The sequence below is a fragment of the Phyllobates terribilis genome, unplaced genomic scaffold (assembly GCF_046119375.1).
Source record: "Phyllobates terribilis strain yellow unplaced genomic scaffold, ASM4611937v1 Scaffold_19__1_contigs__length_20705806, whole genome shotgun sequence".
Taxonomy (NCBI): Eukaryota; Metazoa; Chordata; class Amphibia; order Anura; family Dendrobatidae; genus Phyllobates; species Phyllobates terribilis.
In genome coordinates this window covers 8,331,367-8,403,455 of record NW_027362779.1, presented here as the reverse complement: position 1 = coordinate 8,403,455, position 72,089 = coordinate 8,331,367, and positions in this window count along the sequence as shown.

Genomic DNA, 72,089 nt, shown 5'->3' with positions numbered 1-72,089 from the left:
AGTCCGGAGCGTGGCCCTGAGCTCTCCTTCTGTCCCGTTCTCTGGCTGTCCCCACCAGTGATCCACCTAGGTCCAGCTCCCTCGGGCCTTCTGTTGGGACACCCTTGGCCTTGGGTTCCCTGACCCTTCATGTGGTGTGCCTTCGGGGTGGATGTGATGGGTGGCCGTGGCAGACGCTGCCCACGGCCTCCGGTCTCTGGCTGGGGTGTGTTTTTGCCCCCCACCAGCTTGGGTTCCGGTACCCTGATGCCGACTCTTCACCCGGGGATTTAAGTTGGGATCTTGGAGTCCTTTTCTGCTGTTTCCCCCCTCTGGGTCTCTCTCTCTCTTCTCCTCTCTCACTCTGGGTCTCTCTTCTCCTCTGCTTGCTGACTTGTTCTCTGCATCTGACCCTGTTCTTAGTTGGTGCCCACCTTATATACACCCTCTATGTGTGAGCTCAGGTGACCAGCACCCAATGAGCTCCTATCTTTACCCAGGCTGCTCCCCCTATCTGCCCCTACACTACTTGGGATGTACCACCCCCCTCCCACTCCAGCCAGGAACAGACTCGGTCGTACCTGCACATTTCTAAGTGGGAGTACCGTCGGCCTGTTCCTCGGAAATGGGATGTATGTAGTGCATGCAGCCTACCGAGCTCAGTTCCACACTCCATCCTTACCCGGGAGTGGAATATCACACCTCTGGGTTGAGGTGCAATACCCCTGTAGCAGCCGAATCCTCAGGGTGCTACACTTGCATTTTTCTTTGATCTGGCAAAATTTTGTTTGAACCATCACTTCTGAGCATGTAGAAACTTGGGACGTGGAACCCTTTTCCCTATCTGTGACATAAGGACCACTCAACTCTCTCACAAGCGTTTGCAAAAATGCCTTGCGTGACATTTTTTGGTGGGTAATCTCCTTGAATATTATCCATGCATTTATACCCGCAAAGTCTAAGGCATTTTCAAATGCATGAACAGGCCATCTCCTTGTGCATGTTCGTGTGGTATATTTTCGTGCCATCTGATCCACTACATCTACTCCATATTTTGTTTCATTGTAAAACTTTACCGTTTCTGGAGTTTTTTTAGCGGAATCAGACGCAACAACAACATCTGGATGGACGGAACTCAAAATGACAACATTTTTGTTGGGCTTTCCTTGATATACTGTAAGTGTAAAATTGTCTTCATTTCTAAACACTTTAGTGTTGTACAATTCCTCTTTCATGGATTTTATTTCTTTAGGCACTTCTCGCCTTATCTTGTTCAGTGTTCCCACGATGGTTGTTCCTTTGCTTTTTAGCTGTTTAGCTAATTTTACTGAAGTAAAATAATTATCGGTTGTAACATTGCGACCTTTTTTCAAAAACGGGTCCAATAACTTCATTACCACATGGTCAGCTAAACGGTCCTCAGCACGGCGTGTGTCATCTTTGCCTAGATAAGGGAAGCCATTTGCCAGATATTTGCTCCTCTTATCAACAGCTAGCCAATATTTGTGGCCATAATTATCTGGTTTGGAAGGCATGTACTGCGTGAATGGACACCTAGTTTTGCTTGGGAAAAGTTGCTCATCCACCGTTATGTATGGGCCAGGTTTGTAACACGCAATACAATTTTCAATAAACCTGTCCCACACAGTAGAAAATAGAGCAAATTTGTCCGTTTGCAGTCTCTCCGATCGAGTAGATTTCTCATCAAATCTGAGAAACCTCATAATTTCAACAAAGCGGTCCCTAGACATTGTCGCTTTGCAAAACGGTATTCCCCAGTCATTACACCAAATACTGCTAATTGAGTGACGGTTCGTGCCAGATATTTCACGAGCATAGAATATCGCAATGAATGCATCTAGCTCCTCATCAGACAGAGTTTGTTCAGCATTACACAGTAATACAAGCAGGTAAAACACAAGGAAAATGTGAAAAGTTGACATGTAAATTGAACTACATCTATATGAACATCAGGGTAAATAAGACAGAGTGAAAAAATTATGCACAAAACTTTATAGCAACATTTAGTGACAAAAGGACCTCAAAATATAGTAGGGAGTCAAAATGACTCCCTTCAGTAGTTCTTGGTAAATTTTGAAAAAAACGCGCAAATTTTTCACCAAAATTATTTATTCTCACAAAATCTTTTTTCACATCATATTTGAGGAAAAGTCACCGAGTTTCAAGCCGGAATTCTGAAAAATGTAGTCACAGAAGAGAAATAAAAAACGAAAGGAGTCAAAATGACTCCATCAGTAGTTCTAGTGTTAAAGTATATGGAGGACTATGGGGAGTGCATTATACTATATGGAGGAGTATGGGGAGAACATATACTATATGGAGGACTATGGTATTCATTATACTATATGGAGGACTATAGGGAGTGCATTATACTATATGGAGGACTATGGGATGCATTATGTTTTATGGAGGACTATGGGGAGTGCATTATTCTATATGGAGGAGTATGGGGAGAGCATATACTATATGGAGGACTATGGGATTTATTATACTATATGGAGGACTAAAGGGAGTGCCTTATAATATATGGAGGACTATGGGATGCATTATGTTTTATGGAGGACTATGGGGAGTGCATTATACTATATGGAGGAGTATGGAGAGAGCATATACTATATGGAGGACTATGGGATTCATTATACTATATGGAGGACTATAGGGAGTGCATTATACTATATGGAGGACTATGGGATGCATTATGTTTTATGGAGGACTATGGGGAGTGCATTATTCTATATGGAGGAATATGGGGGTGCATAATACTATATGGAGGAATATGGGGAGTTTATTATACCATATTGTGGACTATGGGGAGTGCATTATACTATATAGTGGACTATGGGGAGTGCATTATACTATATGGAGGACTATGGGGAGTGAATTATACTATATGGAGGACTATGGGGGTCCATTATACTATATGGAGGACTATGGCGAGAGCATTATACTATATGGAGGACTATGGAGAGTGCATTATACTATATGGAGGACTACGGGGAGTACATTATACTATATGGAGGACTATGGGGAGTGCATTGTACTGTATGGAGGAGTATTGGGAGTGCATTATATTATATGAACGGCTATTGGGCACATTATACTATATGGAGTACTGTGGTGAGTGCATCATACTGTATGGAGGACTATGGGGAGTGCATTATACCATATGGAGCACTATGGGGGTGCATTGTACTATATAGAGGACTATGGGGAGTGTATTACACTATATGGAGGACTATGGGGTGCATTGTACTATATAGAGGACTATGGGATGCATTATACTATATGGAGGACTATGGGGAGTGCATTATACTGTATGGAGGACTATGAGGAGTGCATTATGCTATATGAAGGACTATGGGATGCGTTATACTATATGAAGGACTATGGGATGCATTATACTATATGGACGACTATGGGGAGTGGATTATACTATATGGAGGACTATGGGATGCATTAAACTATATAGAGGATTATGGGGAGTACATTATACTATATGGAGGACTATGGGATGCATTATGTTATATGGAGGACTATGGGGAGTGCATTATACTATATGGAGGACTATGGGATGCATTATATTATATGGAGAATCATGGGAAGTTCATTATATTATATGGAGGACTATGGGGAGTGCATTATACTATATGGAGGACTATGGGATGCATTATATTATATTGAGGACTATGGGGAGTGCGTTATACTTTATGTAGGACTATGGGATGCATTATATTATATGGAGGACCATGGGAAGTTCATTATACTGTATGAAGGACTATGGGGAGTGCATTATACTATATGTAGGACTACGGGATGCATTATTTTATATGAAGGACTATGAGGAGTGCATTTTACTATATGGAGGACTATGTGGTACATTATACTATATGGAGGACTATGGGGAGTGCATTATGCTATATAGAGGACTATGGGGAGTGAATTATACTGTATGGAGGACAATGTGGTGCATTATACTATATGGAGGACTATGAGGAGTGCATTATACTGTTTGGAGGACTATGTCATGTATTATACTATATGAAGGTCTATGTGGTGCATTATACTATATGGAGGACTATGGGGAGTGTATTATACTATATGGAGGACTATGGGGAGTGCAGTATGCTATATGGAAGACTATGGGGAGTGCATTATACTATATGGAGGACTATGGGGAGTGCATTATACTATATAGAGGACTGTGGGGAGTCTATTAAACTATACGGAGGACTATGGGATGCATTATACCATATGAAGGAATATGTGATGCATTCTATTATATGGAGGATTATGGGGAGTGCATTATACTGTATGGAGGAATATGTGGTGCATTATACTATATGGAGTACTATGGGGAGTGCATTATACTATATGGAGGACTATGGGGAGTGCATTATACCATATGGAGGACTATGGGATGCATTATGTTATATGGAGCACTATGAGGAGTGCATTTTACTATATGGAGGACTATGGGGGTGCATTACACTATATGGAGGACTATGGCGAGAGCATTATACTATATGGAGGACTATGGAGAGTGCATTATACTATATGGAGGACTATGGGGAATGCATTATACTATATGGAGGACTATGGGGAATGCATTATTCTGTATGGAGGACTATGGGGAGTACATTATATTATATGGAGGGCTATGGGGCACATTATACTATATGGAGGACAAGGGGGAGTGCATTATACTGTATGGAGGACTATGGGGAGTGCATTATACTATATAGAGGACTATATGATGCATTATATTATATGAAGGACTATGGGGAGTGCATTATACAATATAAAACACTATGGGGAGTGCATTATACTATATGGAGGACTATGGGGAGTGTATTATACTATATGGAGGACTATGGGATGCATTGTACTATATAGAGGACTATGGGATGCATTATACTATATGGAGGATTATTGGGAGTGCATTATACTGTATGGAGGACTATGAGGAGTGCATTATACTATATGAAGGACTATGGGATGCATTGTACTATATGGAGGACTATGGGGATTGAATTATACTGTATGGAGGACTATGAGGAGTGCATTATACTATAAGGAGGACTATATGAAGTGCACTATACTATATGGAGGACTACGGTATGTATTATACTGTATAGAGGACTATGGGGATTACATTATACTATATGGAGGACTATGGGATGCATTACGCTATATGGAGGACTATGGGGAGTGCATTATTCTATATGGAGGACTATGGGATGCATTATATTATATGGAGGACCATGGGGAGTTCATTATAATATATGGAGGACCATGGGGAGTGCATTATACTGTATGGAGGACTATGGGAAGCATAATATTATATGGAGGACTATGGGGAGTGCATTATACTATATGGAGGACTATGGGATGCATTATATTATATGGAGGACCATGGGGAGTTCATTATACTTTATGGAGGACTATGGGGAGTGCATTAAACTATATGTAGCAGTATGGGGAGTGTATTATACTATTTGGAGGACTATGGGATGCATTATTTTATATGAAGGACTATGAGGAGTGCAATATGCTATATGGATGAGTATGTGGTCCATTATACTATAATGAGGACTATGGGGAGTGCATTATGCTATATGGATGACTCTGGGGAGTGGATTATACTGTATGGAGGACTATGTGGTGCATTATACTATATGGAGGACTATGTGGTGCATTGTACTATATGAAGGACTATGGTGAGTTCATTATAGTATATGGAGGACTATGGGGAGTTCATTATACTGTATGGAGGACTATGTGGTGTATTATACTATATGGAGGACTATGTAGTGCATTATACTATATGGAGGACTATGGGGAGTGTATTATACTATATGAAAGACTATGGGGAATGCAGTATTGTATATGGAAGACTAAGGGGAGTGCATTATACTATATTGAGGACTATGGGGAGTGTATTATACTATATAGAGGACTGTGGGGAGTCAATTATACTATACGGAGGACTATGGGATGCATTATACTATGTGGAGGAATATGGAATGCATACTATTATATTAAGGACTATGGGGAGTGCATTATACTATATGGATAACTATGGGGAGTGCATTATACTGTATGGAGGACTATGTGGTTCATTATACTATAAGGAGTACTATGGGGAGTGCAATATACTATATGGAGGACTATGGGGAGTGCATTATACTGTATGGAGGACTATATGGTGCATTATACTATAAGGAGGACTATGGGGAGTGCATTATACTATATGAAGGACTATAGGGAGTGCATTATACTATATGGAGGACTATGGGGAGTGGATTATACTGTATGGAGGACTTTGTGGTGCATTATACTATATGGAGGACTATGTGGTGCATTATACTATATGGAGGACTATGGGGAGTGTATTATACTATATGGAGGACTATGGGGAGCGCAGTATGCTATATGGAAGACTATGGGGAGAATATTATACTATATAGAGGACTGTGGGGAATCCATTATACTATATGGAGGACTACGGCATGCATTATATTATATGGAGGACTATGTGGAATGCATTATGCTATATGGAGGACTATGGGATGCATTATACTATATGGAGAACTATGGGGAGCATATTATACTATATGGAGGACTATGGGATGCATTATACTATATGGAGGAATGTGGGACGCATTCTATTTTATGGAGGACTATGGGAAGTGCATTATACTGTATGGAGTACTATGTGGTGCATTATCCTATATGGAAGACTATGGGGAGAATATTATACTATATAGAGGACTGTGGGGAATCCATTATACTATATGGAGGACTACGGCATGCATTATATTATATGGAGGACTATGGGGAATGCATTATGCTATATGGAGGACTATGGGATGCATTATACTATATGGAGGACTATGGGGAGTGTATTATACTATATGGAGGATTATGGGATGCATTATACTATATAGAGGACTGTGGGGAGTCCATTATACTATATGGAGGACTATGGGATGCATTATATTATATGGAGGACTATGGGGGGGTGCATTATGCTATATGGAGAACTATGGGATGCATTATACTATATGGAGGACTATGGGGAGTGTATTATACTATATGGAGGAGTATGGGATGCATTATACCATATGGAGGACTATGGGGAGTGCATTATACTTTATGGAGGACTATGGGGAGTCCATTATACTATATGGAGGACTATGGGATGCATTATTATATGGAGGACTATGGGGAGTGCATTGTAATACACTGCTCAAAAAAATAAAGCAAACACTCAAATAACCCATCCTAGATCTGAAAGAATGAAATATTCTCATTGAATATTTTGTTCTGTACAAAGTTGAATGTGCTGACAACAAAATCACACAAAAATCATCAATGGAAATCAAATTTATTAAGCAATGGAGGCCTGGATTTGGAGTCACCCCCAAAATTAAAGTGGAAAAACACACTACAGGCTGATCCAACTTTGATGTAATGTCCTTAAAACAAGACAAAATGAGGCTCAGTATTGTGTGTGGCCTCCACGTGCCTGCATGACCTCCCTACAATGCCTGGGCATGCTCCTGATGAGGTTGCGGATGGTCTCCTGTGGGATCTCCTCCCAGACCTGGACTAAAGCATCCGCCAACTCCTGGACAGTCTGTGGTGCAACATGACGTTGGTGGATGGAGCGAGACATGATGTCCCAGATGTGCTCAATCAGATTCAGGTCTGGGGAACGGGCGGGACAGTCCATAACCTCAATGCCTTCATCTTGCAGGAACTGCTGACACACTCCAGCCACATGAGGTCTGGCATTGTCCTGCATTAGGAGGAACCCAGGGCCAACCACACCAGCATATGGTCTCACAAGGGGTCTGAGGATCTCATCTTGGTACCTAATGGCAGTCAGGCTACCTCTGGCGAGCACATGGAGGGCTGTGCGGCCCTCCAAAGAAATGCCACCCCACACCATTACTGACCCACTGCCAAACCGGTCATGCTGAAGGATGTTGCAGGCAGCAGATCGCTCTCCACGGCGTCTCCAGACTCTGTCACGTCTGTCACACGTGCTCAGTGTGAACCTGCTTTCATCTGTGAAGAGCACAGGGCGCCAGTGGCGACTTTGCCAATCCTGGTGTTCTAAGGCAAATGCCAAGCGTCCTGCACGGTGTTGGGCTGTGAGCACAACCCTCATCTGTGGACATCCGGCCCTCATTCCAACCTCATGGAGTCGGTTTCTAACCGTTTGTGCAGACACATGCAGATTTGTGGCCTGTTGGAGGTCATTTTGCAGGGCTCTGGCAGTGCTCCTCCTGTTCCTCCTAGCACAAAGGCGGAGGTAGCGGTCCTGCTGCTGGGTTGTTGCCCTCCTACGGCCCCCTCCATGTCTCCTGGTGTACTGGCCTGTCTCCTGGTAGCGCCTCCAGCCTCTGGACACTACGCTGACAGACACAGCAAGCCTTCTTGCCACAGCTCGCATTGATGTGCCATCCTGGATGAGCTGCACTACCTGAGCAACTTCTGTGATTTGTAGAGTCCGTCTCTTGCTACCACGAATGTGAAAGCACAACCAACATTCAAAAGTGACCAAAACATCAGCCAGAAAGCATTGGTACTGAGATGTGGTCTGTTGTCCCCACCTGCAGAACCACTCCTTTATTGAGGGTGTCTTGATAATTGCCAATAATTTCCATCTATTGTCTATTCCATTTGCACAACAAAATATGAAATTAATTGTCAATCAGTGTTGCTTCCTAAGTGGACAGTTTGATTTCACAGAAGTTTGATTTACGTGGAGTTATATTCTGTTGTTTAAGTGTTCCCTTTATTTTTTGAGCAGTGTATATGGAGGACTATGGGGAGTGCATTATACTATATGGAGGACTATGGGATGCATTATATTATATGGAGGACTATGTGGAGTGCATTATACTATATGGAGGACTATGGGGAGTGTATTATACTATATAGAGGATTGTGGGGAGTCCATTATACTATATGGAGGACTATGGGATGCATTATACCATATGGAGGACTATGGGATGCATTATATTATATGGAGGACTATGGTTTGCATTATAGTATAGAGAGGACTATGGGGAGTGTATTATACTATGTGGAGGACTATGGAACGCATTATACTATATGGAGGACTATGGGGAAAGCTTTATACTATATGGAGGACTGTGTGGTGCATTATACTATATGGAGGACTATGGGGAGTGCATTATACTGTATGGAGGACTATGTTGTGCATTATATTAAATGGAGGACTATGGGGAGTGCATTATACTATATGGAGGACTATGGTGTTGTGGTGTTGCTATCAGAGTGTCAAGAGTGGGAGAAGAGGGTTGCATTGACAATCCAACACAATGGGCAGCAATTTGAACACATTTTATAAGTGGTCATAAAGTTACATTAAAACCAAGCACACCATTGTTTTTCTTATCAAATTCTCAATAAGTTTGATGTGTCACATGACCCTCTTTCCTTTGAAAAAAATAAAGTTGGATCCAAAATGGCCGACTTCAAAATAGCCGCCATGGTCACCACCCATCTGGAAAAGTTTTCCCCTCACATATACTAATGTGCCACAAACAGGAAGTTGATATTACCAACCATTCCCATTTAATTTAGGTGTATCCATGTAAATGGCCCACCCTGTATATAATCAGAATGGGGGGGTCCAAATCTTGCTCCGGGACCCATCAGCCTCGTTACGCCACTGGTTATATATTATACTAGCTATTGAACCCCTTCTACGCCCGGGTGGTGAGCATTTTTATTGGTATATTTCTGGCGCCATTTTTTTTTAAGACACTGTCTGCAAATTCGCATATACATTGTCTTCAATAAAATAGCGCCGGATAAGCGCCATTTTACTGAAGTAATGTACTACAATGTCAACACAGCAGTGCACACGTGCCAGCCAAAGGGATAATGGTGATGGGTGGTGCATGCGCACTGCTATGTTGACGTTGTAGTACATTACTTCAATAAAATGGCGCTGGAGTCAGCGTTTGCGCTTATCCGGCGCTATTTTATTAAAGACACTGTATATGCGAATTTGCAGACAGTGTCTTAAAAAAATGGTGCCGGATAGCATGGTATAGGCATACACTGAGTCCGGGTCATTCTATTGAAGTATTGTACTACAAAATTAAAGGGAACCTGTCACCAGAAGTAACACCGTTAACCTGCACATATGTGATTAATCTGCAGGTTAATAGCGTTATTATGTTGCCCGACGCCTGCACGTAGTCGAATGCAGCAGGGAGAAAATAAACCTTCCTGGTATATGATCCCCCAATCCTGGTCCACTTCTTGGTATATGCTCCACCCCATCCTTGTATATGTTCCCCCAATCCTTGTATATGCTCCCCCCATACTGGTATAAGCTCCCCCCATACTGGTATATGCTCCCTCCATCCTGGTATATGCTCCCTCCATCCTGGTATATGCTCCCCCATCCTGGTATATGTTCTCCCCATCCTGGTATATGCTCCCCCATCCTAGTATATACCCCCCCATCCTGGTATATGCTCCCCCCATCCTGGTATATGCTCCCCCCATCCTGTTATATGCTCCCTCCATCCTGGTATATGCTCCCCCATCCTGGTATAACTTCCCCATCCTGGTATATGCTCCCCCCATCCTGGTATATGCTCCCTCCATCCTGGTATATGCTCCCTCCATCCTCGTATATGCTTCCCCTATCCTGGTATATGCTCCCCCAATCCTGGTATATGCTCCCCCAGTCCTCGCATATGCTCCCTCCATCCTGTTATATGCCCCCCATATGTATGTGCTACACCCATCCTGGTATATGCTGCCTCAATCCTCGTATATATGCCCCCCCACCCTGATATATGTCCCCCCATCCTGGTATATGCTTCCCTACCCTGGTATATGCTCCCCCAATTCTTGTATATGCTCCCTCCATCCTGGTATATGCTCCCCCATCCTGGTATATGCTTCCCTATCCTGGTATATGCCCCCCCATCCTGTTATATGCTCCCTCCATCCTGGTATATGCCCCCATCCTGGTATATGCTCCCCCCATCCTGGTATATGCTCCCCCCATCCTGGTATATCCCCCCATCCTGGTATATGCTCCTCCCCATCCTGGTATATGCTCCCCCCATCCTGGTATATGCTCCCGCTATCCTGGCATGTGCTCCCCCCATCCTGGTATATGCTCCCCCATCCTGGTATATGCTCCCCCCCATCCTGGTATATGCCCCACATCCTGGTATATCCCCACATTCTGGTATATGCTCCCCGTTATATGCTCCCCCATCCTGGTATATGCTCCCCCATCCTGGTATATGCTCCCCCCATCCTGGTATATGCCCCCCATCCTGGTATATGCTCCCCCTCATCCTGGTATATGCTCCCCCCATCCTGGTATATGCTCCCCCCATCCTGGTATATGCCCCCTCCATCCTGGTATATGTCCCCCATCCTGGTATGTGCTCCCCCCATCCTGGTATATACCCCCCATCCTGGTATATGCTCCCCATCCTGTTATATGCTCCCACCATCCTGGTATATGTTCCCCCATCCTGGTATATACTTCCCCATCCTGGTATATGCTCCCCCCATACTGGTATATGCTCCCCCCATCCTGGTATATGCTCCCTCCATCCTGGTATATGCTCCCTCCATCCTCGTATATGGTTCCCCTATCCTGGTATATGCTCCCTCAATTCTGGTATATGCCCCCCCATTCTGGTATACACTCCATCCATCCTGGTATATGCTGCCTTAATCCTCGTATATGCCTCCCCACCCTGGTATATGCTCCCCATCCTGGTATATGCTTCCCTACCCTGGTATATGCTCCCCCAATTCTTGTATATGCTCCCTCCATCCTGGTATATGCCCCCCATCTTGTTATATGCTCCCTCCATCCTGGTATAATCTCCCCCCTCCTGGTATATGCTCCCCCATCCTGGTATATGCTCCCCCCATCCTGGTATATGCTCCCCCTATCCTGGTATATCCCCCATCCTGGTATATGCTCCTCCCCATCCTGATATATGCTCCCACCATACTGGTATATGTTCCCCCATCCTGGTATATGCTCCCCCCCATCCTGGTATATGCTCCCTCCATCCTCGTATATGGTTCCCCTATCCTGGTATATGCTCCCTCCATTCTGGTATATGCCCCCCCATTCTGGTATACACTCCACCCATCCTGGTATATGCTGCCTCAATCCTCGTATATGCCTCCCCACCCTGGTATATGCCCCCCATCCTGGTATATGCTTCCCTACCCTGGTATATGCTCCCCCAATTCTTGTATATGCTCCCTCCATCCTGGTATATGCCCCCCATCTTGTTATATGCTCCCTCCATCCTGGTATATTCTCCCCCCATCCTGGTATATGCTCCCCCATCCTGGTATATGCTCCCCCCATCCTGGTATATGCTCCCCCTATCCTGGTATATCCCCTCATCCTGGTATATGCTCCTCCCCATCCTGGTATATGTTCCCCCCATACTGGTATATGTTCCCCCATCCTGGTATATGCTCCCCCCCATCCTGGTATATGATCCCCCAATCCTGGTCCCCTTCTTGGTATATGCTCCCCCCCATCCTTGTATATGTTCCCCCAATCCTCGTATATGCTCCCCCCATACTGGTATAAGCTCCCCCATACTGGTATATGCTCCCTCCATCCTGGTATATGCTCCCTCCATCCTGGTATATGCTCCCCCATCTTGGTATATGCTCTCCCCATCCTGGTATATGCTCCCCCATCCTGGTATATACCCCCCCATCCTGGTATATGCTCCCCCCATCCTGGTATATGCTCCCCCCATCCTGTTATATGCTCCCTCCATCCTGGTATATGCTCCCCCATCCTGGTATATACTTCCCCATTCTGGTATATGCTCCCCCCATCCTGGTATATACCCCCCCATCCTGGTATATGCTCCCCCCATCCTGGTATATGCTCCCCCCATCCTGTTATATGCTCCCTCCATCCTGGTTTATGCTCCCCCATCCTGGTATATACATCCCCATTCTGGTATATGCTCCCCCCATCCTGGTATATGCTCCCTCCATCCTGGTATATGCTCCCTCCATCCTCATATATGCTTCCCCTATCCTGGTATATGCTCCCCCAATCCTGGTATATGGTCCCCCCATCCTGGTATATGCTCCCCCCATCCTGGTATATGCCCCCTCCATCCTTGTATATGTCCCCCATCCTGGTATGTGCTCCCCCCATCCTGGTATATACCCCCCATCCTGGTATATGCTCCCCCCATCCTGGTATATGCTCCCCCTATCCTGTTATATGCTCCCCCCATCCTGGTATATGCTCCCCCTATCCTGTTATATGCTCCCACCATCCTGGTATATGCTCCCCCATCCTGGTATATACTTCCCCATCCTGGTATATGCTCCCCCCATACTGGTATATGCTCCCCCCATCCTGGTATATGCTCCCTCCATCCTGGTATATGCTCCCTCCATCCTCGTATATGGTTCCCCTATCCTGGTATATGCTCCCTCCATTCTGGTATATGCCCCCCCATTCTGGTATACACTCCATCCATCCTGGTATATGCTGCCTTAATCCTCGTATATGCCTCCCCACCCTGGTATATGTCTCCCATCCTGGTATATGCTTCCCTACCCTGGTATATGCTCCCCCAATTCTTGTATATGCTCCCTCCATCCTGGTATATGCCCCCCATCTTGTTATATGCTCCCTCCATCCTGGTATATTCTCCCCCCATCCTGGTATATGCTCCCCCATCCTGGTATATGCTCCCCCCATCCTGGTATATGCTCCCCCTATCCTGGTATATCCCCCCATCCTGGTATATGCTCCTCCCCATCCTGGTATATGCTCCCCCCATACTGGTATATGTTCCCCCATTCTGGTATATGCTCCCCCCCATCCTGGTATATGCTCCCTCCATCCTCGTATATGGTTCCCCTATCCTGGTATATGCTCCCTCCATTCTGGTATATGCCCCCCCATTCTGGTATACACTCCACCCATCCTGGTATATGCTGCCTCAATCCTCGTATATGCCTCCCCACCCTGGTATATGCCCCCCATCCTGGTATATGCTTCCCTACCCTGGTATATGCTCCCCCAATTCTTGTATATGCTCCCTCCATCCTGGTATATGCCCCCCATCTTGTTATATGCTCCCTCCATCCTGGTATATTCTCCCCCCATCCTGGTATATGCTCCCCCATCCTGGTATATGCTCCCCCCATCCTGGTATATGCTCCCCCTATCCTGGTATATCCCCTCATCCTGGTATATGCTCCTCCCCATCCTGGTATATGCTCCCCCCATACTGGTATATGTTCCCCCATCCTGGTATATTCTCCCCCCCATCCTGGTATATGATCCCCCAATCCTGGTCCCCTTCTTGGTATATGCACCCCCCCATCCTTGTATATGTTCCCCCAATCCTCGTATATGCTCCCCCCATACTGGTATAAGCTCCCCCCATACTGGTATATGCTCCCTCCATCCTGGTATATGCTCCCTCCATCCTGGTATATGCTCCCCCATCTTGGTATATGCTCTCCCCATCCTGGTATATGCTCCCCCATCCTGGTATATACCCCCCCATCCTGGTATATGCTCCCCCCATCCTGGTATATGCTCCCCCCATCCTGTTATATGCTCCCTCCATCCTGGTATATGCTCCCCCATCCTGGTATATACTTCCCCATTCTGGTATATGCTCCCCCCATCCTAGTACATACCCCCCATCCTGGTATATGCTCCCCCCATCCTGGTATATGCTCCCCCCATCCTGTTATATGCTCCCTCCATCCTGGTATATGCTCCCCCATCCTGGTATATACTTCCCCATTCTGGTATATGCTCCCCCCATCCTGGTATATACCCCACCATCCTGGTATATGCTCCCCCCATCCTGGTATATGCTCCCCCCATCCTGTTATATGCTCCCTCCATCCTGGTATATGCTCCCCCATCCTGGTATATACTTCCCCTATCCTGGTATATGCTCCCCAATCCTGGTATATGCTCCCCCAATCCTCGTATATGCTCCCTCCATCCTGTTATATGCCCCCCCATCCTGGTATATGCTCCACCCATCCTGGTATATGCTGCCTCAATCCTCGTATATGCCCCCCCACCCTGGTATATGTCCCCCCATCCTGGTATAGGCTTCCCTACCCTGGTATATGCTCACCCAATTCTTGTATATGCTCCCTCCATCCTGGTATATGCCCCCCCATCCTGGTATATGCTTCCCTATCCTGGTATATGCCCCCCATCCTGTTATATGCTCCCTCCATCCTGGTATGTGTCCCCATCCTGGTATATGCTCCCCCATCCTGGTATATGCTCCCCCCATCCTGGTATATGCTCCTCCCCATCCTGGTATATGCTCCCCCCATCCTGGTATATGCCCACCATTCTGGTATATGCCCCCCATCCTGGTATGTGCTCCCCCCATCCTGGTATATGCTCCCTCCATCCTGGTATATGCTCCCTCCATCCTCGTATATGCTTCCCCTATCCTGGTATATGCTCCCCCAATCCTGGTATATGCTCACCCAATGCTAGTATATGCTCCCTCCATCCTGGTATATGCCCCCCCATTCTGGTATATGCTCCCCCCTATCCTGTTATATGCTCCCTCCATCCTGGTATATGCTCCCCCATCCTGGTATATACTTCCCCATGCTGGTATATGCTCCCCCCATCCTGGTATATGCTCCCCCCCATCCTGGTATATGCTCCCTCCATCCTGATATATGCTCCCTCCATCCTCGTATATGCTTACCCTATACTGGTATATGCCCCCCATCCTGGTATATGCCCCCCATCCTGGTATATCCCCACATTCTGGTATATGCTCCCCCGTTATATGCTCCCCCATCCTGGTATATGCTCCCCCATCCTGGTATATGCTCCCCCCATCCTGGTATATGCCCCCCATCCTGGTATATGTCCCCCATCCTGGTATGTGCTCCCCCCATCCTGGTATATACCCCACATCCTGGTATATGCTCCCCCCATCCTGGTATATGCTCCCCCTATCCTGTTATATGCTCCCACCATCCTGGTATATGCTCCCCCATCCTGGTATATACTTCCCCATCCTGGTATATGCTTCCCCCATCCTGGTATATGCTCCCCCCATCCTGGTATATGCTCCATCCATCCTGGTATATGCTCCCTCCATCCTCGTATATGCTCCCCTATCCTGGTATATGCTCCCTCCATTCTGGTATATGCCCCCCCATTCTGGTATACACTCCACCCATCCTGGTATATGCTGCCTCAATCCTCGTATATGCCTCCCCACCCTGGTATATGCCCCCCATCCTGGTATATGCTTCCCTACCCTGGTATATGCTACCCCAATTCTTGTATATGCTCCCTCCATCCTGGTATATGCCCCCCATCTTGTTATATGCTCCCTCCATCCTGTTATATTCTCCCCCCATCCTGGTATATGCTCCCCCATCCTGGTATATGCTCCCCCCATCCTGGTATATGCTCCCCCTATCCTGGTATATCCCCCATCCTGGTATATGCTCCTCCCCATCCTGGTATATGCTCCCCCCATACTGGTATATGTTCCCCCATCCTGGTATATGCTCCCCCCCATCCTGGTATATGATCCCCCAATCCTGGTCCCCTTCTTGGTATATGCTCCCCCCCATCCTTGTATATGTTCCCCCAATCCTCGTATATGCTCCCCCCATACTGGTATAAGCTCCCCCCATACTGGTATATGCTCCCCCATCTTGGTATATGCTCTCCCCATCCTGGTATATGCTCCCCCATCCTGGTATATACCCCCCCATCCTGGTATATGCTCCCCCCATCCTGGTATATGCTCCCCCCATCCTGTTATATGCGCCCTCCATCCTGGTATATGCTCCCCCATCCTGGTATATACTTCCCCATTCTGGTATATGCTCCCCCCATCCTGTTATATGCTCCCTCCATCCTGGTATATGCTCCCTCCATCCTCATATATGCTTCCCCTATCCTGGTATATGCTCCCCCAATCCTGGTATATGCTCCCCCAATCCTCGTATATGCTCCCTCCATCCTGTTATATGCCCCCCCATCCTGGTATATGCTCAACCCATCCTGGTATATGCTGCCTCAATCCTCGTATATGCCCCCCCACCCTGGTATATGTCCCCCCATCCTGGTATATGCTTCCCTACCCTGGTATATGCTCACCCAATTCTTGTATATGCTCCCTCCATCTTGGTATATGCCCCCTATCCTGGTATATGCTTCCCTATCCTGGTATATGCCCCCCCATCCTGTTATATGCTCCTTCCATCCTGGTATGTGCCCCCATCCTGGTATATGCTCCCCCATCCTGGTATATGCTCCCCCCATCCTGGTATATGCTCCTCCCCATCCTGGTATATGCTCCCCCCATCCTGGTATATGCTCCCGCTATCCTGGCATATGCTCCCCCCATCCTGGTATATGCTCCCCCATACTGATATATGCTCCCCCCAATCCTGGTATATGCCCCCCATCCTGGTATATCCGCCCATTCTGGTATATGCTCCCCCATCCTGGTATATGCTCCCCCATCCTGGTATATGCTCCCCCCATCCTGGTATATGCCCACCATCCTGGTATATGCTCCCCCTCATCCTGGTATATGCTCCCCCCATCCTGGTATATGCTCTCCCCATCCTGGTATATGCCTCCCATCCTGATATATGCCCCTCATCCTGGTATGTGCTCCCCCCATCCTGGTATATACCCCCCATCCTGGTATATGCTCCCCCCATCCTGGTATATGCTCCCCCTATCCTGTTATATGCTCCCTCCATCCTGGTATATGCTCCCCCATCCTGGTATATACTTCCCCATCTTGGTATATGCTCCCCCCATCCTGGTATATGCTCCCCCCATCCTGGTATATGCTCCCTCCATCCTGGTATATGCTCCCCCTATCCTGGTATATGCTCCCCCAATCCTGGTATATGCTCCTCCAATCCTCGTATATGCTCCCTCCATCCTGGTATATGCCCCCCCATCCTGGTATATGCTCCACCCATCCTGGTATATGCTGCCTCAATCCTCGTATATGCCCCTCCACCCTGGTATATGCCCCCCATCCTGGTATTTGCTTCCCTACTGTTATGCACACGCCCGGGCTAAGCGGCGTGTGCGTGTGATTGGTAGTGATTCCACTGGACCGTGCCGGAGAGTGAATGCCTGGAGGGGCGTGACTAAGTATTCACCCGATCCGACCAGGGTCGCACGACGGCATACGACGCCAGTGCACCAAGGAGGAACCGAGCAGAGGGACCAGGTGCTACTCCAGGACAGACCCCGGACACGGCTGTTGACCCACACAGGGGAATACAGGAACAGGCTGGTAGGCTGGCACACAGACTGGTGGGTATAGGCAGGCACGACTGGTATGCAGGCAGGCGGGTATGCAGGCAGGGGGGTAAAGGCAAGCACAGCTAGAGTGCAGACAGGGAGGCACTAGCAGGTAGGAACACAGGCGGGATAGGACCCAGTACACACCGGGACTCAGGAACAATACAGGCAGAGGGTTACAGGCAAGCACAGCTAGAGTGCAGACAAGGCTGAGCAGGGAGGACAGGGCTCTGTTCACACGGAACAGACAGGAAGGGAAAGACAGAGCCAGATACTCACACAGTACTTGCAGAGACAACAAGCAGGAGTTAGGTACGAGTTCAGACTCTGCAGAAAAAGGAAGGGAACGGACATAGAGGCAAAACAGGTAAAGGACAGGAGAGAGTTCAGACTGGAACTGAGTGTACGGAGGAGACCGACACTGCAGAGGGATACAGGAGCGGGTCTGGGAATACGGCCCCCAGAGAGGCGGAACGAACAGGCAAGGAGCGTGTTCAGACAGGACAGACCAGACGCAGGAGCGGGTCTAGGAAATCGGCCACTAGAAGGCGGAACGAACAGGCAAGGAGCGTGTTCAGACAGGACAGACCAGACACAGGAGCGGGTCTAGGAAATCGGCCACTAGAAGGCGAGAGGAACAGGCTAGGAGCGTGTTCAGACAGGACAGACCAGACACAGAAAGGAGTCAGTTCAGACACGGGAGCTGATACCGCAAAGCAGGAGACATACAGGACTCAGTTCAGACACGGGAGCTGATACCGCAAAGCAGGAGACATACAGGACTCAGTTCAGACACGGGAGCTGATACCGCAAAGCAGGAGACATACAGGACACAGTTCAGACACGGGAGCTGATACCGCAAAGCAGGAGACATACAGGACTCAGTTCAGACACGGGAACTGATACAAAAAGCAGGAGACAAGAGACGGGACCTGGCACCTTCAGAGTGCAAGCACACACTGAAGGAAACACTATGCTCAGGCAGGGATAGAAGGGAGCTGCTGAGCTATATACCAGGTGACAGACAGCAATAGGCTGAGGACGCACAAGGGGTGTGACCCACAGCAGGTACAAAAGGCAGGAAGTGATCGGGCGCCGCCCTTAAGCAGCAGAAACAGACACAAACAGACAGCATGGAGGGAAGCCAGAGAGACATTCTGGACAGGAGATCAAGTGCGCCCTCTTGCACAGTGGGAGATGGACCACCATGCAAGGACGCCGCCAGGTATGTTACACCTACCCTGGTATATGCTCCCCCAATTCTTGTATATGCTCCCTCCATCCTGGTATATGCCCCCCATCCTGTTATATACTCCCTCCATCCTTGTATATGCTCCCCCCATCCTGGTATATGCTCCCCCATCCTGGTATATGCTCCCCCCATCCTGGTATATGCTCCCCCTATCCTGGTATATCCCCCCATCCTGGTATATGCTCCTCCCCATCCTGGTATATGCTCCCCCCATACTGGTATATGCTCCCCCATCCTGGTATATGCTCCCCCCCATCCTGGTATATGCCCCCCATCCTGGTATATGCCCCCCATCCTGGTATATCCCCCCATCCTGGTATATTTTCCCCCCATCCTGGTATATGCTCCCCCATCCTGGTATATGCTCCCCCCATCCTCGTACATGCCCCTCCATCCTGGTATATGCTCCCCCTCATCCTGGTATATGCTCCCCCTACCCTGGTATATGCTCCCCCCTTCCTGGTATATGCCCCCCATCCTGGTATATGCCCCCATCCAGGTATGTGCTCCCCCCATCCTGGTATATGCTCCCCCCATCCTTATATATGTCACCCCCATCCTGGTATATTCTCCCCCCATCCTGGTATATGCTCCCCCCTATCCTGGTATATGTCACTCCCCAATCCTGGTATATGCTCCCCCCATCCTGGTATGTCGCCCCCTGATCCTTGTATATGCTCCCTCCCATCCTGGTATATGTCACCCCCGATCCTGGTATATCGTCCCCCCCATCCTGGTATATACTTCCCCTCATCCTGGTATATGCTCCACCCCATCCTAGTATATGTCAACCCCCAATCCTGGTATATGCTCCCCCCATCCTGGTATATGTCACCCCCCGATCGTGGTATGTGCTCCCCCCATCCTGGTATATGTCACCCCCGATCCTGGTATATGCTACCCCCATACTGATATATGCTCCCCCTCATTAGGTATATGCTCCCCCATCCTGGTATATGCTCCCCCTCATTCTGGTATATGCTCCCCCCATTCTGGTATATGCTCCCCCCATCCTGGTATATGCCCCCCCCCATCCTGGTATATGCTCCCCTTCATCCTGGTATATGCTTCCTCCATCCATGTATATGCTCCCCCCATCATGGAGAACAAGGAAGCACAAAAGAACTTCATGAAAACATGAAAATACAAAATCTTTATTGAAAAAAATCAAGAATAGAAAAAATGGAAAACACTCAGAGGCATAAAATTAAAAACAATGGAGGAGCATGGAAACGAGGAACAGGTTAAATGTACTGCCCTATGTAAATCAATTGCCTGAAGGCAAAATATGGCACTGCAAAAACAGGTCATAAAGAGGTAGCTCAAGTGTCTATCCAATTGAAAGGTGGCACAGTGAGAGACTTCTGTTTAATGCAGGTTCTAATATAGAAGCATTTTCCCAAAGTGGATGCAAGTATGACACTCAGTACATTAATAGAAATAAGTGTCATGAAAGACAATATAGTCAAAGTGACAACCAATCCAATATATAATATGAAAAGGTTCCATACTTACAGCCGCTGTGGTTGCGTCGCCGCACCTCGCTCCTGCTCTACCCCAGCATCCTGGTATATGCTCCCCCCCATCCTGATATATGCTCCCCCTCATCCTGGTATATGCTCTCACCCATCCTGGTATATGCTCCCCGTCATCCTGGTATATGCTCTCCCCCATCCTGGTATATGCTCCCCTCCATCCTGGTATATGTCACCGCCGAACCTGGTATATGCTCCCCCCCATCCTGGTATATGTCACCCCCCAATCCTGGTATATGCTCCCCGTCATCCTGGTATATGCTCCCCCTCATTCTGGTATATATGCTCCCCCCCATCCTGGTATATGTCACCCCCCGATCCTGGTATATGCTCCCCCTCATCCTGGCATATGCCGCCCCCCATCCTGGTATATGTCACCCCCGATCTTGGTATATGTCACCCCCTCATCCTGGTATATGCTCCCCCCATCCTGGTATATGTCACCCCCGATCCTGGTATATGCTCCCCCCCATCCTGGTATATGTCACCCCCCAATACTGGAATATGCTCCCCCTCATCCTGGTATATGCCCCCCCCCATCCTGGTATATGTCACCCCCGATCCTGGTATATGTCACCCCCTCATCCTGGTATGTGCTCCCCCTCCATCCTGGTATATGTCACCCCGGATCCTGGTATATGCTCCCCCTCATCCTGGTATATGTCACCCCCAATCCTGGTATATGCTCCCCCTCATCCTGGTATATGCTCCCCCTTATCCTGGTATATGCTCCCCCTCATCCTGGTATATGCTCCCCCCCCCGATCCTGCCTGTCCTGCTCATCCATCCACAAACACTCCTACTCACCCTTCCCCCGCAGCACATCGTCTGTGTTAAATATGTAAATAAAATGGCGCTGGAGTCAGTGTGTGCACATACTGCGCTATTTGGAGCCATTTTGTTGAAGACACTGCGAATTTGTCTTCAACAAAATGGTGCTGGATATCGCGCTATGCGCTGGCTCCGGCACAGACTCCTCCTTAAGCCTCGCCGGAGACGTGGTCAGCGCCTATGCACATGGTGATCTCCGGCGACGCACTCTTCCTCCAGCCTCGTCCTCCCGGCGCAGACTATAGAGGCTTAGGACAGAAGGACTCATCCCTGGATATATATATCTCATCTCTCCCAATTACATGGAGTCTATTAGGATCCCTGATCTATTATGTGTCGCCATCTGCACAGATCCAATGTCACACAAAAGGAAGCGACATTTTTAGCGAGTAAACAGCGCATTCCGTCCTGTGCTGATCTACAGCGCCATCTAGAGGCTGATCAGCGGCGCATCAGCTCAGCCTACTCGTTTTCATCTTCGCACCAGATGACGCGTTACCGAGATAAAATATGATTGGGTCCCAGTGAAAATACAAGACTGGGAGCCGGCTGCTCTGCTCCAATCGTCGCGCTTTGGAAGATACCAACTCTTTGTAGCCCTCAGGGGGAGCTGAGGAGAATAAATTGTTATTGTTTGTAAAAGTGCAGATATTTAATGAACTGATAGGTAAAATAAAGATGCGGCTGCGATCAGTGACGGGACAGAGTAAGAGCGGCCGCTGCAGTCCCCCCCCCCGTGCTCAGATCAGTGGTAGACGCGACTCCTCCTCCGCCTTCGGAAGCCGGAAGTGGCAGGCAGTGTTGTGAGAGAGGAGCAGAGAGACAGGTGGGTGATTGGTGCTGTGTGCGCTGCCCCCTGCTGGTCGCATCACTGCAGTGCAGGTTGTTATGGGCTGATCAGGAGCCCCTATGCCGCTCTCCATGGTGCGACCCCCACTGCTGTGTCTTGGGGTCTGTTACACCTGATATATAGGAGCTGAGTACAGGCGGCTGCTGGGGCCCCTGATACCATTACTATGTGGCCCTTACACCTGATATATAAGGGCTGAGTACAGGCGGCTGCTGGGGCCCCTGATACCATTACTATGTGGCCCTTACACCTGATATATAAGGGCTGAGTACAGGCGGCTGCTGGGGCCCCTGATACCATTACTATGTGGCCCTTACACCTGATATATAGGAGCTGAGTACAGGCTGCTGCTGGGGCCCCTGATACCATTACTATGTGGCCCTTACACCAGATATATAGGAGCTGAATACAGGCGGCTGCTGGGGCCCCTGATACCATTACTATGTGGCCCTTACACCTGATATATAGGAGATGAGTACAGGTGGCTGCTGGGGCCCCTGATACCATTACTATGTGGCCCTTACACCTGATATATAGGGGCTGAGTACAGGCGGCTGCTGGGGCCCCTGATACCATTACTATGTGGCCCTTACACCTGATATATAAGGGCTGAGTACAGGCGGCCGCTGGGGCCCCTGATACCATTACTATGTGGCCCTTACACCTGATATATAGGAGCTGAGTACAGGCGGCTGCCGGGGCCCCTGATACCATTACTATGTGGCCCTTACACCTGATATATAGGAGCTGAGTACAGGCGGCCGCTGGGGCCCCTGATACCATTACTATGTGGCCCTTACACCTGATATATAAGGGCTGAGTACAGGCGGCCGCTGGGGCCCCTGATACCATTACTATGTGGCCCTTACACCTGATATATAGGGGCTGAGTACAGGCGGCTGCTGGGGCCCCTGATACCATTACTATGTGGCCCTTACACCTGATATATAGGGGCTGAGTACAGGCGGCTGCTGGGGCCCCTGATACCATTACTATGTGGCCCTTACACCTGATATATAAGAGCTGAGTACAGGCAGATGCTGGGGCCCCTGATACCATTACTATGTGGCCCTTACACCTGATATATAGGAGCTGAGTACAGGCGGCTGCTGGGGCCCCTGATACCATTACTATGTGGCCCTTACACCTGATATATAGGAGCTGAGTACAGGCAGCTGCTGGGGCCCCTGATACCATTACTATGTGGCCCTTACATCTGATATATAGGAGCTGAGTACAGGCGGCTGCTGGGGCCCCTGATACCATTACTATGTGGCCCTTACACCTGATATATAGGAGCTGAGGACAGGTGGCTGCCGGGGCCCCTGATACCATTACTATGTGGCCCTTACACCTGATATATAGGGGCTGAGTACAGGCGGCTGCTGGGGCCCCTGATACCATTACTATGTGGCCCTTACCCCTGATATATAGGGGCTGAGTACAGGCGGCTGCTGGGGCCCCTGATACCATTACTATGTGGCCCTTACACCTGATATATAGGAGCTGAGTACAGGCGGCTGCTGGGGCCCCTGATACCATTACTATGTGGCCCTTACACCTGATATATAAGGGCTGAGTACAGGCGGCTGCTGGGGCCCCTGATACCATTACTATGTGGCCCTTACACCTGATATATAGGAGCTGAGTACAGGCTGCTGCTGGGGCCCCTGATACCATTACTATGTGGCCCTTACACCTGATATATAGGAGCTGAGTACAGGCAGATGCTGGGGCCCCTGATACCATTACTATGTAGCCCTTACACCTGATATATAAGGGCTGAGTACAGGCTGCTGCCGGGGCCCCTGATACCATTACTATGTGGCCCTTACACCTGATATATAGGAGCTGAGTACAGGCGGCTGCTGGGACCCCTGATACCATTACTATGTGGCCCTTACATCTGATATATAGGAGCTGAATACAGGCGGCTGCTGGGGCCCCTGATACCATTACTATGTGGCCCTTACACCTGATATATAGGAGCTGAGTACAGGCGGCTGCCGGGGCCCCTGATACCATTACTATGTGGCCCTTACACCAGATATATAGGCGCTGAGTACAGGCAGCTGCTGGGGCCCCTGATACCATTACTATGTGGCCCTTGCATCTGATATATAAGGGCTGAGTACAGGCAGCTGCTGGGGCCCCTGATACCATTACTATGTGGCCCTTACACCTGATATATAGGAGCTGAGTACAGGCAGCTGCTGGGGCCCCTGATACCTTTACTATGTGGCCCTTACACCAGATATATAGGAGCTGAGTACAGGCGGCTGCTGGGGCCCCTGATACCATTACTATGTGGCCCTTACACCTGATATATAGGAGCTGAGTACAGGCGGCTGCTGGGGCCCCTGATACCATTACTATGTGGCCCTTACACCAGATATATAGGCGCTGAGTACAGGCGGCTGCTGGGGCCCTTGATACCATTACTATGTGGCCCTTACACCTGATATATAGGAGCTGAGTACAGGCGGCTGCTGGGGCCCCTGATACCATTACTATGTGGCCCTTACACCTGATATATAGGAGCTGAGTACAGGCAGCTGCTGGGGCCCCTGATACCATTACTATGTGGCCCTTACACCTGATATATAAGGGCTGAGTACAGGCAGATGCTGGGGCCCCTGATATCATTACTATGTGGCCTTTACACCTGATATATAGGAGCTGAGTACAGGCGGCTGCTGGGGCCCCTGATACCATTACTATGTGGCCCTTACACCTGATATATAGGAGCTGAGTACAGGCGGCTGCTGGGGCCCCTGATACCATTACTATGTGGCCCTTACACCTGATATATAAGCTCTGCTGGGACTCTGTATCCCGCCTGCATTGAATAATGGGGCCCCTGAATACTCTGCACATAAGGGCCCATAGCTCTAATTATGTTGTTTGCAATAGTCGCCCTCCTGCCACCCTGTAATATCGGGTCCCTGCCTGGTGTGGCCCCTATGACTTAATGTCCCCCTGTAAGTGCAGTACACCAGTTATCAGTCTACACGGCCAGGGTCCGGGACCCCTGTTGTTTTTGTACTGGCTTTGTAATATATGCTCATTATCAGGGCGCCCTCTTCTCAGACATCCATCTAATCATCCGTCTGTCTCATCCATATTTGCCATATGGAGGTTTCCAGAAATAGGGCAGAACCTACTGGACTTCTGTGAAAGTTGACGAATCTGTTGAGCGCGGCTGAAGCCTCCTGGGAGCCGAGGTAAAATCAGTGGCCGTGGTAAAATTGTGGAGCGGTGGGGTCTGAAAAAGGAATCATGACTATAAGGACAACGTTTGCACAAAGTGATTTCTTTAGAGCCCAACAGCCACTGTGTAAACCTGACAAAAATGCCCCCATCTATCCATCCATTCATCACTCTCATACTCTGTCTATGCAGGTATGTATCTCATCATTCTTCCTTACGGAGTTTCACATTGACCAGTCGGGGCTTTGGTGCGAACTCCCTCACAAAACTGGATTCGGTAGTGTGACGAGGCCATAGGCTTAGTAGACTGCGCCTCCAGTAGGCGTACAAACCTGATGCACGACAGAGGGCACATTCACTCTGTCTGGACCATTATAGTCTATGGCCACGTCAGATCATATGCCCGAATCCCGTTCAGGTGTAGGCTGCAGCAGGTGGCAGCTGCCTTCTGTGCCCCGCTCCTCCGCCACTGCCGTTCCCCCCCAACACCCAGAGCCACAGTGTATATATATATATATATATGTACACTACTCAAAAAAATAAAGGGAACACTTAAACAACAGAACATAACTCCAAGTGAATCAAACTTCTGTGACATCAAACTGTCCACTTAGGAAGCAACACTGATAGACAAACAATTTCACACGCTGATGTGCAAATGGAATAGACAATAGATGGAAATTATTGGCAATTATCAAGACACCCTCAATAAAGGAGTGGTTCTGCAGGTGGGGACCACAGACCACATCTCAGTACCAATGCTTTCTGACTGATGTTTTGGTCACTTTTGAATGTTGGTTGTGCTTTCACACTCGTGGTAGTTTGAGATGGACTCTACAACCCACAGAAGTTGCTCAGGTAGTGCAGCTCATCCAGGATGGCACATCAATGCGAGCTGTAGAAAGAAGGTTTGCTGTGTCTGTCAGCGTAGTGTCCAGAGGCTGGAGGCGCTACCAGGAGACAGGCCAGTACACCAGGAGACGTGGAGGAAGCCGTAGGAGGGCAACAACCCAGCAGCAGGACCGCTACCTCCGCCTTTGTGCAAGGAGGAACAGGAGGAGCACTGCCAGAGCCCTGCAAAATGACCTCCAGCTGACCACAAATGTGGATGTGTCTGCACAAACGCTTAGAAACCCACTCCATAACGGTGGTATGAGGGCCCGACGTCCACAGATGGGGGTTGTGCTCACAGCCCAACACCTTGCAGGACTCTTGGCATTTGCCTTAGAACACCAGGATTGGCAAAGTGGCAACTGGCGCCCTGTGCTCTTCACAGATGAAAGCCGGTTCACACTGAGCACATGTGACAGACGTGACAGAGTCTGGAGACGCCGTGGAGAGCGATCTGCTGCCTGCAACATCCTTCAGCATGACCGGTTTGGCAGTGGGTCAGTAATGGTGTGGGGTGGCATTTGTTTGGAGGGCCGCACAGCCCTCCATGTGCTCGCCAGAGGTAGCCTGACTGCCATTAGGTACCGAGATGAGATCCTCAGACCCCTTGTGAGACCATGTGCTGGTGCGGTTGGCCCTGGGTTCCTCCTAATGCAGGACAATGCCAGACCTCATGTGGCTGGAGTGTCAGCAGTTCCTGCAAGATGAAGGCATTGAGGTTATGGACTGGCCCACCCGTTCCCCAGACCTGAATCCGATTGAGCACATCTGGGACATCATGTCTCGCTCCATCCACCAACGTCACGTTGCACCACAGACTGTCCAGGAGTTGGCGGATGCTTTAGTCCAGGTCTGGCAGGAGATCCCACAGGAGACCATCCGCAACCTCATCAGGAGCATGCCCAGGCGTTGTAGGGAGGTCATACAGGCACGTGGAGGCCACACACAATACTCAGCCTCATCAGGAGCATGCCCAGGCGTTGTAGGGAGGTCATACAGGCACGTGGAGGCCACACACAATACTCAGCCTCATCAGGAGCATGCCCAGGCGTTGTAGGGAGGTCATACAGGCACGTGGAGGCCACACACAATACTCAGCCTCATCAGGAGCATGCCCAGGCGTTGTAGGGAGGTCATACAGGCACGTGGAGGCCACACACAATACTGAGACTCATTTTGACTTGTTTTAAGGACATTACATCAAAGTTGGATCAGCCTGTAGTGTGTTTTTCCACTTTAATTTTGGGGGTGACTCCAAATCCAGGCCTCCATTGGTTAATAAATGTGATTTCCATTGATGATTTTTGTGTGATTTTGTTGTCAGCACATTCAACTTTGTACAGAACAAAGTATTCAATGAGAATATTTCATTCATTCAGATCTAGGATGTGTTATTTCAGTGTTCCTTTTATTTTTTTGAGCAGTGTATATATAAATATACCAGGATGGGGGATATTAACAGAATTGGGAGACATTACCCCTATAACAGTGTCAGCAGCAGACTCCCTCCCCCTTAACAGGGCATAATGACCACATTTTTTGCTTCAATTTTTTTTCTATTTTCCTCCTCTAAAACCTAGGTACGTCTTATGGTCCGGTGCTTCTTATAGTCCGAAAAATACGGTATAAGCATTCAGTATATATATACTATGGTAGATGGGCCCATTCAGTTGCACACAGAAGTAGCCACCGGAGCGCCGTCTCCTTAAGTCTCTCACTGGTTTATTTGAAGATGCTGCATAAGCCAGTGAGGAGTTAGCAAAAATAAATACGTGCTTTCTGACCTAAGGAAAAACAAAACATAACATACAGCCGTGTTGCTGTGGGGATCTGCCCGCTCAGGAGAACAACCATCCACTAGTTCAGCTTTTCCTTCTCAGGACACAAAGCGCTGGAGTTCCTCTCTACAGCCCTACTGAACACTGAATGCCTTAGAAGGACTATATACATCCTAGTCCCCACCCTGGGGTGGAGATATGGTGAATGACCTCCCAAATGGTGAACAACCTCCCAACCCGCTCTATGGTCGTTCACAAAAACCCAGCCCTTAAAATGGCCGATTAATCCCTCTCAACACATAGTGTGCTGGTGGAAAACTTATGGGCTTCAAATCACTGAAGCTAACAGCCTCAGTGAAACATACCTCCCCTCCAGCACTTTGCCAGTGACTTTGTCACCATGTATATATAATCAGCATACTGTATATATATTATAAGCATACTCTATATATCCTTTTAAAAGCAGAAGTGTCAATAAATTATTTTTATCAGTTAACAAAATGCAGAGTAAAGTTTGATGGATGAACCAAGATCTCAGTAATAATAATTGTAATTTTTTTTTAATTAATAATAGGATAGAAGGGAGGGACAAAACCAGGAACAGAATCAGTAGGCAAACTCATAGTCAGGAGGACAGCCGGGGTCAGATACCAGGTGATCAGTAACCGCCACGTCTGCGAGCAGTATGAATACCGCGGAGCCTGGTGACAGAGGTGATACTGAGATTGTCCGGGCAGAGATGTAACAGTCAGAAGGCCACCGGTAGATGGTGAAGGTCCTTCTGTACAGCTCCAGCAGTGATGGTGGATCTGCTGGACTTCAGGGCGCTGGATGCGGAGGTTTACCGTCTTTTAGATGTCTCTAGGGGAACGGTGACAACACGCAAATACGCGAGCAGCCCTGGATAATCCACGCCGGCAGGATGATAAGATCCGGCGGAAGATGGAACCTATGAGAAGAGAAGGAAATATAATGTAAGTGATGGGACTCCATATGACATGATACTACTGTGCGGTCACTGTGGCCGGACGCAGAGGAATCTCATCACACAGAGGTCAGGGATCATCGTCAGCCATCATACATGTGACAATCCCATCTCCGACAGATGACATCTGCTCCACATGAATTATTCTCACTGACGACATCACACAACATGGAGATGACTCTCACACTTACCTCGTCTCTTTTTCCCCTTTTTCCCATTTTCTGATTTTTCGTCATCAGCTGGAAATTCTGATCAAAAAGAAGAAAAAACAACAACTCACTAAAGACATATTGTTATGGGATCTGCTTCGTATCTCTCCTGTGTATAGTATATAGATTGTTCTAGTCCTGTCCCCTATAGTCCTGACAATCTGGTATTACACAATAGGGCAGAATAAGTCCTATATACCGGACATGACCTCATATGAGGGGCATTAGATGTGTCACTAATATGGAGCAGTGAGCGCCCTGTGTGCCGCCATGTGGTGCATCCCTAATGAGCGATATTCTACTATAGGAGACGATGTCTCATTATGATGACGGAGGTTACTGGATGCAACAATGTATCACAGAATCCATGATAATACTGTACAAAGTTGCAGAAATGGAGACACTGTATGGTCCCATGGGCAAAGTAATTGGGTTCCTTGAAACATGGATAACATAGGAGACCCGTTAAAGAAAAACCATGTGGAAATATTTCACCCTTGATGACAACATTCACATTGTTTGTGCTATAGACATCTACGTACCTGACAATGGGGACGAGGACGGCAAGCTGGTTATAGCATCGTCTCTAGCAGATTCAGGAGAAGATCCTTTCTGCCTGTTAGGAAGAAGAAAAACGTGTAAATCACAAGTAAATTCAGTATAAAAGGGATTGTCTCACTAGAAGAACCCCGACTATAAGGCCTAATAGGACATATGAAAGTCATAGTGGGGAAGTCTCCTGCTCAAAACGACCTTCTATGGAAACAACTAGCAACAATGGCCGGCATGTAATACTACATATCTCCTGCAGTGTGGGCAAAACTAACAATGCCTGACCGGCAGCAATTATGGGTTGTTATCTCCAGCGGATTCTGAAGCCAATAGCCAATGACCGCTGATCATGGGGCGGTGGATGCTGCATTCAATATTATGGTATTTATGTCCTATATTTGGTGTTGTGCACATATATTAGCCTGGAGCTCCCAATAATGACCCCATAATCTACTCACATTTCTGAGATGTTTCTGCTGGATGCCGGGGTACACTCTGGAGGAAACTTGATAGCGGTGGTACAGAGCTAAAAAATGACAAAAATAAGATATGAAATTAAATTTTTTACGTTTAGGGTATGTGCACACGATGCAGAAATGCTCAGGATTTTTTCCTGAGCGTTAAAGCATCTCTCTGGCAGGAAAAAATTCATGCGGATTGTACATGCGGTTTCCTGCCAGGGACATGCGGAAATGAAGCGGTCTTCACTTTCATTTCCGCATGCGGGTTGACAAGCACTTCCCAAGCGATTTTAGCATCACTTGGAAAGTGCTTGTCAACTTCACACTATATAAATCCATGCAGCCGGCATGGATTTATATAGTGTGTGATGTCAAAAAATAAAAAATAAATATATACTTTACCCTCTGATGGCCCCCGGTGTCCTGCTTCATCGGTCCCGGCTGCCGGCAGTGAAGACTGTAGGACCTTCCGACGTCAGCGTCACGTGACCCGTCACATGACTCTGACGTCAGCGAAGGTCCTTCATTCAACCGCGAAGTGCGCGGGAAGCCGGCAGGACGCAGCGCGGGCCGTCAGAAGGTGAGAATATATATATTTTTTATTTTATTCTTTTTTTTTTAATGGTACCTGGGTCTGGATGAGAGTCCTCTCATCCACACCCGGGTACCATCCGCACATTAGACCGCATGAAAAGCGCATCAACATATACAGTGATGCGGATTCCATGCGGTCTAATGCAAGTCAATGGCGGCAAAAGAGCAGCGTTTCCGCAAAATTAATTGACATGCTGCGGATTTTTGACCGCAGCGTTTACGCTGCGGAAAAATCCGCATCATGGGCACAGCACATGCGGATTTCCATTGGGGAACATTGCTGCCCTTCTACCATGCGTTTTTCATGCGTTTCCGCGACGTTTACGCAACTGCAAAAACGCCGCGGAAACGCATGAAAAACGCATCGTGTGAACTCAGCCTTAGAGGTCTTTTTATGTATTCTGGATTTATTGATCACTTACTTTAGAAAGCCTTTTAGAGGATGTTGTAAAATTTTGGAAGAAAAGGCTCTCATTATCCTCACTTGTGTCCTTCTCCTCTGAGACAATAGGCTTGTTTGTATCAGCGTGATCTACAAGACATAGGTAATGAAGTGTTATTAGCGGTTGTCAGTATAACACAGTCACCATTTATCACTACTATTAATGGGAACCGATTGTCACATATTATTGAAGACGAGACAAACAGCCGCTTAGTCTAGATGACGTCTTCTACTTACTGATAAATAAGCTGGTGTCCTCATCTGAAACAAGCCGAGGAATGTACTCCGGCTTCTGACTTAGAAGGTTTTCAAATTCTAAGTCACTCAGGAATGGATAACTCTTGATCTCAAATGCTCCTCCTGGAAAAAGAAAAACAAAAGTGATGCGGACATTGTTAGAGGCTGCTCCATATCTGAACAGTATATCTTAATCTTAAGTAATGACAAAACCGAAGGAAACAAACTGAAAGTTATATTATGGAGAACTAGAAATAGGCAAGCAGATAGAGAAGTGCTGATCCTCATGGACAGGAGCGAAAAGTCCTCGTTGTAAAAAGTGAATATTAATACTAATAAAGTATATCAGTTACCTGTCCCAAGTCTTTGTGCAGGATTTGTTCTGAGCAGGTCATTAATAAGGTCCTGAGCATCGGGGGGAGGAGCGTGATCCCAATCCCAAATTATGTCTCCTGTTATATAGAAAATTACAGAAAATAAAACCTCTGTTTTGGACTGTAAGATAAAGTAGAGGAAATAACTAAATTCATGTAACCAGTCAAAGCAATGATCGGATTATTCTACTTACCAGTGACAATATTTTTATAGAGCTCAGATAGGGAATCCCCATGAAATGGTACATATCCCACCAGAAACTCATGCAGGATGATTCCCATTGACCACCAGTCGGCAGGTCTTCCATAGCCTTTCTTCAGAATGATTTCTGGGGCCATGTAAAGCGGGGTGCCACAGTCCTGGAAACCAACAGAAGGTAGAAATGAGAATCGATGAAATTATTATTATGACAAGTTCTCGACATAAAAACTCAATGACAGAAGATAAAATATCAGTTGAAAAGTTCTCTAGAAATGAAGAACGTAGAGAAGAGACAATAGTGTGATGAGATTTGTAAAGAACCATCTAAGTTCCTGTAAGTGATGCCAACCTCATGGTCCTGGAACTCTCTGGCGATGTCCTCCAATGATTCCTTGTGGGTGTTGGTTTCTGGTTTCATGACACCAACTTTTGAAATCCCAAAATCGGCGACTTTAATGTGTCCAGCCGGTGTAATCAGGAGGCTGTGAAAGAGAAGATGGTTTTAGGCTCACGGGCTGTGTGGTAATAAATGATAACTTTCCCCCCTTTATTAAACTATAGGGGGCACTTACTTCTCTGGCTTCAGGTCTCTATGCAACACACCATAGCTGTGCAGGTATTCCACAGCAAGTATCGCTTCAGCAAAGTACAGGCGGGCCAAGGGGACAGATAAAGGACCCCTGGTGCTTAGGAGGGTCCCACAGTCTCCACCTATAGAAGAAAGGAAATATGAGCGGTGAGGGGTTTATACAGCAGATCACCACGATGGATCATGAGAAGTGAGCGGAGACATTGGGGCAGGAGAGAATATATACAGATATAATGTATAGAGCACAGAATATTAGTCTGAGGTCATGGTGAGATGTCGTCCATGTCACTAATAAAGTGATGTCTCATCTCGTCTACAGCTGGTGATACTGACGTGCTCAGTGCGGACATACAGGGAGATCACACACATCAATGACTTTCCATAATATCTATAGTAAATGCTCTGCGGGGATGTAACCGTCCACGGGGACAAGTCCTAATGATATGAGCGGTGATAAGATGTCAGCAGGCATGGGCTGAATATAATACATGTACATGTCCTACCTCCTACATACTCCATGACCATACACAGGTGAGATCTAGTAGGGAAGGAGCAGAGCATGGAGGTCACAAAGGGACAGTCAGCGAATGTCAGGATGTCCCTCTCCAGATAGGCCCCTTCCACATGTTTTGGAGTATCCAGGTCCCGCTTGGCAATTTTCTTCATAGCGAAGATATTCTGTGAGTCTTTATGGTGAACTAAGTGGACGGACCTGGAGAGAAGAAGAAACCATGGTTTATAGTGAATCCTTATTAACAGTCCTTCTATAGAAGTCATTATATGATCTTCTGTACTAATGTTTAATACCAGAAGTCCGACCATTACTGGAAATCCACATCTAGAAATACATTAAATAATACTACATAGATCATCTATGGGAGGGTCTACACAATACCACGTCTGCCGGACCCTCACTCAGGTCACATTATCACCTGTGGGAAATCTGCACAATGCCACGTCTGCCGGACCCTCACTCAGGTCACATTATCACCTGTGGGAGGTCTGCACAATGCCACATCTTCCACACCCTCACCCAGGTCACATTGTCACCTATGGATGTCTGCACAATGCTACGTCTGCCATACCCTCACCCAGGTCACATTATCACCTATGGGAAGTCTGCACAATTGCACGTCTGCCAGACCCTCACCCAGGTCACATTATTACCTGTGGGAAGTCTGCACAATGCCACGTCTGCCGGACCCTCACTCAGGTCACATTATCACCTGTGGGAGGTCTGCACAATGCCACATCTTCCACACCCTCACCCAGGTCACATTGTCACCTATGGATGTCTGCACAATGCTACGTCTGCCATACCCTCACCCAGGTCACATTATCACCTATGGGAAGTCTGCACAATGCCACGTCTGCCGAACCCTCACCCAGGTCACATTATCACCTTTCACCTCAGATCATGTTCCTATAATAACACTGAATGGCAAAGCACAGAGGATGAAGCATTATCATAGGGAACCCTGAGAAATGTGGCTTATGCCAACTGAAATCTCACCCAAAAGATCCGCTGCTGATCAGCTTAGATGTTTCGTAGTCGCTCATACGCGGCTTTCTCGCCGGGATCAATGATTCCATCAAGTCCTAGAAAAGAAGAAGAAGAAGAAATGATATTAAGATCTAGAAGCTGCTGGAGAAAATCTCCAGATGCAGAAACGTCTCCCCCTATATTATGTCCCATCTGATGTCACTGATCCGATAGGTGAGCAGAAACCTGCTGACGGATTCCCTATAATATAAACGCTATTATCTAATGCAATAGTGTCATCTCCTCTAATAATAGAGGCGCCCCCTGGTTATATGGGGGATAATACTGGACGGGTCATTCACACCCCGTGATCTGGTGATACACAGACATCTACCTCTATAATACTTACACCGGCAGGTTCTTGGATCTCCGGGATCTCTAAGATTACACTGTCAGGATCCAACAGCTCAGTTGTTTCTAAAATAGTGATAAAATGATGAAGAAATAAAATGTATTAGAGGATATTAATCCTACACACATAATACAGCAATATAATGGAGAAATGACTATTCTGTATGGAGGACTATGTGGGGCCCATTATTCTGTATGTAGGACTATGTGGGGCCCATTATTCTGTATGGAGGACTATGTGGGGCCTATTATTCTCTATGGAGGACTTTGTGGGGCCCATAATACTTTATGGAGGACTATGTGGGCCCATAATACTGTATGGAAGACTATGTGGGGTCTATTATTCTCTATGAAGGACTATGTGGGGCCCTTTATACTCTACGGTGGACTATGTGGGGCCCATTATTCTCTATGGAGGACTATGTGTGGCCCATTATTCTGTATGGAGGACTATGTGGGGCCCATTATTCTGTATGGAGGATTATGTGGGGTCAATTATCCTGTATGGAGGACTATGTGGGGCCATTATACTGTGTGGAGGACTGTGTGGGGTCATTATTCTGTATGGAGCACTATATGGGGCCATTATTCCGTAAGGAGGACTATGTGGGGCCATTATTCTTTATGGAGGACTATGTGGGGCCATTATATTGTATGGAGTACTATGTTGGGCCATTATTCTGTATGGAGGACTCTGTGGGGCCCATTATACTGTACGGTGGAATATGTGGGGTCCATTATTCTGTATGGAGGACTATGTGGGGCCCATTATTCCGTATGGAGGACTATGTGGGGCCCATTATACTGTAAGGAGTACTTTGTGGTGCCCATTATACTGTGTGCCGGACTATGTGGGGCCCATTATTCTGTATGAAGGGCTATCTGGGGCACATTATTCTGTATGGATGACTTTGTGGGACCCATTATTCTTTATGGAGGACTATCTGGGGCCCATTATTCTGTATGGAGGACTTTGTGGGGCCCATTATTCTGTTTGGAGGACTTTGTGGGGCCCATTATTCTGTATGGAGGACTATGTGGGGCATTATTCTGTATGGAGGACTATGTGGGGCCCATTATTCTGTATGGAGGACTATGTGGGCCCATTATTCTATATGGAGGACTATGTGGGGCCCATTATTCTGTATGGAGGACTATGTGGGGCCCATTATTCTGCATAGAGCACTATGTGGGGCCCATTATTCTGCATGGAGGAATATGTGGGGCCATTATACTGTATGGAGGACTATGTGGGACCCATTATTCTGCATGGAGGACTTTGTGGGACCCAGTATACTGGTTGGCTCGTGACTTTTTCCAAGTTTTTCATTTTGGCTCTCTGTATGTTTGAGTGGAAAGAGTAAATGTGAATTGATCCCCTGTTCTCTTTAATATCCGGATATTTCCTGTAGAAGGTTGTGTGATCGGCTCACCTGTAGTCAGATCGCTGCTCGGCCCCGGCTGACTCGTATTAGGGTCAGGGGTTTCTGGGGTCACATTTTGCTCGTCTTCGGTGTCGCCTTCTGGTGTCTCCTGATTGATAGAATATATAGAATTAACACGAGGAACCTTCCACTAAATCACCAAATCCACAAATCAGGAAGGACTGAACCTGCTTTTACAGATACAACAACTGTAACTATACAGATCAGACGCCATCATGAGGACTTTTCTCAGATAAAATGGATTAAGATGAGGTAACATTGCAAAAACATTAATATGGATAATAGAGGGAGACAGAGGCGGAAATACAGACTTCCCACCACTGAGCTGTGACTACATCAGCAGAATACAGACTGCCATCAGCAGAGACAGGCGGCCATATTACCTCCTGTGCTTGCCAGGGGCTGACAGGGAGGCCGATAAGATCTAACACCAGATCTTCTGATATCTGACTGGTGATCTGGAGAAGATGAGAAAACAAGGACGTGTGATAGAGAAGATGATGGATCCTTACCGGGCGTTCCGATGAGCGGGCCGGACCTTCCAGTACACACAGGACTTTTTCGGCCAGTTCTTTAACAAAAGACAAATCTCTATATTGAGATCTTTTTTCAGCCTAAAAAGAAGAAAAGGAACACAAATGAAAAATCTCGAGATGAGAAAGATCACAATGGAGGCGGCCATTGTATCTGACATCTGCTCCTCTCTGCAGATACATTGACTACATATCTGGGGTCTTGTCCTGTCTTATATTGGAAGAAAGAAGAAGCTTCTATCCCACCGTTATTATCCATTATTGTGGAGAAGATTTGTGCGGAGCGTCCACCATTTACCTGCTGTGGAATGTCCTAATGTTCCATAGCGAGAAACTGCAAGTGCTCAGTCACTATGGAGCCAACAACGGCAGCCATGACCCTGTGTAGATTGTACACAGTGACTGTGAGCTCTGATGTCATAATGGCCGACCATCACTAGTGATGTCATCATGGAATCTTGTGATGGAATCTTATAGCGGCGGCTCTGCACAAATACATGCTGCCAAGCAATATTTAAAGTGTGTGGGGGCTCATGCTGTATATAGGGGGCTATGTGAGGGCTCAGCTATTTATAGCGGGCTATGTGGGGGCTCATACTGTATATAGAGGGCTATGTGAGGGCTCAGCTATTTATAGCGGGCTATGTGAGGGCTCATACTGTATATAGAGGGCTTTGTGAGGGCTCAGCTATTTATAGCGGGCTATGTGAGGGCTCATACTGCATATAGAGGGCTATGTGAGAACTAGGCTGTATATAGTGAGCTATGTGAGGGCTCATACTCTAAATAGGATTCTGTTTGTGAGCTCATACTGTACATTGGGGCTATGTATAGGCTCTTATTGTATATAGGGGGACTGTGTGTGGGCTTTTACTGTATATAGGGGCTGTGCGTGGGCTCTAACTGTATGTAGAGGGCTATGTGCGGGCTCATACAGTATATAAAAGGCTGTGCTTGGGCTTATACAATATTTAAGGGGATGTCAATTCACTTAATTCTGCTCAATATTAAGTGAAACAGTTAATAATATAAAATATAATTCATATGTTAATATTGAGCAGAATTAATTTCAGCCTATTGGTTCAGCCTACACAACAGTCACATTTCTCATGTGGCCCCTCAGTAATATTACTTTCCCACCCCTGCTCTATTATGCATAGTGCTCTGTTATGTGTAGTGCACCCGAGCACCTGCATGTTAATCGCGTGACTTATCACATGATCTATCAAAGGCAATCTTGTGACATGTCATGTGATACATCGGGTGCTGGGAGCCCACGGCTCCTAAACTGCCCAGGGCCCTGGCTACTCTTAATACGTTCCTGCTTCTATCCCACCATTATTAACCATTATTGAGAAGTTTTATGCGGAGCGTCCGCCACTTACCTGCTGTAGTAATGTCCTGATGTTCTGAGGTAAATCCGTCAGATACTCTGAGGTGAGATGACCTCGGTGGTATTTGGTCAGGCAGTCTCTTACGAGCTCCATCACCAGCCGGTGAGTGAAGCTGAGGACGCCATCGGGTGGTAGAAGCACAATCTCAGGGCGATTGGTGGTAAGAATCTCCCATAGAGCTTCTACTTGAAGATTGTCCAAAAGTAATTCAGCCATAGAAACTGCAAGTGCGATCAGTCACTATATATAATAGCGAGAAACTGCAAGTGCGCTCAGTCACTATGGGATAGCGAGAAACTGCAAGTGCGCTCAGTCACTATAGAATAGCGAGAAACTGCAAGTGCGCTCAGTCACTATGAAGCCAACAAAGGCAGCCGTGACCCTGTGTACATTGTATATATAGTGACTGTGAGCCGTGATGTCATAATGGCCAACCATGACCTGTGATGTCATCATGGAATCTTGTGATGGAATCTTCAAGGGGTGGCTCTACACACATACATGCTGCCTAGCAATATGCTGTTTTGGCCGTCCTCTTTTATTTACAATTACAACACAACCAGGATAAGGGAATGTGCACACGTTTCATTTTTGCAGCATTTTTTTCTGCATCAAAAACCAGGTTGTACACAAGAAAAACACTGCTTATAATCCACACTTATTTGCTGTCTTTTTGCAGTGTTCATACTTGTGGGTTTTTGTTTATTCATTTGAATGGGTGAAAAATGCTGCAAAACCCCTGAAAGAATTAACATACTGCAAATTTTTAAGAAAACGCAAGAAAAAAATCGCAGCATGTGAATGAGACTTTAAAAATGTCATTCACCAAGCCGGTACTGTAAAAATCATGTGAAAAAACGCTACTTGTGAACAGTCCCCAAAGATATTACTCAGTGATATTATGGGAAATATTGTGTATATTTATTCCTCACGTGTCTTTTTTTTTACCATAGAACATTTAATTTACCTCATTGGTTGCAGAGATTACGACTAACAAATGTGACAAATATTGAAGAATTAATGATAAGTGACCCAAGTGATCAATCATTTACGTCATTAATGGTGATGGGCGAGCACTAAAATGCTCGGGTGCTCGATGCTCGGGTCGAGCACATTGGAATACTCGGCTGCTCGACCCGAGCAATGAGCCCAATGTAAGTCTATGGGAAACTCGAGCATTTTTCAGGCGGCTCCCCCCGGCGGTCTGCAGAGGGCCTAAAAATTGCCCAAATCGATGGGAACAGTGCTCAAATGACATGGGAACAGCATGGGGAAGACCCCTGGAAGCATTTCTGACTCCCAGGTCACTGCTGTCAACAACGTTGTCAAAAGTATTTACGCCACTTTTACGGACTCACAATAAAACATACAAAAACGAAACCAAAATGGATTTTCCTGGGAAGTATGTTAAGGAACATCCTTTCCAGGGTTATGACTTGTATATAAGGGAAAATAAATAACCAAAAACAAAAATACTCCTCCACACCTTGGGCTATGTTCACACGTAGCGTTTTTGATGCGTTTTTGCACTTTTGCATTGCTTTCAACCAACACAAATGCATTCACCAGGAAATGTCATTTTAACATTTTACAACCTTATCTGGCCATGTGTTGTGTGACACGTCATCAGACACATGCATACAGTGCTGAAAAGACATGGGAACAGCATGGAAGCATCTCTGACTCCCAGGTCACTGCCTAAAAGTGTGCCCATCATAAGAGATGCTTGGCGCATGCGAAGATGCCTCCCGCCATGGACCTGTCGTTACAGACTTGCAACAATCACCATCCACGTCCTTGTCCCTCCTCAGCGTTCAGTTCCTTGGAATGCAAGTGCAAGTATGCAGGCAGCCACCCACCTACCCACCGGCTGCAATACTATACTGACAAATTTTTGACAGCTACTTGCACTTGAAATGTAGCCTTTTAGGCTCGTGGAGGCAGAAGCTTTTCATAACCTCATGTCGGCGGCGGCCGGGTGTCCATACTCTTTCCCCAGCCACCACTATATTTCCCGGTATCGCCTCTGCCTTCCACAAGCACGGGTCCCACAACATTACCCGTGCCCTCCCCAGTGCACTTACTGGGAAGGACCGCCTAACCACAAACACATGGACAGGTGAACGTGGCCAGGGACGGTACATAGCCAGTCCACAACTTTTTTTTGCTGACAGTTGTATTTAGCTCGGTGAAAGGACTGGCATAGAGGGAAACCGTATCTACCCTGGGTGTCATTTCTCCCAGGAAGTCCTGTAATTCAGCTTGTTGCAGAAGCAATGGCAGTCCGTCCAACATCAACTCGCACTTGTCGGTGGTGCTTTGACACACACACATCTTTCTTTTCGCATTTTATTTCTTGAATACAGAGTTGGACAATGGCCTGATCTGTAATGCTTTTTGAGAAATAACATGCATAAGCATGGCCGATCCACATTAAAAAAGCAGTCACAGAATGTCCGGAAACCTTCCCCCACAATTTTATTAGCCAGGGCAGCTTTTCGGCAGGGTTGGACGGGCCCACCAGAGAACCGGAGACTACTCCGGCGGGCCCTGGCTTCTCCTTCTGGAGAGTTCATAGTGCCGAGGTGAGGCCATGGTGATGATAGAGGCCACCATCTGCTTAGTTTTCTGTTACTTGAAATGCAAGTGCAAGTATGCAGCCATCCACCCACCCACAGGCCGCAACACTAAACTGCCAGATTTCTGGGCAGCTGCTTGCACTTGAAATATGGCTTTTTAAGCTCGTGGAGTCGGAAGCTGTCCACAATCTTATGGCGGCGGCGACTGGGTATCTATACTCGGTCCCCAGCCGCCATTATTTTTTCCGGTATTGTCGCCGCCTTCCACAAGCATGGGTCCCACAACATTACCCGTGCCCTCCCCAGTGGAAGGACTGCCTAACCACAAACACGTGGACAGGTGAATGTGGCCAGAGACGGTACGGAGCCAGTCCACAACTTTTTTTGCTGAGAGTTGTATTTAGCTCGGTGAAAAGACTGGCATAGAGGGGAACATCATACTGTGTGTGGGGGAATGTACTGTGGGGGCATCATACTGTGTGGGGGGAATGTACTGTGGGGACATCATACTGTGTGTGTGGGGGAATGTACTGTGGGGACACCATACTGTGTGTGGGGGGGAAATGTACTGTGGGGACATCATACTGTGTGGGGGGAATGTCCTGTGGGGGCATCATACTGTGTGTGAAGGAATGTACTGTGGGGGCATCATACTGTGTGTGGGGGAATTATACAGTGTGTTGGGGGAATGTACTGTGGGGGCATCATACTGTGTATGTGTGGGAATGTACTGTGGGGGCATCATACTGTGTGTGGGGAGGAATGTACTGTGGGGAATCATACTGTCTGTGGGGGGAATGTACTGTGGGGACATCATACTGTGTGTGGGGGAATGTACTGTGGGGACATCATATTGTGTGTGGGGGGAATGTACTGTGGGGGTATCATACTGTGTGTGGGGGAATGTACTGTGGGGACATCATACTGTGTGTGGGGGAAATGTACTGTGGGAGCATCATACTGTGTGTGGGGGGGAATGTACTGTGGGGACATCATACTGTGTGTGGAGAATGTCCTGTGGGGACATCATACTTTGTGTGGGGGGATGTACTGTTTGGACATCATACTGAGTGTGGGGGAATTTACTGTGGGTTCATCATACTGTGTGTGAGAATTTACTGTGGGGACATCATGCTGTGTAGGGGCATTATAATGTGTGTGAGGGGGAATATACTGTGGGGGCATCATACTGAGTGTGTGGGGGGAATGTACTGTGGGGACATCATACTGTGTGTGGAGGAATCTATTGTGGGGACATCATACTTTATGGGGAGGAATGTACTGTGGGGGCATCATACTGTGTGTGTGAGGGAATGTACTGTGGGGGCATCATACTGTGTGTGGGGAGGAATGTACTGTGGGGCCATCATACTGTGTGTGGGGGGATGTACTGTGGGGGCATCATACTGTGTGTGTGAGGGAATGTACTGTGGGGGCATCATACTGTGTGTGTGAGGGAATGTACTGTGGGGGCATCATACTGTGTGTGGGGAGGAATGTACTGTGGGGCCATCATACTGTGTGTGGGGGGGGGGATGTACTGTGAGGACATCATACTGTGTGTGGGGGGGAATGTACTGTGGGGACATCATACTGTGTGTGGTGGAATGTACTGTGGAGACATCATACTTTGTCGGGGGAATGTACTGTGGGGGCATCATAATGTGTGTGTGAAGAGCTGTTTATCATCGTACAATGATTGAATAACGGGAGCAGATGATTTATAAAAAGCACTGAATTATATGGTGTGGATTTGCTGCTACTGTGTCACCCCAGGCCTGGATGCCACAAACTTGTAAGGCTGTGTCTGAGAGCAGGAGGGAGGTACTCTGGTCATGGACCATTAGCATGCAGCACCTCCTGTCCCAGGCCAGTAGGGGGAGCAGGCTGCCCCTATAAAAGCTGGTACTGAGGGCAGGGTTAGGGAGACCAGGACCCACTTCTGAAGCATCCAGAAGGGTTCCCAGAAGAGAGGGACAGGTCAGCGGCAGCTGAGGAGTCCAGGAGGCTAAGGAGGAACAGCAAGCCAGGGACAGAGGCGACGAGAGCTGGTCCTGGCTGAGAGAGAACAACATACCGGACACTGGGATCCGAGGCTGTCAGAATTGCAAGTCCTGCAGCAGATCATCTACTTGCGAGGGATTTTAGGTCCCTTGGCCTAAGAAGCCTGGAAGCTCCGCCACACAGAGGGACCGGTACAGCACAGACAAGCTATAGGTACCTAGGGCCCGAGTCGCAAGCCATACAGGCGTAGTACACGGCCAGCTCAGGGACGTGGGCTATCATACCACTAAAGGGGGAGATAGTCAGCAAGGGCAGAGAGAGAACGGTAGGCCTACCCACTCACCCTGACCAGTGGAGCTCGCCCGAATGCCCTCAGACACCCAGGTCCATTCCTCCCTGTACTCCTGGTGGGTCTGTGATAAGATCTGCAGTAAAAGACCCTGGACTGCATTATTGGACTCTGTGTGATTACTGCTGCGCCTGCACCATCACCCCCAGCATCCTATTACACTGCCCTGAGGCTACACTCCTCCCATGGGGAGTTGTACTATTCCCTGCTGCACCCCCAACACCAGCCTCAGCGGTCTGCCCCGCAGCAGCGGTCCTCCCTGACCGCAATCCACAGGTGGCGTAGTCGGACTTTCAAAACCTACAAATACACTGCCACAGCATTTGGTCTGACCACCCTGACCCACGGGACCGGGTCGCCACTACTACTCCCAGCATTGCCCTGTTGTCCGGTTCCGAGAGCCCCACGGCCCAGGGGGCGAGTCACTACAAGTAAGGATAGACGATACAATAAGCTCTATCGTAACATGTAGCAGCGAGTCAGCGAAATGTATCAATTCTAATATTGAGCAGAATTGATTTCAGCCTGTTGATTTTTCCCTCCAGAACAGTGGAGGGCTCCTCGGGAAAATAAATTGGCCATCCCTGGTATAACGTAATACTAAAATCTCACAATTTATGAGAGAAAACTGTATTTTATAACGATGCTTCCGTGCATCAATCGAGAGAACTTCTTTTCATCAGACGACCCCTTTATCACCTATCCAAGGTGATCGGTGGTGACCAACAGCTTAGAGCGGCACTGATGGGCAGAATGAGCCACTTTTATCACTTTTGGAATTGGGCAGCGGTGCACATGCTCAGTCTGACCTCCATTCTTGCCCTTTGGGGCTGCAGAGCGCTCTGCTTTTTCCAACAGCTCCATTGAGAATGAATGGATCAGTGGTCGGGCATCCAACCAGACGCTCCATTTTGTAACAGGGATAGAAATAGATGAGAAGATGCACTTAACTGTTTGGCCGCAGCAAGAGTGCATCGAGTGCCTGTGCTTGGTTTGAACAGTCATTCTGTGCTGACAGAGTCCCTTTAAGGCCTCAAACCTATTAGATAATTGTCAGCCCTACATTGTTTCTGGGCAGACAGTTACACAAGATTATGTCCCATTTCATGAAGATTGGCCTTTTACACGCCTGTTTTAGTGAAGGATTAGCTGGAAAAACCTGCGGCGCTGTTAAGCCTCTCCCCAAGAAGCTCCGCAAGGCTTCAAAATTTTGCCGGTGCTGGTCAAGACTGGTGGACACATGGGAAAAGTCAAATTTTGGCAAAGTTGAACAATCTGCATTGTGTGTAATATTTTATGATACAATAAATGATTAGAAAAATGCAAGTTTTATTAATGAGAAAAAAACTGAACTTTGCAGAATTTGTTGGCGACATAGAAATATGTAAAAAATATAAAAGTGTAAAATTTTTTTTACAATTTTTGATGCTTACATTAAAAACTTGAGCAATTCCCCCAAAAATCATTAGAGCCATGAAATCAATACATATACAGATGAAACCAGAAGTTTCCATCCACTATATAAAGAGACACATCTGCATGTTTTTATCAATATCTGACATGAAATCAGAATAAATCTTTCCCGTTTTAGGTCAATTAGGATTACCATCATTTTTTATATTTTCCAAATGCCAGAATAATGAGAGAGAGAGAATGTTTTAAGGCATTTTTATTACTTACTGCAAAGTCTTAACATTATTCTAATCCCCAATCAGTCTGCATATTTGTTCACTACACAATAGAATCCCATAATTTCTGCCTATTCACATCTTAGTATTATGTATGATCAGGTTAGAGTGTATGGCTGCTGAGCGCTAGCATTTATGGGCGCCTCCCCCTGACCTTGGCTGTTTCTGGCTCTTAGACCCTGCTGGCACGCACTGCCGTCATGTCCGTGACTGCACTGCCGGCTTGCGGGTCAAATGCCAGAAGCCGCAGAGTCACATGTATTGGGGCGGGCACAGAATGTCTCACGCCGTATACCAGCCAGAACACATACCGGAAAGTCAGGTGACACACTTTTTCTCTCCGGCTCGGTTCATGATTGGATTAGGCTCCCTATATAACATCTGGCGTTCCCCTCCCTGGCACGACCCCTGAGGAAGTGTTGATGAAACGCGCGTCGGGGTGGAGGGACGCGTGCTTACCCTGCCTAGAAGCTGCCATTCTAACCAGGTATTTCTTTCTCATGATGTGTTGAGCTGTTTTGTCTATTTGTGGACAGTGCCACTATTACACTATAGTTATTCTATGGGACCGTACCCAGCCTCTTTTATGTACCCAGTCTCCCCTGATAGATATACTAACATTATTAACTGCTATATGCATTAGTTTCTTTGAGGCTGGAAACAATACGTTATATTTATCTAAGCACTTTGCACTTTTTTTCTGGACAGTCGACTCTATATCATCATATGCACTGCCGCTTTACATTTTATAGGCGTATCTCAAACTCATCAGTGATAGTCTAGTGACCGTTATAATAGCATATGCATTTCTTTCTTTCTATTTTTGCCACATGAGCGGTTATTCAGGTTGAAATGTTTTGCAATGCATTTGTATAGTCGCATTATTTCAGTAATGGGGTAATATATGGTTATTACTCTTGCTGCGCAGATATAGAATCATAGAATGGTAGAGTTGGAAGGGACCTCCTGGGTCATCTGGTTCAACCCCCTGCTCAAAGCAGGATTCACTAGATCATCTCAGACAGATGTCTGTCCAGCCTCTGTTTGAAGACGTCCATTGAAGGGGAACTCACCACCTCTCGTGGCAGCCTGTTCCACTCATTAATCACCCTAACTGTCAAAAAGTTTTTTCTAATATCTAATCTGTGTCTCCTCCCATTTAGTTTCATCCCATTGCTTCTAGTCTTTCCTTGTGCAAATGAGAATAAAGATGATCCTTCTACAATGTGACAGCCCTTGACATATTTGTAGACAGCTATTAAGTCTCCTCTCAGTCTTCTTTTTTGCTAGCTAAACATTCCCAAATCCTGCAACCGTTCCTCATAGGACATGGTTTGCAGACCAGTCACCATTCTGGTCGCTCTTCTCTGAACTTGCTCCAGTTTGTCTATGTCTTTTTTAAAATGTGGTGCCCAAAACTGTACACAGTATTCCAGATGAGGTCTGACCAAAGAGGAGTAAAGACCGATAATGACTTCACGTGATCTAGACTGTATGCTTCTGTTAATACATCCCAGAATTGTATTTGCCTTTTTTGCTGCTGCATCACACTGTTGACTCATGTTCAGTCTATGATCTATTAGTATACCTAAGTCTTTTTCACATGTACTGTTGCTTAGCTCTATTCCTCCCATTCTGTATATGCTTTTTTCATTTTTATTGCCCAGATGTAGTACTTTGCATTTTTCCCTGTTAAAAACCATTCTGTTGGTTGCTGTCCACTGCTCCAGTTTATTTAAGTCTTTTTGAATCCTCTCTCTCTCTTCTCTAGTATTAGCTATCCCTCCTAGCTTTGTGTCATCAGCAAATTTAATCAGTTTACCCTCAATTCCTTCAGGAATAGGGTACAGCATTTGTTTGTCCCTCACATTTGAGGCTCCTGGTATTTTAATTATTGTTATTTTATGTTCTAATAAAATTATATTGTTAATATTATTTGAAGTGTTCATGTTTTTGTTTATCCTACCAGGGTTCTGGTTATAGCAGAATCAATTTTTGATATATATAAAGTCAAAAGTTTACATACATTTCATTAGTATTTGGTACCATCACCCTTAAACTGAATGACTTGGGTCAAACTTTTGGGATATCCTTCCACAAGCTTCTCACAATAGTTGGTCGGAATTTGGACCCATTCCTCCTGGCAAAACTGGTGTAACAGATCCAGGTTTGTAGGTCGCCTTGCTCGCAGCAAGAGTGCCCATAAATTTTCAATAGGATTGCAATCAGAGCTTTGTGATGGCCACGCCAAAACATTGACTTTGTTATTCTTAAGCCACTTTGTTCCCATTTTGTCAATATGTGACACCCCAGGGGTCTGGTTGCCACAGTGATAGAGATATTACGTCTGAGAGCAGGTGGGAGGTCTCTTGGTCAGGAATCCTATGCATGCCACACCTCCTGCCCAGTCCTGGGAGGGGAAGGACTTCCCCTATATAAACCTGGGGCTGAGGCAGGGTTGGGGAGTTCAGAGGGAGAGTTCAGCCAGGAGGGCTGACAGGGAGCTGTGGCTCCGGCTGGGCCCAGCTCCTGGGCCATGCCAGAAGTAGAGACAGAGAAGAGAAGCAGCTATGGGAAGAAACAACAGGAGCTCTGTGGGAGCAGTGTTACAAGGAGTCAGGGGCTGGCAGCTGCAGAGCTCGCCCTGACTGAGAAGATTTCTTACCGGACCCGGAGTCCGAGGCTGTGGGGACTAACTCCTACCCAGCAGCAGAATCCGTCAGGCAGGGGATTTCAGGTCCTCTGGCCAAGAAACCCGAAGGCACGGTCACACGCATGGGACCAGCACCGCCGTCGTGGAGCGGAAGCTACTAGAAGGCCCCGAGTCACCGGCCATACGGGTGAGCACCACACGGTACACTCAGGGACGTGGGCTACTTATACCCGCCTCTAGCAAGGTAGCCAGAAGAGTACAGTTAGTTTGGGAGGCCTACAACTCCGCCTGGTCAGGGGAGATCCCATCTGCTCAAGGACTGACCAGGCCCCAATCGCTAGCCAGTACTCCGGGAGGGTCTATCTTTGTCTCCAGTAAAGACCCTGAACTACACCGTACCGTCTCCGAGTGGTTCCTGCTACCCCCATCATCCACGTCGGCTGCCCTGAGGCCATACCCCTCCCGTTGGGGGTTATACTATCACGCTGCACAATCCTCCCACCGGCCTCAGCGGTCTGCCCTGCAGCAGCAGCTCCTTAGCTATACTCAACGGGTGGCGTAGTCGTCCAACATCTACCGCTGATACAGCGCCACTTAGTCTGACTCCCTGGGCACGGACCGGGTCACCGCCACGAGACTACAACCCTCAACAGATCCGGCTCCGGGTAAGCTCCCGCGTGCGCAACGCTGCGCGACACCGGCCCAGGGGTGCGTCAACTTTTGGCGTAGTCGGCAGGATCTCGTGCCCGCAACCACCGGGTACTGCGTGCCTGAAAAAGACTGTTCAAACTTACCAGTGGTGAAGATTCCCGCCATCCGGCGCCATCTTCTGTCTTCTTCCCGCCATCCGCGAAGTTTTCCCGCCGTTGGACGCCATCTTGAAGACGCCGCGCGGGAAGAAGAGGGGCGTGGACTCCGAAAGCGCGCGAGAACTGAAGCCCCGCCTCACGTCCGGACGTTGCGTAAGGTCCTGGAAGGAGCCCAGCAGACGCCGACGTCACAGGAGCGCGACGGAAGGTCCTCAACCCTGACGATCCACTGCGGAGCCGCGGCCTATGGAAGAGGATCATCGCAAGGTAGGCCACGGTCCACTAGGGGGGAGAAGGATGTCGGATATGGAGGAGAGCTTCACCGCTTCAACCCCCGCCAGCGCCACCGCTGTTGCGGTCATGCCTTTCACCATGCCCTATATCCCGGGGGCAGCCTGGCTACCCCAGTACTCAGGGGAGTCACATACCCTGCATGACTTTAGAGAAAAGCTGGATAGCCTCTTCCAGGTGTATCCCCTCACAGAGGAGCAAAACGTGAGCATCCTGGTGGCCCAATTAACCGGGGCAGCCCAAAGGGAGGTAAAGTCCTGGCCACCTGGGAGGAGGACTGTCGCAGAGATACTAACCCAGCTAACCGAGGAGGAGCTGCAGTACTACCAATACGAGGAAAGCCAAGAGGACCCGGACGGGTCTGAGGACTACCCTCAGGAGGGAGCACAAAGAGGACATAGCTACTGAAGGGAAGTAGCGTGAATAAAGAGCTGTAAATAGTTACCCGTAAGGGTACAAGGACTGCTGCTAATTAAAATATGGTCCCCGTTGGGATTAGTGAATTGTTCCCCATGTGCCCCTATCTTAAACCAGGCTGAGGACTGTGAGCAGCCATTCCTTATCCCCACTGGCCGAGGACTGAGAGCGGCCATATCCTGTAAATAATTATGTGTTTCTAGTAATTTATGGGAGTCTTTGGTGGATTTACCGGGAATCCTTTGTACATGGTTGGAGCGTAACCCAGGAATGGACTAAAGACTGTTAAGGACTCGGGGCAGGACAGACCCCTACCTGGTTACGTCTCCCTGTTTTGGTGAAATGGACACCTTGCTTTTCTTCAAAAACTGCACCCGGTTGCGGACACGCCGTGACCATCTTTATGTGTTTTTCTTATTGTATTATTATTGTTTATACCTTGTTATGTTTTTCTAAAAATATGTTTAGTCCCGGAGTACTAAATTTCACTAGGGGGGAATGTGACACCCCAGGGGTCTGGTTGCCACAGTGATAGAGATATTACGTCTGAGAGCAGGTGGGAGGTCTCTTGGTCAGGAATCCTATGCATGCCACACCTCCTGCCCAGTCCTGGGAGGGGAAGGACTTCCCCTATATAAACCTGGGGCTGAGGCAGGGTTGGGGAGTTCAGAGGGAGAGTTCAGCCAGGAGGGCTGACAGGGAGCTGTGGCTCCGGCTGGGCCCAGCTCCTGGGCCATGCCAGAAGAAGAGACAGAGAAGAGAAGCAGCTATGGGAAGAAACAACAGGAGCTCTGTGGGAGCAGTGTTACAAGGAGTCAGGGGCTGGCAGCTGCAGAGCTCGCCCTGACTGAGAAGATTTCTTACCGGACCCGGAGTCCGAGGCTGTGGGGACTAACTCCTACCCAGCAGCAGAATCCGTCAGGCAGGGGATTTCAGGTCCTCTGGCCAAGAAACCCGAAGGCACGGTCACACGCATGGGACCAGCACCGCCGTCGTGGAGCGGAAGCTACTAGAAGGCCCGAGTCACCGGCCATACGGGTGAGCACCACACGGTACACTCAGGGACGTGGGCTACTTATACCCGCCTCTAGCAAGGTAGCCAGAAGAGTACAGTTAGTTTGGGAGGCCTACAACTCCGCCTGGTCAGGGGAGATCCCATCTGCTCAAGGACTGACCAGGCCCCAATCGCTAGCCAGTACTCCGGGAGGGTCTATCTTTGTCTCCAGTAAAGACCCTGAACTACACCGTACCGTCTCCGAGTGGTTCCTGCTACCCCCATCATCCACGTCGGCTGCCCTGAGGCCATACCCCTCCCGTTGGGGGTTATACTATCACGCTGCACAATGCTCCCACCGGCCTCAGCGGTCTGCCCTGCAGCAGCAGCTCCTTAGCTGTACTCAACGGGTGGCATAGTCGTCCAACATCTACCGCTGATACAGCGCCACTTAGTCTGACTCCCTGGGCACGGACCGGGTCACCGCCACGAGACTACAACCCTCAACAGATCCGGCTCCGGGTAAGCTCCCGCGTGCGCAACGCTGCGCGACACCGGCCCAGGGGTGCGTCAAATATGCTTCGGGTCATTGTCCATTTGGAATACCCATTTCTGCCCAAGCTTTAACTTCCTGGCTGATGTCTTGAGATGTTGCTTCAGTATTGCCACATAATCTTCTTTTCTCATGGTGTCATCTATTTAGTGAAGTGAACCAGTCCCTCCTGCAGCAAATCAACCCCAGATCATGATGCTGCCACCCCCATGTTTCACAGTTGGGATGGTGTTCTTTGGCTTCCAAGCTTCTCCCTTTTTCCTCCAAACGTAGCGATGGTCATTATGCCAAAAAAGTTCAATTTTAGTTTCATCAGACCACAGACATGTCTCCAAAAATTAAGGTCTTTGTTCCTGTGTGCATTTGCAAACATTAATTTGGCTTTTTTATGTTTCTTTTGGAGTAATGGCTTCTTCCTGGCAGAGTGGCCATTCAGCCCATGTTAATACAGTACTCGTTTCACTGTAGTTATTGACACAATCTTACCAGCTTCCGCCATCATCTTCACAAGGTCTCTTGCTTTTGTCCTTGGGTTGATATGCACATGTCGGACCAAAGCACGTTCATCTCTGGGACACAGAACCCGTCTCCTTCCTGAGCGATAAGATGGCAGTACATTCCCATCTTGTTTGTACTTGCGTATAATTGTTTGTACAGATGAACGAGGCACCGTCAGGTATCTTGAAATTGTATCTAAGGATGAGTCAGACTTGTGCAAGTCCACAATTCTCTTCCTGATATCTTCGCTGATTTCTTTAGACTTTCCCATGATACTACAGAAATAAGCAGTGTGTTTCAGGTGTGCATTAAAATACATCTACACGTGTGTCTCTAATTAACTCAGATGTTGCCAAAAAAACTATTAGAAGCTTCCAAACACATTACATCATCATATGGGCAGTCCAGAATTGTTTAAAGGCATAGTAATCTTAGTGTGTGTAAACTTTTGACTTTGCAGTAAGTAATAAAAATGACTTAAACATTCTCTCTCTCTCTCATTATTCTGGCATTTGGCAAATTTTAAAAATTCTGGTAATCCTAATTGACCTAAAACGGGAAAGGTTTATTCTGATTTCATGTCAGATATTGAGAAAAACATGCAGATGTGTCTTTTTATATAGTGTATGTAAACTTCTGGTTTCAACTGTGTGTGTGTGTGTATGTATATATGTATATATTACACATACAGTTATGGCCGAAAGTGTTCACTCCCTTGAAATTGTTTCAGAAAATGAAGTATTTCTCCCAATTATTGCAGTTACATCTGTTTTGCTATACACACTTTATTTTCTTTGTGTGTATTGCAACAACACAAAAAAAGCAGAAAAAAAGGCAAATTGGACATAATTTCACACACAGCCCCAAAAATGGTCTGAAGAAAATTGTTGGCACCCTCAACTTTAATATTTGGTTGCTCACCCTTTGGATTAAAATAACTGCAATCAATCGCTTCCTATAACCATCAACAAGCTTCTTACACCTCTCAGCTGGAATTTTGACCACTCTTCTTTTGTAAACTGCTCCATGTCTCTCATAGTTGCTGCTACTTCATACCTCTCCAGCGCTATGTTTCCATCCATTTCTGCGGGCTTCTTGAAGTATGTTTTGGGTCATTCTCCTGGAAGAACCATGACCTAGGACGCAAACCCAGCTTTCTGACACTGGGCACTACATTGCGACCCAAAATCCGTTGGTAATCTTCAGATTTCATGATGCCTTGCACACAGTCAAGGCACCCAGTGCATGAGGCAGCAAAACAACCACAAAACGTCTTTGAACTTACACCATATTTGACTGTAGGTAGTGTGTTCTTTTCTTTGTAGGCATTATTCCATTTTCCGTAAACAGTAGAATGATGTGCTTTACCAAAAAGCTCTGTCTTGGTCTCATCTGTCGAAAAGATGCGTTCCCAGAAGGATTTTGGCTTGCATACATTTTGGCACACTTCAGTGTAGCTTTTTATGTCTCTGTGTCAGCAGTGGGGTTCTCTTGGGTTCTCCTGCCTTAGCGCTTATTTGCGCTAACACTGATGCACCCTGAGCTTGCAGGACAACTTTGAATTTCTTTGGAACTTGATTGGCACTGCTTATCCATCATCCGGACTATCCTGCGTTGCAACCTTTCATCAATTTTTCTCTTCCATCCACGTCCAGGGAGATTAGCTACAGTGCCATGACTTGTAAGCTTCTTAATTATGTTTCGCACCGTGGACAAAGGGACATCAAGATCTCTGGAGATGGAATTGTAACTTTGAGATTGTTGATATTTTTCAACAATTTTGGTTCTCAAGTACTCAGACAGTTCTCTTCTCTTTCTGTTCTCCATACTTAGTGTGGCACACACAGACACAATGCAAAGATTGAGTCAACTTCTCCACTTTTTATCTGGTTTCAGGTGTGATTTTCATATTGCTCACACCTGTTACTTGCCACAGGTTAGTTTGAATGAGCATCACATGCTTGAAACAAAGTTGTTCACCCACAATTTTGGAAAGGTGCTATCAATTTTGTCCTGCCCATTTTTGGGGTTTTGTATGAAATGATGTCCAATTTGCCTTTTTTCCTTTTGTTTGTTTTTTTCTTTTGTTCCAATACACACAAAGAATATTAAACATGTGTATAACAAAACATGTGTAATTGCAATAATTTTCTGGGAGAAATACTTCACTTTCTGGAACAATTTCAAGATTGCCAACACTTTCGGCCGTGGCCATATATAGTAGCTGAGTACAGGCGGCTGCTGGGGCCCCTGATACCATTACTATGTGGCCCTTACACCTGATATACAGTGGTGGCCAAAAGTATTGGCACCCCTGCAATTCTGTCAGATAATACTCAGTTTCTTCCTGAAAATGATTGCAATCACAAATTCTTTGGTATTATTATCTTCATTTTATTTTCTTGCAAAGAAAATACACAAAAGAGAATGAAACAAAAATCAAATCAATGATCATTTCACACAAAACTCCAAAAATGGGCCAGACAAAAGTATTGGCACCCTCAGTCTAATACTTGGTTGCACAACCTTTAGCCAAAATAACTGCGAACAACCGCTTCCGGTAACCATCAATGAGTTTCTTACAATGCTCTGCTGGAATTGTAGACCATTCTTCTTTGGCAAACTGCTCCAGGTCCCTGATATTTGAAGGGTGCCTTCTCCAAACTGCCATTTTGAGATCTCTCCACAGGTGTTCTATGGGATTCAGGTCTGGACTCATTGCTGGCCACCTTAGAAGTCTCCAGTGCTTTCTCTAAAACCATTTTATAGTGCTTTTGGAAGTGTGTTTTGGGTCATTGTCCTGCTGGAAGACCCATGACCTCTGAGGGAGACCCAGGTTTCTCACACTGGGCCCTACATTATGCTGCAAACTTTGTTGGTAGTCTTCAGACTTCATAATGCCATGCACACGGTCAATCAGTCCAGTGCCAGAGGCAGCAAAGCAACCCCAAAACATCAGGGAACCTCCGCCATGTTTGACTGTAGGGACCGTGTTCTTTTCTTTGAATGCCTCTTTTTTTTCCCTGTACACTCTATGTTGATGCTTTTTCCCAAAAAGCTCTACTTTTGTCTCATCTGACCAAAGAACATTCTCCCAAAACGTTTTAGGCTTTCTCAGGTAAGTTTTGGCAAACTCCAGCCTGGCTTTTTTATGTCTCGGGGTAAGAAGTGGGGTCTTCCTGGGTATCCTACCATACAGTCCCTTTTCATTCAGACGCCGACGGATAGTACGGGTTGACACTGTTGTACCCTCGGACTGCAGGGCAGCTTGAACTTGTTTGGATGTTAGTCGAGGTTCTTTATCCACCATCCGCACAATCTTGCGTTGAAATCTCTTGTCAATTTTTCTTTTCCGTCCACATCTAGATAGGTTAGCCACAGTGCCATGGGCTTTACACTTCTTGATGACACTGCGCACGGAAGACACAGGAACATTCAGGTCTTTGGAGATGGACTTGTAGCCTTGAGATTGCCATTGCTTCCTCACAATTTGGTTTCTCAAGTCCTCAGACAGTTCTTTTGTCTTCTTTCTTTTCTCCATGCTCAATGTGGTACACACAAGGACACAGGACAGAGGCTGAGTCAACTTTAATCTGTTAGAACCCTCCTGTTAGTTTTTGCTATCTTGTGTTTTGCGGTCACGTGACTAGCTGCCTATATATTCCAGCTCCGCCCTTCTGGCTTTGCTGGACTTCAGTGTTTTTTGCCTGTCTCTCTAGCCAGGTGCTTCGGTGCCTATCTCTGTCTAGTTTGCTTGGTCCTCTGGACCTCTAGTACTTTTTGTTCAGTTTGTATTTTTGCTCTGCAACAACTTCTGTTAGGAGGATTCCATTTTTTGTCCCAGTCCTTAGCTCTTTTAGGGACCCCTCCCTTTATTCTATAGGTCTCTGTTCAGACTAGCCGAGGACGAAGGCGGGTCTGTTCACAAGGAACAGGCTGCCCGCTACATCGTAGGGATTCAGCTTAGTCTTACTGTAGGGACAGCTTTTCCCTTTCTTTCCTTAGTTTATGTTGCAGATCATAACATAATCCATGTTAACTGGCTGCAAGTGTGATTTAGTTATTGCCAATTGTATCCAATTTGGCTTTAGGACAATTCTTTTTGTGTTTTTTCATTGAAGACAAATTAAATGAAGATAATAAGACCAAAGAATTTGTGATTGCAATCATTTTCAGGAAGAAACTGAGTATTATCTGACAGAATTGCAGGGGTGCCAATACTTTTGGCCACCACTGTATAGGAGCTGAGTACAGGCGGCTGCTGGGGCCCCTGATACCATTACTATGTGGCCCTTACACCTGATATATAGGAGCTGAGTACAGGCGGCTGCCGGGGCCCCTGATACCATTACTATGTGGCCATTACACCTGATATATAGGAGCTGAGTACAGGCGGCTGCTGGGGCCCCTGATACCATTACTATGTGGCCCTTACACCTGATATATAAGGGCTGAGTACAGGCGGCTGCTGGGGCCCCTGATACCATTACTATGTGGCCCTTACACCTGATATATAGGAGCTGAGTACAGGCGGCTGCCGGGGCCCCTGATACCATTACTATGTGGCCCTTACACCTGATATATAGGAGCTGAGTACAGGCGGCTGCTGGGGCCCCTGATACCATTACTATGTGGCCCTTACACCTGATATATAAGGGCTGAGTACAGGCGGCTGCTGGGGCCCCTTATACCATTACTATGTGGCCCTTACACCTGATATATAGGAGCTGAGTACAGGCGGCTGCTGGGGCCCCTGATACCATTACTATGTGGCCCTTACACCTGATATATAGGAGCTGAGTACAGGCGGCTGCTGGGGCCCCTGATACCATTACTATGTGGCCCTTACACCTGATATATAGGAGCTGAGTACAGGCGGCTGCCGGGGCCCCTGATACCATTACTATGTGGCCCTTACACCTGATATATAGGAGCTGAGTACAGGCGGCTGCTGGGGCCCCTGATACCATTACTATGTGGCCCTTACACCTGATATATAGGAGCTGAGTACAGGCGGCTGCCGGGGCCCCTGATACCATTACACTGGTGCCTTGTTATTAGGTCAATTCCATTATAAAACATTGTATCCGTCATTGTTGAGCTCTGCTGGGACTCTGTATCCCGCCTGCATTGCATAATGGGGCCCCTGAATACTCTGCACATAAGGGCCCATAGCTCTAATTATGTTGTTTGCAATAGTCGCCCTCCTGCCACCCTGTAATATCGGGTCCCTGCCTGGTGTGCCCCCTATGACTTAATGTCCCCCTGTACGACAGAGGGCACATTCACTCTGTCTGGACCATTATAGTCTATGGCCACGTCAGATCATATGCCCGAATCCCGTTCAGGTAAAGGCTGCAGCCACCGCAGCCATGCTGCCTTCAGTGCCCCGCTCCTCCGCCACTGCCATTCCCCCCACCACCCAGAGCCACAGTATATATATATATATATATATATATATATATATATACACTACTCAAAAAATAAAGGGAACCCTTAAACAACAGAATATAACTCCAAGTAAATCAAACTTCTGTGAAATCAAACTGTCCACTTAGGAAGCAACACTGATTGACGATCAATTTCACATGCTGTTGTGCAAATGGAATAGACAATAGATGGAAATTATTGGCAATTATCAAAACACTCTCAATAAAGGAGTGGTTCTGCAGGTGGGGACCACAGACAACATCTCAGTACCAATGCTTTCTGGCTGATGTTTTGGTCACTTTTGAATGTTGGTTGTGCTTTCACACTCGTGGTAACTTGAGATGGACTCTACAACCCACAGAAGTTGCTCAGGTAGTGCAGCTCTTCCAGGATGGCACATCAATGCGAGCTGTGGAAAGAAGGTTTGCTGTGTCTGTCAGCGTAGTGTCCAGAGGCTGGAGGCACTACCAGGAGACAGGCCAGTACACCAGGAGACGTGGAGGGAGCCGTAGGAGGGCAACAACCCAGCAGCAGGACCGCTACCTCCGCCTTTGTGCAAGGAGGAACAGGAGGATCACTGCCAAAGCCCTGCAAAATGACCTCCAGCTGACCACAAATGTGGATGTGTCTGCAAAAACGGTTAGAAACCAACTCCATAAGGGTGGTATGAGGGCCCGACGTCCACAGATGGGGGTTGTACTCACAGCCCAACACCGTGCAGGACGCTTGGCATTTGCCACAGAACACCAGGATTGGCAAAGTGGCAACTGGCGCCCTGTGCTCTTCACAGATGAAAGCAGGTTCACACTGAGCACATGTGACAGACGTGACAGAGTCTGGAGACACCGTGGAGAACGATCTGCTGCCTGCAACATCCTTCAGCATGACCGGTTTGGCAGTAGGTGAGTAATGGTGTGGGGTGGCATTTCTTTGGAGGGCCGCACAGCCCTCCATGTGCTCGCCAGAGGTAGCCTGACTGCCATTAAGTACTGAGATGAGATCCTCAGACCCCTTGTGAGACCATATGCTGGTGCGGTTGGCCCTGGGTTCCTCCTAATGCAGGACAATGCCAGACCTCATGTGGCTGGAGTGTGTCAGCAGTTCCTGCAAGATGAAGGCATTGAAGTTATGGACTGGCCCGCCTGTTCCCCAGACCTGAATCCGATTGAGCACATCTGGGACATCATGTCTTGCTCCCTGGGACCCGTTCAAGATCCGGAAGGGAGCGAAACGGCCATCGTCCTCTCTCTCACTCCCCCGCACACCCTTAGGGGTCTCCATCCTATGCCGCCAGACAACATGTACTGTTAGTACTAATAAAGGACATCTTCGGAACTTTTGTTGAGTGCTACCTTTATTTTTGCTTCTGCATTACTAGACTGTTTACTTGGACATGCACCACCATGTATCCGGGAGTTTCATTTCATTGAATGAGAGGTGTATTTAAAGCAGAGGTGGTGCCGGATTTCTTCTCTTTTATTGCTCATTTGACATGTCTTGCTCCATGCACCAATGTCACGTTGCACCACAGACTGTCCAGGAGTTGGCGGATGCTTTAGTCCAGGTCTGGCAGGAGATCCCACAGGAGACCATCTGCAACCTCATCAGGAGCATGCCCAGGCGTTGTAGGGAGGTCATACAGGCACGTGGAGGCCACACACAATACTGAGCCTCATCAGGAGCATGCCCAGGCGTTGTAGGGAGGTCATACAAGCACGTGGAGGCCACACACAATACTCAGCCTCATCAGGAGCATGCCCAGGCGTTGTAGGGAGGTCATACAGGCACGTGGAGGCCACACACAATACTCAGCCTCATCAGGAGCATGCCCAGGCGTTGTAGGGAGGTCATACAGGCACGTGGAGGCCACACACAATACTCAGCCTCATCAGGAGCATGCCCAGGCGTTGTAGGGTTGTCATACAGGCACGTGGAGGCCACACACAATACTCAGCATCATCAGGAGCATGCCCAGGCGTTGTAGGGAGGTCATACAGGCACGTGGAGGCCACACACAATACTCAGCCTCATCAGGAGCATGCCCAGGCGTTGTAGGGAGGTCATACAGGCACGTGGAGGCCACACACAATACTGAGACTCATTTTGACTTTTTTTAAGGATATTACATCAAAGTTGGATCAGCCTGTAGTGTGTTTTTCCACTTTAATTTTGGGGGTGACTCCAAATCCAGGCCTCCATTGGTTAATAAATTTGATTTCCATTGATGATTTTTGTGTGATTTTGTTGTCAGAACAAAGTATTCAATGAGAATATTTCATTCATTCAGATCTAGGATGTGTTATTTGATTGTTCCCTTTATTTTTTTGAGCAGTGTGTATATAAATATACCAGGATGGGGGATATTAACAGAATTGGGGGACATTACCCCTATAACAGTGTAAGCAGCAGACCCCCTCCCCCTTAACAGGGCATAATGACCACATTTTTTGCTTACATTTTTTTTCTATTTACCTACTCTAAAACCTAGGTACGTCTTATGGTCCGGTGCGTCTTATAGTCCGAAAAATTCGGTATATGCATTCAGTATATATATACTACTAGCTATTGAACCCGTTCTACGCCCGGGTGGACAGCATTTTTATTGGTATATGGTCTCCCATGCTGGTATGTGCTGCCCCCCTCCTTGTATTTGTGCTGTCCCCATCCTGTCCCCACCATCCAATCCTGGTATGCGTGGTACACCTCACCCCCAATCCTGGTATGCTTGACACCCCTCACCCCCAATCCTGGTATGCGTGGCACCCCTCACCCCCAATCCTGGTATGCGTGGCACCCCTCACGCCCTATCCTGGTATGCGTGGCACCCCTCATCCCCAATCCTGGTATACGTGGCACCCCTCATCCCTATCCTGGTATGCGTGGCACCCCTCATCCCTATCCTGGTATGTATGGTACCCCTCATCACTATCCTGGTGTGTATGGTATCCCTCATCCTGGTATGCATGGTACGCCATCCCTCATCCCGGTATGCATGGCACTCCATCCCTCATCCCCAATCCCGGTATGCGTGGCACCCCTCATCCTCAATCCCGGCATGCGTGGCACCCCTCATCCCCAATCCCGGCATGCGTGGCACCCCTCATCCCCAATCCCGGCATGCGTGGCACCCCTCATCCCCAATCCCGGCATGAGTGGCACCCCTCATCCCAATCCTTGTATGTGTGGCACCCCTCATCCCCAATCCCGGTATGCGTGGCACCCCTCATCCCCAATCCCGGTATACATGGCACCCCTCATCCCCAATCCCGGTATGTGTGGCACCCCTCATCCCCAATCCCGGTATGCGTGGCACCCCTCATCCCTAATCCCGGTATGCGTGGCACCCCTCACCCCCAATCCCGGTATGCATGGCACCCCTCACCCCCCAATCCCGGTATGCGTGGCACCCCTCATCCCCAATCCCGGTATGCGTGGCACCCCTCATCCCCCAATACCAATATGCGTGGCAACCCTCATCCCCAATCCCAGTATGCGTGGCACCCCTCATCCCCAATCCCGGTATGCATGGCACCCCTCATCCCCAATCCCGGTATGCGTGGCACCCCTCACCCTCAATCCTGGTATGCATGGTCCCCTCACCCCCCAATCCTGGTATGCGTGTTACCCCTCACCCCCCAATCCTGTTATGCGTGTTACCCCTCACCCCCCAATCCTGGTATGCGTGGCACCCCTCACTCCCCAATCCTGGTATGCGTGGCACCCCTAACCCCCCAAATCCTGGTATGCGTGGTACCCCTCACCGCCCAATCCTGGTATGTGTGTCACTCCTCACCCCCCAATCCTGGTATGTGTGGCACCCCTCACCGCCCAATGTTGGTATGCGTGGTACCCCTCACCCCCAATCGTGGTATGTGTGTTACCCCTCACCCCCCAAATCCTAGTATGCGTGGTACACCTCACCCCACAATCCTGGTATGTGTGGTACCCCTCACCCCCAATCTTGGTATGCGTGGTACCCCTCACCCCCAATCCTGGTATGTGTGGTACCCCTCACCTCCCAATCCTGGTATATGTGGTACCCCTCACCCCCAATCCTGATATATGCATGGTCCCCTCACCCCACAATCCTGTTATGTGTGGCCCCCTCATCCCTTTCACACTGTACACACATACACAAAAAAAAACAGTTATACTCACCTTTCTTCTCTGTACTCCAGCACTGCTGCGTCCTCTTCTGCCGGAGGCCGAGGGAGAAGTGCGGCGCTGGAGCACCGCGCTGTCCGGCGCCATTTTTCTGAAGACACACTGTAAATGTGTCTTCAGTAAAATGGCGCCGGATAGCGCAATGCGCATGCGTCGATCTGACGCCTTCACTCCGCCCCCGGTCTCCAGCGAAGAGAGGCGCCGCGACAACGCTCCTCCCGGTCAGGTAAGTATGTAAGTATGGCGCCGGAGATCGCGGTATGCGTTCAGTGTCTACGCATCCCGCGATCTCCGGCGCCATACACCTCCTCTTACCTGTAACGGCTGGATGCGTGCTTCTCTCTGGAGCCAGGCTGCGCATCACACATGCGCAGTCTATCGAAGCTTCAGACAGAGACACGCATGCCGCCTTATATATACTATGGTAGATCGGCCCACTCAGTTGCACACAGAAGTAGCCACCGGAGCACTGTCTCCTTAAGTCTCTCACTGGTTTATTTGAAGATGCTGCATAAGCCAGTGAAGAGTTAGCAAAAATAAATACGTGCTTTCTGACCTAAGGAAAAACAAAACATAACATACAGCCGTGTTGCTGTGGGGATCTGCCCGCTCAGGAGAACAACCATCCACTAGTTCAGCTTTTCCTTCTCAGGACACAAAGCGCTGGAGTTCCTCTCTACAGCCCTACTGAACACTGAATGCCTTAGAAGGCCGTCTATATATATCCTAGTCCTCACCCAGGGGTGGAGATATGATGAATGACCTCCCAACCCGTTCTATGGTCGTTCACAAAAACCCAGCCCTTAAAATGGCCGATTAATCCCTCTCAACACATAGTGTGCTGGTGTAAAACTTATGGGTTTCAAATCACTGAAGCTAATAGCCTCAGTGAAACATACCTCCCCTCCAGCACTTTGCCAGTGACTTTGTCACCATGTATATATAATCAGCATACTGTATATATATTATAAGCATACTGTATATATCCTTTTAAAAGCAGAAGTGTTAATAAATTATTTTTATCAGTTAACAAAATGCAGAGTAAAGTTTGATGGATGAACCAAGATCTCAGTAATAATAATTGTATTTTTTTTTTATTAATAATAGGATAGAAGGGAGGGACAAAACCAGGAACAGAATCAGTAGGCAAACTTATAATCAGGAAAACAGCCGGGGTCAGATACCAGGTGATCAGTAACCGCCACGTCTGCGAGCAGTATGAATACCGCGGAGCCTGGTGACAGAGGTGATACTGAGATTGTCCGGGCAGAGATGTAACAGTCAGAAGGCCACCGGTAGATGGTGAAGGTCCTTCTGTACAGCTCCAGCAGTGATGGTGGATCTGCTGGACTTCAGGGAGCTGGATGCGGAGGTTTACCGTCTTTTAGATGTCTCTAGGGGAACGGTGACAACACGCAAATACGCGAGCAGCCCTGGATAATCCACGCCGGCAGGATGATAAGATCCGGCGGAAGATGGAACCTATGAGAAGAGAAGGAAATATAATGTAAGTGATGGGACTCCATATGACATGATACTACTGTGCGGTCACTGTGGCCGGACGGCAGAGGAATCTCATCACACAGAGGTCAGGGATCATCGTCAGCCATCATACATGTGACAATCCCATCTCCGACAGATGACATCTGCTCCACATGAATTATTCTCACTGACGACGTCACACAACATGGAGATGACTCTCACACTTACCTCGTCTCTTTTTCCCCTTTTTCCCATTTTCTGATTTTTCGTCATCAGCTTGAAATTCTGATCAGAAAAAAGAAAAAACAACAACTCACTAAAGACATATTGTTATGGGGTCTGCATTGTATCGCTCCTGTATATAGTATATAGATTGTTCTAGTCCTTTCCCCTATAGTCCTGATAATCTGGTATTACACAATAGGGCAAAATAAGTCCTATATACCGGACATGACCTAATATGAGGGGCATTAGATGTGTCACTAATATGGAGCAGTGAGCGCCCTGTGTGCCGCCATGTGGTGCATACCTAATGAGCGATATTCTACTATAGGAGACGATGTCTCATTATGATGACAGAGGTTACTGGATGCAACAATGTATCACAGAATCCATGATAATACTGTACAAAGTTACAGAAATGGAGACACAGTATGGGCCCATGGGCAAAGTAATTGGGATCCATGGAACATAGATAACATAGGAGACCTATTACAGAAAAACCATGTGGAAATATTTCACCGTTGATGATAACATTCACATTGTTTGTGCTATAGACATGTACATACCTGACAATGGGGACGAGGACGGCAAGCTGGTTATAGCATCGTCTCTAGCAGATTCAGGAGAAGATCCTTTCTGCCTGTTAGGAAGAAGAAAAACGTGTCAATCACAAGTAAATTCAGTATAAAAGGGATTGTCTCACTAGAAGAACCCCAACTATAAGGCCTAATAGGACATATGAAAGTCATAGTGGGGAAGTCTCCTGCTCAAAACTACCTTCTATGGAGCAGAGCGGAAAACAACTACCAATAATGGCCGGCATGTAATACTACATCTGTCCCACAATGTGGGCAATACTAACAATGCCTGACCGGCAGCAATTATGGGCTGTTATCTCCAGCGGATTCTGAAGCCAAAAGCGCAATGACCGCTGATCATGTGGCGGTGGATGCTGCATTCGATATGATGGTATTTATGTCCTATATTTGGTGTTGTGCACATATATTAGTCTGGAGCTCCCAGTAATGACTCCACAATCTACTTACATTTCTGAGATGTTTCTGCTGGATGCTGGGGTACACTCTGGAGGGGACTTGATAACGGTGGTACAGAGCTAAATAAGGACAAAAATAAGATATGAAATTCTATTTTTTACTTTTAGAGGTCTTTTTATGTATTCTGGATTTATTGATCACTTACTTTAGAAAGCCTTTTAGAGGATGTTGTAAAATTTTGGAAGAAAAGGCTCTCATTATCCTCACTTGTGTCCTCCTCCTCTGAGACAATAGGCTTGTCTGAATCAGCGTGATCTACAATACATAGGTAATGAAGTGTTATTAGTATTTGTCAGTATAACACAGTCACCATTTATCACTACTATTAATGGGAACCGATTGTCACATATTATGGAAGATGAGACAAACAGCCGCTTAGTCTAGATGATGTCTTCTACTTACTGATAAATAAGCTGGTGTCCATATCTGACACCAGCCGAGGAATGTACTCTGGCTTCTGACTTAGAAGGTTTTCAAATTCTAAGTCACTCAGGAATGGATAACTCTTGATCTCAAATGCTCCTCCTGGAAAAAGAAAAACAAAAGTGATGCGGACATTGCTAGAGGCTGCTCCATATCTGAACAGTATATCTTAAGTAATGACAAAACCGAAGGAAACAAACTAAAAGTTATATTATGGAGAACTAGAAATAGGCAAGCAGATAGAGGAGTGCTGATCCTCATGGACAGGAGCGATGAGTCCTCGTTGTAAAAAGTGAATATTAATACTAATACAGTATATCAGTTACCTGTCCCAAGTCTTTGTGCAGGATTTGTTCTGAGCAGGTCATTAATGAGGTCCTGAGCATCGGGGGGAGGAGAGCGATCCCAATCCCAAATTATGTCTCCTGTTATATAGAAAATTACAGAAAATAAAACCTCTGTTTTGGACTGTAAGATAAAGTAGAGGAAATAACTAAATTCATGTAACCAGTCAAAGCAATGATCGGATTATTCTACTTACCAGTGACAATATTTTTATAGAGCTCAGATAGGGAATCCCCATGAAATGGTACATATCCCACCAGAAACTCATGCAGGATGATCCCCATTGACCACCAGTCCGCAGGTCTTCCATAGCCTTTCTTCAGGATGATTTCTGGGGCCATGTAGAGCGGGGTGCCACAGTCCTGGAAACCAACAGAAGATAAAGATAAGAATCGATGAAATGATTATTATGACAAGTTCTCTACATAAAAAGCCAATGACAGAAGATAAAATATCAGTGGAAAAGTTCTCTAGAAATGAAGAACGTAGAGAAGAGACAATAGTGTGATGAGATTTGTAAAGAACCATCTAAGTTCCTGTAAGTGATGCCAACCTCATGGTCCTGGAACTCTCTGGCGATGTCCTCCAATGATTCCCTGTGGGTGTTGGTTTCTGGTATCATGACACCAACTTTTGAAATCCCAAAATCGGCGACTTTAATGTGTCCAGCCGGTGTAATCAGGAGGCTGTGAAAGAGAAGATGGTTTTAGTCTCACAGGCTGTGTGGTAATAAATAACTTCCCCCCTTTATTATACTACAGGGGGCACTTACTTCTCTGGTTTCAGGTCTCTATGCAACACACCATAGCTGTGCAGGTATTCCACAGCAAGTATCGCTTCTGCAAAATACAGACGGGCCAAGGGGACAGATAAAGGACCCCTGGTGCTTAGGAGGGTCCCACAGTCTCCACCTATAGAAGAAAGGAAATATGAGCGGTGAGGGGTTTATACAGCAGATCACCACGATGGATCATGAGAAGTGAGCGGAGACATTGGGGCAGGAGAGAATATATACAGATATAATGTATAGAGCACAGAATATTAGTCTGAGGTCATGGTGAGATGTGTCGTCCATGTCACTAATAGAGTGATGTCTCATCTCGTCTACAGCTGGCGATACTGACGTGCTCAGTGCGGACATACAGGGAGATCACACACATCAATGACTTTCCATAATATCTATAGTAAATGCTCTGCGGGGATGTAACCGTCCACGGGGACAAGTCCTAATGATATGAGCGGTGATAAGATGTCAGCAGACATGGGCTGAATATAATACATGTACATGTCCTACCTCCTACATACTCCATGACCATACACAGGTGAGATCTAGTAGGGAAGGAGCAGAGCATGGAGGCCACAAAGGGACAGTCAGCGAATGTCAGGATGTCCCTCTCCAGATAGGCCCCTTCCACATGTTTTGGAGTATCCAGGTCCCGCTTGGAAATTTTCTTCATAGCGAAGATCTTCTGTGAGTCTTTATGGTGAACTAAGTGGACGGACCTGGAGAGAAGAAGAAACCATGGTTTATAGTGAATCCTTATTAACAGTCCGTCTATAGAAGTCATTATATGATCTTCTGTTCTAATGTTTAATACCAGAAGTCCGACCATTACTGGAAATCCACATCTAGAAATACATGAAATAATACTACATAGACCATCTATGGGAGGGTCTGCACAATGCCACGTCTGCCAGACCCTCACCCAGGTCACATTATCATCTATGGGAAGTCTGCACAATGCCACGTCTGCCAGACCCTCACCCAGGTCACATTATTACCTGTGGGAAGTCTGCACAATGCCACGTCTGCCGGACACTCACTCAGGTCACATTATCACCTGTGGGAGGTCTGCACAATGCCAAGTCTGCCAGACCCTCACCCAGGTCACATTATCACCTGTGGGAGGTCTGCAAAATGCCACATCTTCCACACCCTCACCCAGGTCACATTGTCACCTATGGATGTCTGCACAATGCTACGCCTGCCATACCCTCACCTAGGTCACATTATCACCTATGGGAAGTCTGCACAATGCCACGTCTGCCGGACCCTCACCCAGGTCACATTATCACCTTTCACCTCAGATCATATCCCTATGATAACACTGAATGGCAAAGCACAGAGGCTGAAGCATTGTCATAGGGAACCCTGAGAAATGTGGCTTATGCCAACTGAAATCTCACCCAAAAGATCCGCTGCTGATCAGCTTAGATGTTTCGTAGTCGCTCATACGCGGCTTTCTCGCCGGGATCAATGATTCCATCAAGTCCTAGAAAAGAAGAAGAAGAAGAAATGATATTAAGATCTAGAAGCTGCTGGAGAAAATCTCCAGATGCAGAAACGTCTCCTCCTATATTATGTCCCAGCTGATGTCACTGATCCGATAGGTGAGCAGAAACCTGCTGACGGATTCCCTATAATATAAACGCTATTATCTAATGCAATAGTGTCATCTCCTCTAATAATAGAGGCGCCCCCTGGTTATATGGGGGATAATACTGGACGGGTCATTCACACCCCGTGATCTGGTGATACACAGACATCTACCTCTATAATACTTACACCGGCAGGTTCTTGGATCTCCGGGATCTCTAAGATTACACTGTCAGGATCCAACAGCTCAGTTGTTTCTAAAATAGTGATAAAATGATGAAGAAATAAAATGTATTAGAGGATATTAATCCTACAGACATAATACAGCAATATAATGGAGAAATGACTATTCTGTATGGAGGACTATGTGGGGCCATCATACTGTATGGAGGACTATGTGGTGCCCATTATTCTGTATGGAGGGCTATGTGGGGCCATTATACTGTATGGAGGACTATGTGGTGCCCATTATTCTGTATGGAGGGCTATGTGGGGCCCCTTATTCTGTATGGAGGACTATGTGGGGCCCATTATTCTGTATGGAGGACTATGTGGGGCCATTATTCTGTATGGAGGACTTTGTGGGGCCCATTATACTGTATGGAGGACTATGTGGGGCCCATTATTCTGTATGGAGGGCTATGTGGTGCCCATTATTCTGTATGGAGGGCTATGTGGGGCCCATTATACTGTATGGAGGACTATGTGGGGCCAATTATACTGTATAGAGGACTATGTGGGGCCCATTATTCTGAATGGAGGGCTATGTGGTGCCCATTATACTGTATGGAGGGCTATGTGGGGCCCATTATTCTGTATGGAGGACTATGTGGGGCCCATTATACTGTATGGAGGACTATGTGGGGCCCATTATTCTGTATGGAGGACTATGTGGGGCCATTATTCTGTATGGAGGACTATGTGGGGCCCATTATACTGTATGGAGGACTATGTGGGGCCCATTATTCTGTATGGAGGGCTATGTGGTGCCCATTATTCTGTATGGAGGGCTATGTGGGGCCCATTATACTGTATGGAGGACTATGTGGGGCCAATTATACTGTATAGAGGACTATGTGGGGCCCATTATTCTGAATGGAGGGCTATGTGGTGTTCATTATACTGTATGGAGGGCTATGTGGGGCCCATTATTCTGTATGGAGGACTATGTGGGGCCCATTATACTGTATGGAGGACTATGTGGGGCCCGTTATACTGTATAGAGGACTATGTGGGGCCCATTATTCTGAATGGAGGGCTCTGTGGTGCCCATTATACTGTATGGAGGGCTATGTGGGGCCCATTATTCTGTATGGAGCACTATGTTGAGCCCATTATTCTGTATGGAGGGCTATGTGGTGCCCATAGTACTGTATGGAGGGCTATGTGGGGCCCATTATTCTGTATGAAGGACTATGTGGGGCCCATTATACTGTATTGAGGACTATGTGGGACCCATTATAATGCAAGGAGGACGGACTATGTGGTCCCATTATACTGTATGGAGGACTATGTGGGGCCCATTATACTGTATGGAAGACTATGTGGGGCCATTATACTGTATAGAAGACTATGTGGTCCCATTATACTGTATGGAGGACTATGTGGGGCCATTATACTGTATGGAGCACTATGTGGAGCCCATTATTCTGTATGGAGGACTATGTGGTGCCCATTATACTGTATAGAGGACTATGTGGGGCCCATTATTCTGTATGGAGGACTATGTGGGGCCCATTATTCCGTATGGAGGACTATGTGGGCCCATTATTCTTTATGGAGGACTATGTGGGGCCATTATTCTGCATGGAGGACTATGTGTTACCCATTATACTGTATGGAGGACTATGTGGGGCCTATTATTCTCTATGGAGGACTATGTGGGGCCCATAATACTTTATGGAGGACTATGTCGGCCCATAATATTGTATGGAGGACTATGTGGGGCCTATTATTCTCTATGAAGGACTATGTGGGGCCCTTTATACTGTATGGTGGACTATGTGGGGCCCATAATACTGTATGGAGGACTATGTGGAGCCCATTATTCTCTATGGAGGACTATGTGGGGCCCATTATTCTGTATGGAGCACTATGTGGGGCCCATTATACTGTATGGAGGACTATCTGGGGCCTATTATTCTCTATGGAGGACTATGTGGGGCCCTTTATACTCTACGGTGGACGATGTGGGGCCCATAATACTGTATGGAGGACTATGTGGGGCCCATTATTCTCTATGGAGGACTATGTGGGGCTCATTATTCTGTATGGAGGACTATGTGGGGCCCATTATTCTGTATGGAGGATTATGTGGGGTCAATTATCCTGTATGGAAGACTATGTGGGGCCATTATATTGTGTGGAGGACTGTGTGGGGCCATTATTCTGTATGCAGCACTATGTGGGGCCATTATTCCGTAAGGAGGACTGTGTGGGGCCATTATTCTTTATGGAGTACTATGTGGGGCCATTATTCTTTATGGAGTACTATGTGGGGCCATTATATTGTATGGAGGACTATGTGGGGCCATCATTCTGTATGGAGGACTATGTGAGGCCTATTATTCTGTACGGTGGAATATGTGGGGTCCATTATTCTGTATGGAGGACTATGTGGGGCCCATTATTCCGTATGGAGGACTATGTGGTGCCCATTATACTGTATGGAGTACTATGTGGTGCCCATTATACTGTGTGCCGGACTATGTGGGGCCCATTATTCTGCATGGAGGGCTATCTGGGGCACATTATTCTGTATGGATGACTTTGTGGGACCCATTATTCTGTATGGAGGACTATCTGGGGCCCATTATTCTGCACGGAGGACTTTGTGGGGCCGATTATTCTGTTTGGAGGACTTTGTGGGGCCCATTATTCTGTATGGAGGACTATGTGGGGCATTATTCTGCATGGAGGACTATGTGGGGCCCATTATTCTGTATGGAGGACTATGTGGGGCCCATTATTCTGCATGGAGCACTATGTGGGGCCAATTATTCTGCATGGAGCACTATGTGGGGCCCATTATTCTGCATGGAGGGCTATCTGGGGCACATTATTCTGTATGGATGACTTTGTGGGACCCATTATTCTGTATGGAGGACTATCTGGGGCCCATTATTCTGTATGGAGGACTTTGTGGGGCCGATTATTCTGTTTGGAGGACTTTGTGGGGCCCATTATTCTGTATGGAGGACTATGTGGGGCATTATTCTGTATGGAGGACTATGTGGGGCCCATTATTCTGTATGGAGGACTATGTGGGGCCCATTATTCTGCATGGAGCACTATGTGGGGCCCATTATTCTGCATGGAGGACTATGTGGGACCCATTATTCATTATGGAGGACTTTGTGGTACCCAGTATACTGATTGGCTCGTGACTTTTTCCAAGTTTTTCATTTTGGCTCTCTGTATGTTTGATTAGAGAGTGGAAAGAGTAAATGTGAAATGATCCCCTGTTCTCTATAATATCCGGATTTTTCCTGTAGAAGGTTGTGTGATCGGCTCACCTGTAGTCAGATCGCTGCTCGGTCCCGGCTGACTCGTATTAGGGTCAGGGGTTTCTGGGGTCACATTTTGCTCATCTTCGGTGTCACCTTCTGGTGTCTCCTGATTGATAGAATATATAGAATTAACACGATGAACCTTCCACTAAATCACCAAATCCACAAATCAGGAAGGACTGAACCTGCATTTACAGACGCACCAACTGTAACTATACAGATCAGCCGCCATCATGAGGACTTTTCTCAGATAAAATGGATTAAAATGAGGTAACATTGCAAAAACATTAATATGGATAATAGAGGGAGACAGAGGCGGAAATACAGACTTCCCACCACTGAGCTGTGACTACATCAGCAGAATACAGACTGCCATCAGCAGAGACAGGCGGCCATATTACCTCCTGTGCTTGCCAGGAGCTGACAGGGAGGCCGATAAGATCTAACACCAGATCTTCTGATATCTGGCTGGTGATCTGGAGAAGATCAGAAAACAAGGACGTGTGATAGAGAAGATGATGGATCCTTACCGGGCGTTCCGATGAGCGGGCCGGACCTTCCAGTACACACAGGACTTTTTCGGTCAGTTCTTTAACAAAAGACAAATCTCTATATTGAGATCTTTTTTCAGCCTATAAAGAAGAAAAGAAACACAAATGAAAAATCTCGAGATGAGAAAGATCACAATGAAGGTGGCCATTGTATCTGACATCTGCTCCTCTCTGCAGATACATTGACTACATATCTGGGGTCTTGTCCTGTCTTATATTGGAAGAAAGAAGAAGCTTCTATCCCACCGTTATTATCCATTATTGTGGAGAAGATTTGTGCGGAGCGTCCACCATTTACCTGCTGTAGTAATGTCCTGATGTTCCATAGCGAGAAACTGCAAGTGCTCAGTCACTATGGAGCCAACAACGGCAGCCATGACCCTGTGTAGATTGTACACAGTGACTGTGAGCTCTGATGTCATAATGGCCGACCATCACTAGTGATGTCATCATGGAATCTTGTGATGGAATCTTATAGCGGCTGCTCTGCACAAATACATGCTGCCAAGCAATATTTAAAGTGTGTGGGGGCTCATGCTGTATATAGGGGGCTATGTGAGGGCTCAGCTATTTATAGCGGGCTATGTGAGGGCTCATACTGTATATAGAGGGCTATGTGAGAGCTAGGCTGTATATAGTGAGCTATGTGAGGGCTCATACTCTAAATAGGATTCTGTGTGTGAGCTCATACTGTACATTGGTGCTATGTATGGGCTCTTACTGTATAAAGGGTGCTGTGTGTGGGCTCTTACTGTATATAGGGTATGTGTGTGGGCTCTTACTGTATGTAGGGGGATGCCAGCACACTTAATTCTGCTCAATAATAAGTGATACAGTTAATAATATAAAATATAATTAATATGTTAATATTGAGCAGAATTCATTTCAGCCTATTGATTCGGCCTACACAACAGTCACATTTCTCATGTGGCCCCTCAGTAATATTACTTTCCCACCCCTGCTCTATTATGTATAGCGCTCTGTTATGTGTAGTGCACTTGAGCACCTGCATGTTAATCGAATGACTTATCACATGATCTATCAAAGGGAATTATGTGC